This window comes from Euleptes europaea, chromosome 4 (genome assembly GCF_029931775.1).
Source record: "Euleptes europaea isolate rEulEur1 chromosome 4, rEulEur1.hap1, whole genome shotgun sequence".
Lineage (NCBI taxonomy): Eukaryota > Metazoa > Chordata > Lepidosauria > Squamata > Sphaerodactylidae > Euleptes > Euleptes europaea.
The window spans coordinates 16,321,268-16,392,192 of NC_079315.1; the positions used below are offsets into that span (position 1 = coordinate 16,321,268).

The 70,925-nt window shown below is 46.6% G+C and overlaps 3 protein-coding genes and 1 non-coding gene across 4 annotated transcripts in view; 2 read left to right on the plus strand and 2 right to left on the minus strand.

Annotated features, from left to right (window-relative positions):
- Positions 1–1,715, plus strand: part of XPA (XPA, DNA damage recognition and repair factor) — an 11,598-nt gene extending 9,883 nt beyond the window's left edge. Inside the window, exon 6 of the mRNA XM_056848658.1 lies at positions 1,512–1,715. Within this exon, the coding sequence (XP_056704636.1) occupies positions 1,512–1,657 (146 nt within the window). The 3' untranslated portion in view covers positions 1,658–1,715. The remainder of the gene's footprint in view (positions 1–1,511) is intronic.
- A 3,210-nt stretch (positions 1,716–4,925) lies between these two features.
- Positions 4,926–38,647, minus strand: NCBP1 (nuclear cap binding protein subunit 1). The gene is made up of 21 exons (XM_056848003.1): positions 38,548–38,647; positions 37,519–37,675; positions 36,503–36,610; positions 33,039–33,160; positions 32,041–32,110; positions 29,569–29,784; positions 27,616–27,713; positions 26,402–26,465; positions 24,790–24,900; positions 22,547–22,611; positions 22,298–22,360; positions 21,284–21,358; positions 18,045–18,148; positions 15,385–15,507; positions 12,979–13,081; positions 11,675–11,768; positions 10,001–10,104; positions 9,260–9,374; positions 7,877–8,011; positions 6,916–7,029; positions 4,926–5,079 (listed from the first exon to the last, which is right to left on the minus strand). Exons 1-21 carry the CDS (start codon positions 38,568–38,570, stop codon positions 4,966–4,968), a joined length of 2,178 nt encoding a protein of 725 aa, XP_056703981.1. The 5' UTR covers positions 38,571–38,647; the 3' UTR covers positions 4,926–4,965.
- Positions 23,868–23,936, minus strand: TRNAP-GGG (transfer RNA proline (anticodon GGG)). Its single transcript has one exon. It is a non-coding gene; the product is annotated as a tRNA-Pro (tRNA).
- A 16,221-nt stretch (positions 38,648–54,868) lies between the features above and the next one.
- Positions 54,869–70,925, plus strand: part of TSTD2 (thiosulfate sulfurtransferase like domain containing 2) — a 17,491-nt gene continuing 1,434 nt past the window's right edge. Inside the window, exons 1-9 of the mRNA XM_056848935.1 lie at positions 54,869–54,962; positions 57,840–58,048; positions 58,737–59,182; positions 59,302–59,410; positions 60,815–60,940; positions 64,334–64,439; positions 66,435–66,553; positions 67,351–67,509; positions 69,608–69,746. Coding sequence (XP_056704913.1) covers positions 54,869–54,962; positions 57,840–58,048; positions 58,737–59,182; positions 59,302–59,410; positions 60,815–60,940; positions 64,334–64,439; positions 66,435–66,553; positions 67,351–67,509; positions 69,608–69,746 — 1,507 coding nt within the window. The remainder of the gene's footprint in view (positions 54,963–57,839; positions 58,049–58,736; positions 59,183–59,301; positions 59,411–60,814; positions 60,941–64,333; positions 64,440–66,434; positions 66,554–67,350; positions 67,510–69,607; positions 69,747–70,925) is intronic.

The following is a 70,925-nucleotide window of genomic DNA, read 5'->3' on the forward strand; positions in this document are numbered from 1 at the left end:
GGCCTGTATGGAACCACATTTTTTTAAAAAAACATACCGTATATACTCGCGTATAAGCCGAGTTTTTCAGCCCCAAAAATGGGCTGAAAAAGCCGGCCTCGGCTTATACGCGGGTCAATACGGGGGGGGGAGGGAGGGAGGGGGGAAACTTACCGCCGTCGCCGGGCCCGTGCCGCTTCCTGCCGCCGGGAGCGGCCTGGGGCAGCCTCCTGCAGCTGCAGGATGGCTGCCTCGGCCCCCCTGGCCCCCGCCGCCATTTTTCCTGGGCTGGAGGGGCCATGGGAAGCCTCCTGCAGCTGCAGGAAGGCTGCCCCGGCCCTTCCCGCCCCCCCCCCCCCGCCTTTTTTCCCGGGCGGGAGGGGCCATGGGAAGCCTCCTGCAGCCGCAGGAAGGCTGCCCAAGGCCCCCCCCCGCCCCCCGCCGCCATTTTTCCCAGGCGGGAGGGGCCATGGGAAGCCTCCTGCAGCCGCAGGAAGGCTGCCCCGGCCCTTCCCGCCCCCCCCCATTTTTCCCGGGCGGGAGGGGCCATGGGAAGCCTCCTGCAGCCGCAGGAAGGCTGCCCCGGCCCCCGCCGCCATTTTTCCGGGCGGGAGGGGCCTTGGGCAACCTCCTGCAGCCGCAGGATGGCTGCCTCGGCCCTTCCCGGCCCTCCTGCCATTTTTCCCGGGCGGGAGGGGCCTTGGGCAGCCTCCTGCAGCCGCAGGAAGGCTGCTCCGGGTTCCCCTGGGCCTCGCTGTTGCTTCCTCCCGCCGGGAGCGGCCTGGGGCAGCCTCCTGCAGCCGCAGGAAGGCTGCCCAGGCCCCCCCGGGCCGCGCCGCCGGCGGACCCTCGCCGCTGGAGAGCCTTTCAGGTAAGCCTGCGGGGGGGGGAGGGGTTATAAGCCGACCCTCGGCTTATATGCGGGTGCCTAATTTTTCCCCATTTTTGGGGAGAAATTAGGCACCTCGGCTTATACGCGGGTCGGCTTATACACGGGTATATACGGTAAGCGCTATTAGGTTTTCTTATAAGGGTTTTTCTTTGGTGATTTCTACCAATTTCCCCTCTCCCACACACTAGGCTTCTATCGTACCCATTATATCTCCTTACCCTCCAGGAACAAAATGTCAAAGGATTCAGTGAGGGGAGGGATTGGAAATCACCTTAGGAAAACTTTAAAAGGTAAAGGCAAAATTGTGGAACTCCCTGCCCCAGGATGCGGTGATGGCTGCCAACTTGGAAGGCTTTAAGAGGGGAGTGGGCATGTTCATGGAGAAGGGTATTCATGGCTGCTAGTAAAAATGGATACTAGTCATGATGCATACCTATTCTGTCCAGGATCAGAGGAGCATGCCTATTGTCTTAGGTGCTGTAAAGGAACACAGGCAGGATGGTGCTGCTGCAGTCCTCTTGTTAGTGGGCTTCCTAGAGGTACCTGGTTGGCCACTGTGTGAACAGATTGCTGGACTTGATGGACTTTGGTCTGATCCAGCATGGCCTTTCTTATGTTCTTATTCCATGCTTTCTACTAGAGCTACGTCGAGCTGTAAGGAGCAGCGTGTGGAAAAAAGACACCAGCGTCCACCAACATGAATATGGAGCGGAAGAAGTGGTAGATGATTTATACAAGAAGACCTGTACCACTTGTGGTTACGAATTAACTTATGAAAAAATGTAAATGGACTTGATTTTATAGAAAAATGCACCTTTTGTAATGCTGACTTTTTAATCCAGTAAAATGCATCACTTGTTAATCTTTGTGTTTCTTGTTTTTACCCGGTGAGCCCCTTGCTAATTGAACGCGTGGTTTATTCTCTAGCACAGGGGTGTCCAACTCATTTGTTACGAAGGCTGGATATGACATAAATATCACTTGGTTGGGCCGGGCCATGCCTTGCCAGCCCAGATGGAGAGTTTGGGGGTGGGGTGGGGGCCGCCTCACAGACCGGATCAGAGCTCTCAAGGGGCCGGATCCGGCCCGCGGGCCTTATTTTTGACACCCCTGCTCCAGCATCTGTTCAGCAATGCACATTTTAAAACAAGCTGTGCAATCTGCTTACAAGGCACTAGAAGATTTATACACTCATGGAAGGATGAGTGTTCTCAGTACAGAACTCCTTTGCTTTGTTTTGGAGGGCATTGATTCATAGGGTCGCCATAAGTTGGAAGCGACTCACCGGCACAACACCACAGCCTGAGTAACAGTCATCTTCCTTTTCTTCTGATGGGAATGGCTGGGGAGACAACTGGTACTTGTGTGGCCTGTTCAGAACTGGTGTTCATTCCAGCTCAGCTGCTGGTGCCCATGCCAATCTCACTCCCCCACCCCACCTTTCCAAGGGCAAAGATTCAGGACAATGGAACTGTGAAGCAGGTGAAGCAAAATAGCTTCTTTGCACAATTTCCCAAAGGCTCAGGGCCTCGTTTAAACTGTGCTGCGGCGCAAACTGAACGCATACAGCTGTTTTGCATGGGTCGTAACGCACACTTAAGACCCTGTAGGCAAGCAAAGCTGAACAGGTTCTATCTTACCATTGTGTGATGTGTGTGTTAAGTGCCGTCAAGTCGCATCTGACTCATGGCGACCCTATGAAAACGTCCTCCAAAATGTCCTATCTTTGACAGCCTTGCTCAGGTCTTGCAAATTGAGGGCCATGGCTTCCTTTAGAGCAGGGGTCCTCAAACTTTTTAAACGGGGCCAGTTCACTGTCCCTCAAACACTGTTTGGGGCCGCCCCTCCCCCGCCCAAACGGGAAGGCAGCCAGGTGCCCAGGCAAAGAATAGTTAACTTGCGGCTTTCCCGCCTCCTGGAGCGGGAGGCGGGCTGGGCTGGCCCCCTGCTTGGCAAAGAGCACCTGAGGGGAAGGGCGCAGGAGGAGGCCGGCAGGAGACGGGTCTCTCAGCCCTCCCCTCAGGCGCCGCCACCCAAGCCCCCGGCACTCGCATCGCTCGGCTTGCAGGCAGTCGGGGATGTTCTTCCAGCCCGGCATGGCTCCTTCAGGGCTGCGGCAGCTGCTGCGGCAGGAGCAGCAGCAGCAGCGAGGGGCGCATTGCAGTCCGAGGCGGCGCCTCCCGTCCCCCGAGCCACATGCGCGCCTGGGGAAAGGAAGGCAGCGGCGGCAGCTCTTCAGGGCAGCCACGGCAGGGAAGGCGCAGAGGCAGCGGCGGCTCCCGGGTCGGAGCGGGTGTCGCCTCTCCGCTGTTGCCACCAACACTATACGGCAAATGGCCGCCTTAGTTTGGGGAAGGGACGGGCGCGGTGGCTCCAGAGGGAGGGGGGGCCGGGTTCAGGACCCTGACGGGCTGGATCCGGCCCGCGGGCCGTAGTTTGAGGACCCTTGCTTTAGAGAGTCAATCCATCTCTTGTTGGGTCTTCCTCTTTTCCTGCTGCCCTCAACCTTTCCTAGCATGACTGTCTGAACTGCCCCTAGAAGCTAAAATGACTAAACTGAGGCTATCTTACCATTAGAGAGATTATATAGAGAGCCAGCGTGGTGTAGTGGTTAAGAGCGGTGGTTTGGAGCAGTGGACTCTAGTCTAGAGAGCCGGGTTCGATCCCCCACTCCTCCACATGAGCGGCGGAGGCTAATCTGGGGAACTGGGTTGGTTTCCCCACTCCTCCGCATGAAGCCAGCTGGGTGACCTTGGGCTAGTCACAGCTCTCTTAGAGCTCTCTCAGCCTCACCTACCTCACAGGGTGTCTGATGTGCAGAGGGGAAGGGAAGGTGATTGTAAGCCAGTCTGAATCCTCCTTAAGTGGTAGAGAAAGTCAGCATAGAAAAAACAACTCTTCTTCCCTGCTGATAAAGATGCTAACAACGATGCTTCCTAGGGGCAGCTTAGGTCCATTTCGTTTTCAGAATGCCTTCCTCCTAGTGACCAGAGCACCGATGCAGAGCATGAAGAAATCCCCCAAATCATTATCTGAGGCACAGACTCTTAGATAGCATTAGGATGCCCCCCCAACATGCATTCAGATCACGTATTTCCAGCTTTGAAAAGGTGCTAAGTAATGGCCAACTGGTACTATGGTTATAGGAGCCCCGTGGTGCAGAGAGGTAAGCTGCAGTACTGCAGTCCAAGCTCTGCTCATGACCTGAGTTCGATCCCAATGGAAGCTGGTTTCAGGTAGCCGGCGCAAGGTTGACTCAGCCTTCCATCCTTCTGAGGTGGGTAAAATGCTTACCCAGTTTGCTGGGGGTAAAGGGAAGACGACTGGGGAAGGCAACGGCAAACCAGCCCGTAAACAAAGTCTGCCTAGTGAACGTCGGGATGTGACGTCACCCCATGGGTCAGGAATGACCCGGTGCTTGCACAGGGGACCTTTACTTATTATGGTTATTCCTTACAGACTTATTTTAGAGTGAATGGGATTGTCTGCTTGCGTTGTGAGCCAAAATAAACGCACCAGGCAGTTTCTTAAAAACATATTTCGATTGTATTTCAACCATGTTTCCTCCAACTGTGAAAATTAATTTCGATAACAAACATATACTCTAGGCTTGACCTCTTTAGCATTTCCACAAGTCCTATGCTTCGTTTCCGAGGAGTGTAATGCTAACCCTCCGGTAACACTGCTCTTCAGTCAGGTACACAAATCTCGAGACTCGCTTCACATTATTAGAATGAAGGAATGGGTTCACAAGAGGGGTCAAGCAAAGATAAATGGACTCCCAACTCTATTTCCCCCCTATTTTTATACAAACCATTAAGGGGACAAAACAAATGCTATGACGAAGCCAGCATTCAAACCATTTCAAAATAATTAAAAAAATTCCACACATTATTCCATTCCAATCACCTAGCAGTCGTAACTAGAGTAAGGCCTCTACTGCTAAAAGAGTTTCCCCCGTTAGAGCACTGTATAGCTTATCTAGGACAGCACAGTAAGCTCGTTTTTTTCCAAATTAAAAGATGCCGAAATCTTCCCGTGTTTGTTTAAAAAGGACGACATCAACAAGTCCTGTACAAAAAGGTGGTGGTCGCTCAGGCCTGCAACGCACAGAATTGCTGAAATACAGCCAATATGTGATGATCCAATTCTGCCGTGAATAGAAGGTTCTCCAAGGTCACCATGTACTGTTGGATGGTCTGATGATGCTGCAGACAGGAAAAAGAGACATCTCAGTGACTTGTGCCCCTGGTCTCAATGTGACCCCCACCCCCGGGAAGAAAGCCAGCACCTGAAGAAGAAAAAGAAGAGTTGTTTTTTATATGCCGACTTTCTCTACCACTTAAGGAAGAATCAAACTGGCTTACAATCACCTTCCCTTCCCCTCCCCACAACAGACACCCTGTGAGGTAGGTGGGGCGGAGAGTGCTGTGACTAGGCCAAGGTCACCCAGCTGGCTTCGTGTGTAGGAGTGGGGAAACAAATCCAGTTCCCCAGATTAGCCTCCGCCGCTCATGTGGAGGAGTGGGGAATCAAACCCAGTTCTCCAGATCAGAGTCCACCGCTCTTAACCACTACACCACGCTGGCACTGTAATGGCAACACCTCCTGGTCGCTGAGAGAAACTCATTTAGATATGGATTGTTATCATGCATCCACCCCTGCATATGCTACAGCACTGTAGTTATTCCGCCTAATGTTGTAGAACTCCAAAGGGCAACAAAAGGCAGGGGCCAAGACAGCCTTCCATATGAAGGCAGGTTTGAACAGGTTTAGATGATTACTGTGGGTTCTCCACCATGTATTCTTTACAGACTTATAAAATCACAAGGCTGCAAAGTATCAACAGTTTAAAGAAAATAACCCCTCAAAGTCATCCGCTGAAATAAACCAATAATACCGTTTGCAGTTGTATTACTGTGTAGAATGGGTGACGACCCCCTGGAATTCTCCACTGACGATGTTAGCCTTCGTTGTAAATGGACACTGGTGGCTACTATTCACAGCCAGAAGTATAAGCTCTGCTTTCAGAGGCAGCTCATCACCAGGATGTTGTGATGGCTGCCAACTTGGAAGGCTTTAAGAGGGGAGTGGACATGTTCATGGAGGAGAGGGGTATCCATGGCTACTAGTAAACATGGATACTAGTCATGATGCATACTGGTTCTCTCCAGGATCAGAGGAGCATGCCGAATATATTAGGTGCTGTGGAACACAGGCAAGATAGTGCTGCTGCAGTCCCTTTGTTTGTGGGCTTCCTACAGGCACCTGTTTGGCCACTGTGTGAACAGACTGCTGGACTTGATGGACCTTGGTCTGATCCAGCATGGCCTTTCTTATGCTCTCTGCTCACCAGTGCTGGAGATGACCTCCCTACCTACGAATGCTTAGTCACCATCACAAAACGAGAGCTGCAAGGGTAGCCGCCCACAGCAGACACCCAACACAGAAATTACCATATTTTTCCGTGTATAAGATGACCCTTTTTTCTTAAAATATTTAGAAAAAAATTGGGGGTCATCTTATACACGGAATGTTGCTCTCTTCAGCTGATGGACAGGGAAGAGAGCGGGGAAGAGCCCCGTCGCCCTCGCCGGCTTTCTTTCCCACCCATCAGCTGACAGGTGGGGAAGAGAGCGGGCGGGGAAGAGCCGTCGCCCTGGCTAGCCAGCAACTGGCCCTCTAAGGGTCCCCACTCTCTTCCCCAATGGTATTTTTCCTAACATCTCCATGTATAAGACAACCCGATTTCTTAATTTTTAGTTCAAAAAATAGGGGTCGTCTTATACATGGGGGCATCTTATACAGGGAAAAATACGGTATGTTCAGTTATAACAGCTGACTGCTTTAAGCACCATTCTGAAATCCTCAGGAGGCAGCAGAAGAATCAACACACCAAAGTGGAATACGATACAAAAGCAACCTCGAAATCTAAGCCATATGTTGGGGGTTGGCATGTTAGGCAAGCGCAATGTCAAGGGATGGGCACGAGGAACAAGCCAGGTTAAATCACAGCTGCCCTTTGAGTCGTGTCTAAAACCCACCTGTAAAAAGATCTGCTGCAGCCTCTCTATACAGTTCCTGTACCAAGGTGTGATGGCATCAATCCCACCGGTTTCACACCGCACAAGGTGCTCTGTTAGGATCATGATGAAACGCTGGAAAGGAAAGACAAGGTGAGTGAACCGCCATCGGACCAATGATTTTTTAAATTACAGGGAAGTTGGCCTCCAGAGACAAGATAATGCTCATGCTTCACACTCTGGAACAGAATAAGGACATCTGAGAAAGGAGGAGGAGGAGAGTTGGTTTTTATATGCCGACTTTACCACTTAAGGAAGAATCAAACCAGCTTACAATCACCTTCCCTTCCCCTCCCCACAACAGACACCCTGTGAGATAGGTGGGGCAGAAAGAGTGTGACTAGCCCAATGTCACCCAGCTGGCTTCATGTGTAGGAGTGGGGAAATCAACCAGGTTCTCCAGATTAGCATCTACCGCTCAAGTGGAGGAGTGGGGAATCAAACCCGGTTCTCCAGATTAGAGTCCTCTGCTCCAAACCACTGCTTTTAACCACACCACCATGCTGGCTCGCTGTAACTCTGAATGAAGTATGAGAAAATACAGTCAGAAAGAGCGGCAATGTTGTCTGGAAATCTTGTGGCTTTGGGTATTTGACAGAAAATACACATTGTAATCTAGATTCAAGTCCAGGATAGAGAGCAACATAATTTTCGGGGTATAAGCTCTCGACAGTCAAAACTCCCCTCTTCAGAGCTCTGACTCTCGAATGCTTATACCACCCAAAATTTTGTTGGGTCTCTAAGGTGCTAAGTGGACTCGACTCTAGCTGATCTACTGCAGATCAACACGGCTACCCTCCTGAAACTACACTCTAACCCAGAGTTTTGCTCAGCCACAATTCAAATCACAGGCTGTTCCCTGCTCAACCCTCAAGGCTAAAACATCAGCCCTCTATTGGCCAGTGAACGCTCCAGCCTTTACCTGGAATATTACGAGGAAGAGGTTTTTTTGCTCGCTTTGAGCAGACTCCACTTTTTCTTGCAAGCGTTCTATCTGTTCTTCCAGGGGCCCATCCTCCCGGTCACTGCTGTGGTCATCATCGTCGTTACTGTCTCGCTGGAGTGGGGGTTAAAGAAGAACGAGCTGAGTGTGGGCTTGCCAAGAGGGAGCCCCGCAAGTAGCTCATTACTTTGATTCGGGAAATGGGCTCTGGCGATGAGGGTGAATGGGCCAAAAGGTTTCTGCTGGGAGACAGCTCACCAATCACCATCCAGGTCGTAAAATACTGTGCAGTATAAGTGAAGCTACATTGCCTTAATGTACTTCCTTAATCTGTGGAAATGTAAAACTGGGTGATTCCTAATTTTGTTGGCCTTGGTTGTAAACATCTACTCTGCACGGTCAGTTTCTGTTTTACCTGTTTCAGCTGGCATACTAGCCGCAAATAATTTTTATTTATTTATTTATTATAAGTAGCTCATTAAAAAAAAAAAAAACTTGGGCCAAGTCAGTGTCCGGCTGCAACAGATTTCTTGTGGGATGTGGCAGGACAAGTATTTCCACTGATGATTAACCAGCAGTTGCACACGCTAGAGATCTGTCTCACCTAGAGACAGAACTCAGCACTTTTACGCCCCCCCCCCGGATTTACCACCATAAAAAGTAGACAGAGCCCCATACAACACAAGTTTGTAGTTTGGCCTCTTGTGCTCCCAGCTTCTGGGATCATATTACATTCTGTTAAGGAGCCTTGCTCCTTCCCACCTCATGAAGCAGTTGTGAAGATACACTGTACACAACATGCATAGTTCGTTTATGGAATTCATTACCAGCAGCTCAGATGGTTCCCACTTGTGGACTTCCCCAAGGTGCCTGGCTGTGGAAGAGGATGCAAGACCAGACAGGTCTGGGTTTGACCCAGACAAAGGACACAAGAGCCACGTTGGATAAGACCAAAGGCCCATCTAGTCCAGCATTCTGCTCACACAGAGGCCAACCAACTACCTTTAGGAAGCCCACAAGCAGGAACACTGTGACAGCATTATGCTGCCTGTTGTCCCCAGCAACTGGAGCATACTTCCTCTGATACTGGAGGGAGTAGCTATCAATCATGATTAGTAGCCATTGGTAACCGGGTCATCCATGAATTTGTCCACGCCCCCTTTTAAAGTCTTCCAAGTTGGCGGCCAGGACCACAGCCGGTGGAAACGAGCTCCACAAATTAACAATATGCTTTCCGAAGATAGTTGCGAGCTTCCTGCATTGTGCAGGGGATTGGACTAGATGACCCCGGTGGTCCCTTCCAACTCTATGATTCTATGACCTGTCCTGAATCTCCCACCCTTCAGCTTAAAGGTTACCTACACGTTTGTGCTGCTTGGCTAGTCTTGCTTTGGCCTCTTCTAGCTCTTTCTGGATCATCACCACATGCTTGTTCATTTTCCGGATTGTAGAGTGTAGGATTTCCCAGATATAAAACCTAGCGGAGAAAGCAGCAACATACACCCTCTGGTACAAAACAAGTTTGCTTACATCAGCTAAAGGCCAACACTTGCACTATATTACATTATCTTGCAAGAGTGAGTTAGAAGATGCAGGGTACTATGGACTATGGGTAATCAGCCTGAATCAATGACTAGACCTTTCCTATAATTAAATTAAAAGGCCACTTCACCCAATAGTAAATGGAAGCTGTTGAATGAGAGAAAAATATAATTTTGTGATGCTTTCTCAAAGATTTATATGGTTCAGTCATCACAGTTTTTTTTGTAGAAGTCAATATCCCTGTATCCGTACCTCACATGCAATACTCTGAATTATTTCAAATCGCACACACAATAGTTGTAATTAAAGGGAGGGGGTGGTACAGAGGAGGCCCTGACATGGATGGCCCAGGCCAGCCCAATCTCATTAGATCTTGGAACTGAAGTAAGGTCGGCCCTGGTTAGTACTTGGACGCGAGACCACTGAGGAAGTCCAGGGCTGCTTATACAGAGGCAGGCGAACCACCTCTGAACGTCTGCCTTGAAAACCCCATGAGGGGGTCGGCAGTGATTTGACTTCACACACACAGTAGAGATGAAGGAGAAGATTAAGTCCAGTTACCTCGTAAAATCATGAGCCAGTTCTGGAGAGAAAATCCAGTTTGCTACTGCGGCACAATCCACAATTTGTGTCCGAATCATCTTATCCACGAGAACGGCGATCATCTGCATTACGGGAACGGAAGACCTCGGTTCAGTTTTCAGGAAGTGGATTCCTTTTTATAGCCACGGCCAAGGTAATGCTGGGCACCACTCCCTTTGGTGGTTTGTTTGCTGCCCCCCCTCCCAATACTCAGAGTGGTGACAATTAACGCACACCCCAACACTGCATTCCCCAAATTTCCAACAGTTGTGGTCACCCCCCCCATAAAAGCTGGAAGCTACACTCCTATGCCACACAAAAGTTTTACGGGTTACCCCCTTCCCCCCTTTAGTGTCTTAAGAGTTAATACCACCTGTTCTGGGAGTCTTCCCCCTGCATTTCTATGAGTCACTGTTCAAGATGTATCCTCTCTGCACTGGCTGGGGGCCCAACTGAGACAATATGTGCACATTTTTTTTTTGCCTATAAGAATTAAACTGGGCCTCCAATTTTAATTTTGAAAGAAGAACTGTGCCATTGGTTTAATTACTGTAGCGTAGATTGTAAGTCTACAGGGGAATTACTCAACTTTAAGGTTGGCAATGAGGAAATTGAAATTGTCCAAGACTTTCTATTCCTTGGCTCCATCATCAACCAAAAAGAAGACTTGCAGCCAAGAAATCAGAAGGAGGTTGAGACTGGGAAGGGCAGCCATGAAGTACCTAGAAAAGGTTCTTAAGTGTAAGGATGTGTCACTGGCAACCAAGGTCAAATTAATTCATGCCATCGTATTCCCTATTACTATGTACGGGTGTGAAAGCTGGACAATGAAGAAAGCTGATAAGGAAGAAAGCAGAGTCTTTTGAAATGTAGTGTTGGAGGAGAGTGTTGCAGATACCGTGGACTGTCAAAAAAAACAAATCAGTGGGTTCTAGATCAAATCAAGCCTGAACTGACCCTAGAAGCTCAAATGACTAAACGGAGGCTGTCGTACTTCGGTCACATTATGAGAAGACAAGAGCCACTGGAAAAGACAATCATGCTAGGAAAAGTGGAAGGCAGCAGGAAAAGAGGAAGACCCAACAAGAGATGGATTGACTCTCTAAAGGAAGCCACGGCCCTCAATTTGTAAGACCTGAGCAAGGCTGTTGACGATAGGACATTTTGGAGGACATTGATTCATAGAGTCGCCATAAGTCAGAAGCGGCTTGATAGCACTTAACACACACACAGATTGAAAGTCTGTCGGAAGGGTTTGTTCTTAGTTATTGCACTCTACCGGAGGTGCTTTATATTATCATCAACATGGGAGGTCTGGGAAACATGCTATGGGGATAGTACTACCAACCTAGCTTACATGGTCACTGTTAGAATTACTGAGAGCACATACATGAAAGGGCTTTGAATTACCAAAAGTGCTGTATAAATTCTAAGAGGCTGCTTATTTTCTGGTCCTACTTTGTATATAACTTGGATATTGTTATCTCAGACATGTCTAGGCTCTGGCTCATGGCTTACGTGCCATCAAAGCACAGCCTGAAATCAAAAAGAGCAAGAAGGCTAAGCCAAACTAGTATGTTGTCAATAAGAAGAGTGACAGACACCATGAAAAAAACAAAACAAATGTTGAAGTATTTGACTAATTCCTCTCACCTGCGGATGGTTCTTCCATACTTCATACATAACTCTGAGGGTATGGAGCTTCCCTTCATCGCTTTCTGCCAATGTTTTGAAGACTTCACGAAATCTTATCAGAACAGGAAAAAAACAGGGATGAAAGATCAGACAATGAGCAGTTGATAAGCAAAGCACCTTCTCTCTCAGCCAATAGGGCTGCATCACTTCCTGGGGCCTACAACAACAACGTGAAGTGGTTGGGAGGAAGAGAAGCAGGCCAAGGACTCCCCAGATAGTTCCAGGCTTCCCACTTTCGCTCAGCAAAGGAGAACCCACCTGGACTGGGAAGGGGCAATACCAAGAGCTCTGCCAGCCTGCATCAAAGGATTTGACACTTGCTTCCCATTGGAAGCCAGCAAGGAGAAGGATATTAATCCCAGTGCCAGAAGGCAGCATCAGGGGAAGGCCTCAACCTCTATGCCCTGTTGTTGGACCTCCAGAATAACTGGGTGTCCACTGTGTTAGACAGGATGCTGGACTAGATGGACCACCGGTCTGATCCAGCAGGGCACTTCATGTGTTCTTAAAGATCTGAGGACGCCTTTCTCTTCATTTTGAGATCTCACGCAAAGCCTGCCCAGCGGTCGCAGGTATAGTATTGGTTCAGCAATGCTACCCTTGGTCTGTGCTGAAGCCTGTGTCCCTCAATCCTTCCACTACTCTCAAATTTCGCTGATGGGCAGAAAGAAGCTGGGGCAAGCAAGCTGTGTGGTCACCTCTCCCCACCAGAGTCCTGATGTCCAGACCTTTTGACTCCTAAAAGCTTGAACTACTGATGTATATAAATGGAACCCACCTCTAAACTTACTGGTTTTTTTAAATTTTTATTTTCAACACAACATAAAATAAAAAACATACACTACATCTTTCATAACTACGACAAAACATTTATCAGCTGTTATTTGCAGCGGTACTATAACATTCTATCCTTTCTATTATTCTAGAAAATTATTTATCTATCTAAAAGGTAAACAAACTAAAAAAGGGAGAGCGGGATCGAAAATAACGTATCTTCTTGCAGAATACATGCGTTACAATTTTTATTGTTATATAGTCCATCAGAGTCAGTATCGCTGGTATTTAGCCCCTGGGGATATAATCCAAGCTTTTGAGCTGCCTGCTGCCTACTCCGCTGTAGACTGCATGGTAGGGGGGGGAAAGGTAATATGATAGGATATCAAGTTTTCCCTTAAATACATGGGTTTTGCTTGCATGACAAGTCCTGTCTGCCTCATCATGAAATTATAACTGGATACTTAAGACAAACTGATAGTACTTACTTTCCCAGAGCACTGAAGGAGTGACTGAATGACTTGGCCGCCAAATGAAGCAAGGTCTGTACAAATACTTCTATCTTCAGAGGATTGAAAGAGAATCCTTCGTCTGGAGAGGGGAAAAAGGTTCCGTCTGAGTCAAGTACACACACACCCAACTTTGATTCGTGTCTGATAAATTCATCAGCATTTTTTGTGGGGAGGGGGCATCTTAATTTTTTTTTAAATGCAACTCTCATAATGATGGAAAGTGGCAACAGTTTTAGACTCAACTTCAGTCCAGCTGTTCATCCCAAATTAGCCACAGTGTCTTTGCCAAGGCTATGCCTTTATAGTCCAAGAAATTTTATCTTTTTTAAAAAAACAAAACAAAAACAAAACAAAACACCAGGATCAATTCAAACATAGCTTGGGTGAGAACATATTCACAGATATGAACATGCTTATGTTAAGCTATATTAATGACTTACTTTCAAGGTATATTTTAATAAGAGCCAGTGTGATGTATGGGGTTAAAAGCGGTGGACTCTAATCTGGAGAACTGGGTTTGATTCCCCACTCCTCCACATGAAGCCTGCTGGGTGACCTTGGGCCAGTTCACTCTAAACTCTCTCAGCCTAGGCGGAGGCAGGCAATGGCAAAACCACCTCTGAATGCCTCTTGCCTTGAAAACCCCACGGAGGTCGCCATAAGTCAGCTGTGACTTGATGGCACTTTCCACCGAAAATTTTTAATAAATATGACTCCAAATTAATATCAATCATGAGAATTTTCAAACAGGCCAAACTAAGACCTGTTTAGGCTCAGCCTTTCTGAATGTTCATTTAAATAAGCAATTTAGATCAACCCTGTCTCAAGGGCAGACTGTTGTGCCCCCTTGTTTGGGATTTTAATCTCCCCCAAATTGTAAAAGATGGATCGGTTTTGCAACAGGTCTGAAACAACGGACTGTGGCTCAGTGGTAGAGCATCTGCTTGGCATGCAGAAGGTCCCAGGTTCAATCCCCAGCATCTCCAGTTCAAGGAACAAGGCAGGTAGGTGATGTGAAAGACCTCTGCCTGAGACCCTGGAGAGCCGCTGCCGGTCTGAGAAGACAATACCGACTTCGATGGACCAAGGGTCTGATTCAGTATAAGGCAGCTTCATGTGTTCATGTTGGTGATATAAAATATACGGCCAGTGTCCAAGGAATCATTGAACAAGAGGGATTTGGACTAGTTTAGCTCAAATTTAAGAAGAAGAGTTGGTCTTTATATGCCGACTTTCTCTACCACTTAAGGAAGAATCAAACCGGCTTACAATCGCCTTGCCTTCCCCTCCGCACAACACACACCCTGAGAGGCAGGTGGGGCTGAGAGAGTTCAGAGAGAACTGTGACTAGCCCAAGGTCACCCAGCTGGCTTCATGTGTGGGAGTGGAGAAACCAACCCGGTTCACCAGATTACAGTCCACCGCTCCTAACCATCACTCTTAACCACTACGCCACATTTGCTCATAACCTTAGAATGAGATATTGTAACCAGTAATTCATAGTAGTACCCAGCTGGACAGCATTACAGTAGTTACTAAAAACCTCTTAAAGAACAACTTCAGTTCAACTGATTTTCTGGCTGAAAAGATCTGTTTATTAACCAGCAGGAGAAGTTGCCGGCAGCTATGTATCGCAAAGGTTAGCGTGCTGTACGATACTTAGCAAACCAAAAGCAGCACAAATTAGCTAGACACCACAATTATGAAGTAGTGGTATTTAATTTCATAACCACCACTGATACTGTATAGGCAAAAACAACTGATACAACCACAGTATCAGTGGTGGTTATGAAATTAAATACCACTACTTCATAATTGTGGTGTCTAGCTAATTTGTGTTGCTTTTAGTTTGCTAGGCAGCTATGTATCAGCAAGTTCTAAATTTACCCTTTAACTGTTTTATGTTATACCTATTCACTACAGTTTATTGGTCCACTAACAGGGCTTCTTAAACTTTTTCCACTTGCAACCCCTTTTTGCCCAAGAAATTTTTACACAACCCCAAGTGTATATAAAATAGGCATACAAATCAAACATTTACTGATAATAAATCAAATTTTTCGCAACCCCCACATTGAGTTACGCGACCCCATAAGGGGCCGCAACCCGGTTTAAGAAGCTTTGCCCTAGTACATGTCTTGAAATCTTATTGGTTAGTCACTGAACACAAAGGCAGTCATGCGTGCTTATCACTGACATTTCGGCGATCAGCAAACATGATTATACTGATCAGTTACATCTTAGTCTTACCTAAAACTAAAATAGAATATATTCCAGTTAGCCACCCACCAACAGAACAGAAGATCTCGCCCTCCAGCATTCCTTTCTGCTTCACGTATCATTTCCTCCCCAACTTGAAATCCTTCTCCTGCAAACCCTTACCATCATCGTCATCCTGATTAGGATTGGGCACGTCCTTCAGAATAGTGAGGATTTCGTCGTTGCTCGCTTTATTTTTAATGGCGATGTTTAAACAGAGTGCAACGTTGTACCCGGGAAGAGCCTCTACAAATAAAACACACACAAAAAAACATCGTTCTTGTTAGAAATCTGGCATGATTCTTTTGTAAACGAGAGATCATGAAATTACCACCATGTTCCTCTTCTGAGAAAGGCTGCACATTTCCAAGACACATCAATATTCACCCTCCCCTCCCCCCCTCCACCAGCCTAGACCCGCATTTTAAAGTTTCAGGTTACACATTAGAAGCACAGGGTGTCTACTCATCAGGGTCAGTGTGATGCGAGGTGACTATGCACCCATGGATGAACACGAGAGAGGCTGTGGCTCAGTGGCAGAGCATCTGCTTGGCATGCAGATGGTCCTAGGTTCAATCCCCGGCATCTCCAGTTAAAGGGACTAGGGCAAGGAGGTGATGTGAAAGACTTCTCTGCCTGAGACCCTGGAGAGCCGCTGCCGGTCTGAGTAGACAATACTGACTTCGATGGACCAAGGGACTGATTCAGTGTAAGGCAGCTTCATGTATTCATGAGGGTCACATTAAAACATTTTAAGAGCTGTGGAAACCAAATGAACTCTAGCCACTAGAAAACCTCCTGACTCCCTAAAGCAGGGGTCTCCCACACAGAGGCCATGGGCTCCATGATGCCTGCCAACACTTTTCCCCACCAAGTGTTTATAGAATGTGGGTGGGGCCAGATGGGATTCTCACCCAGCAGGGTTTCTGACTGACTGGGCAAATTAAAAAAGCCAACAAACACTGCTTTGGCAGCAACTGCCACCGCAGGAAAAAGGTCTTCACTGTGTGCAAATAAGCTCTGTGTACTCAAGAATATTTTTAAACCATATGTTCATTTTCAAAAGGCATCCTGTTAAAACAGAACTTCTGCCAGAAATGCAGATATGTTACTATTATGTATTTGATTCAATTTATACCCTGCCCTTTCCGGCAAAAGGAGCCCCGTGGATGCAGAGTGGTAAAAGCTGCAGTACCGCAGTCCAAAGCTCTGCTCACGACCTGAATTCGATCCCAACAGAAGTCAGTTTCAGGTAGCCGGCTCAAGGCTGACTCAGCCTTCCATCCTTCCGAGGCTGGTGAAGTGAGCAGCCAGCTTGCTGGGGGTAAAGTGTAGATGACTGGGGAAGGCAATGGCAAACCACCCCGTAAAGATAGTCTGCCTAGTAAACATTGGGATGTGATGTCACCCCATGGGTCAGTGATGGCCTGGTGCTTGAACAGGGGACTACCGTTATCTTTTTTCCCGGCAAAGCAAGGCTCAGGGGGGCTAACGTATTTTGCACACACATATAGCATAAAATTAAAATATACAATTAAAACCATGTAGTGTAAAGTTCAAATATACAATTAAAACCACAAGCCTAATCTAAACTAATAGGTGTATAAGGGGAAATGCTCCCACATGGTGACTGGCCAAAAATGACAATGGGAGGCAATCAGCTAGGATCAGTCTCATTGCTCCTGTGGGAAGGAGACAGAAAACCAAAAAGGAGGGGTGAAAGAAAAGAAAAAGGAAACCGAAAGGGGGAAATGAAAACAAAAAGAGGAAGGGAAAGGGAAGAGGATGGGAAGGGGGTTTATTAGAGTTTCATGTAACCACAATCCTTGGACATTTAGTGGTTGGCTCCTCCTCCTGTGGCAGCCATTGTATAGTTGCGCCAACCACTCCGTGTCAGAATTCCAAAGGTCCCTGTGGGCTCAAAAAAACTGGGGGGGGGAGGCGTTCACTAAAGTTTCTTTTGAGCTCTTGAGGAGAACAGGCTGCAGTAGAACTGTGTCTCTTGGCTGATTTCTATATCCTTTCTAAAAAAAATTTTTTTATCCTCACAGGACCCGTGAGGTAAATTAGACTGAGCAAAACAGCAACTGTCCCAAGTTCATCTACTGAGCTCTATGGCTCAAGCGGGTTTTGAACCGAGCCAGCCCTCTCTACCGACTACCCCTGACCAGATCCCTTACATCAGCCTGGCAACACAGGCAAAAACAATTCCCATATTGTCGCCATAGGGGCTGAGGTTATGACAGAATAGTTCATAAAAGGCCCCAAGATTTCTGTGGGATTCAACTGGAGTAATCTGCATAGAAGAAGGAGGAGTCGGTTTTTACATGCCGTTTTCTCTACCGTTTAAGGAGAATCAAAACCAGCTTACAATCTCCTTCCCTTCCTCACAACAGACACCCTGTGAGGTACATGGGGCTGAAAGAGCTCTAAGAGAGCTGTGACTAGCCCCAGGTCACTCAGCTGGCTTCATGTGTAGGAGTGGGGAAACCAATCCGGTCCACGAGATTAGAGTCCGCTGCTCATGTTGAGGAGCGGGGAGTCAAACCCAGTTCTCCAGGCTAGAGTCCACTGCTCTTAACCACTACACCACGCTGGCTCTCATCAGCCTTTGAGCTGCTACGCTACACACTTTCAGCAAACCGATTCTCCGAAGCTCTCCTTCCCAGAACTATTTGCTTTTCTCCTGAAGGGCAATGCAGTCGGCATCTCAAATCATTAACAGGAAATTATCTCGGAAACTGTTATCCCTTCTGAAGAAGCCATACAAACAGCATACATACTGTTACTTTCATCTCCGTATTTATAAATACACGCAGGACTCGCAGGAAGCAGGACTGAAAAAGTGGCAGGAACAATATCTACTATGTGCTGATGGTAGGACAGCCTGAGGGGGGAAAAACAGAGGAAATATTTTAAAGGAAGTGGGTAAGGGACTTTTATCAGATGCCAAGCACAGAATAGACAGATCATCAGTTAGGACAGCGCTCTCCTGGTCAATGCTGGAAGTTTCCAGGTCATGATGCCAGCTGGGGAATACAGGGTTTCCCTGCTTAAAAATCTGTCCACTTCTCGAGCCCAACTGTAAAACAGCCATGCTTTCAGAATTCTTACTGCAGCCTAGAAACCTTTCAAAAATGAAAGCTGGTCATTCCTATGTGCGGAAAGCCAGGCAACGTCCTATGTAAAAGGCCGCCGCCGCCAGTAACAAGGATCGACGTGGTTCCTTCTTCACATCTGGATTCTAAATCTATTAATCTAAAGAATGGAACAGAAGTTGCTTCAGCTGCCCAGAGACAAAGAAGAAGAGGTGGCTTTTATATGCTGACTTTCTCTACCACTTAAGGGAGAATCAAACTGGCTTACAAGCACCTTCCCTTCCCCTCCCCACAACAGACACCCTGTGAGGTAGGTGGGGCTGAGACAGTGTGACTAGCCCAAGGTCACCCAGCTGGCTTCATGTGTAGAAGTGGGGAAAACAACCCAGTTCTCCAGATTAGCGTCCACCGCTCAGGTGGAGGAGTGGGGACTCAAACCCAGTTCTCCAGATTAGAGTCCACCACTCCAAACCACCACTCTTAACCACTACACCATTCTTGAGGTAGCAAGGCAGCAAGACAGTATGGCTGTCTCAAGCCGCTACTTCAGTTGGAATGCCAAGCAACAGTTTGACATCACACAGATGAGCCGGGCACTCAGGTCCTTCCTCCTCCACTTGATGTTAACTCTCTATAGCCAGTGTGGTGTATTGGTTAAGAGTGGTACTCTGGAGAACTGGGTTTGATTCCCCACTCCTCCACATGAGCGACGGAGGCTAATCTGGTGAACTGGATTTGCTTCCCCACTCCTACACATGAAGCTAGCTGGGTGACCTTGGGCCAGTCACGCTCTCTCAGCCCCACCTACCCCACAGGGTGTCTGTTGTGGGGAGGGGAAGGTGGTTGTAAGCAGGTTGGATTCTGCCTTAAGTGTTAGAGAGAGTCGGCATATAAAAACCAACTCTTCTTCTACCAACACTCCACACACCAAGGCAAGGATAACAGTAGAAAACATTCTAAATTTAAGAGGAATTAAAAAACCACCCACGGCATTTTTACTGAGTCCATTTGATATTGCAGTTGGGGGAAAAAACTACTTCAGATTCAGGAACAAATTCTTTTTTACAAACACAAGGTGTGGCTACGGGAAGCACTTTTGCTCCCAGCATAGCTAATTTATTTATGGCTGATATAGAAACCATGTATGTGCTAAATGCAGGAATTAATCCTTCTTTTGATGACATTATTTTTTATAAACATTTTATAGATGACATTTTTTTAATATTTTCAAATCCTGACAGAAGAACAAATTTTGTGGACTGGATGAATCAAATACATACAAATATTAAATTTTCAGTCCATGCGAATAAACAGAAAGTCCCATTTTTGGATGTTATGGTTTGTAAAGATGTTAAATATCAGATTTATGTTTCTTTATACACTAAACCTATAGATTGTAACTCTCTTCTACATTACCAGTCTCATCATCCACCTACCTTAAATAAAAACTTGCCATTTGGTCAATTTTGTAAGACTAAAGAGAAATTGCTCTTTAAACAGGATTGTCAGAGAGCAGCACAACAACTGAGCTTGTGTTGGGTACTATAGTTGGGTACTATTTTATATTTTGTTGGTCTTGTACATTTAGTATCTGACTCCCCCTTTTCATTATTATTCAGTTGTACCTGAACTGGCAACCTCCGGCTTGCACCCGGCCCTCCAAACCAGGGTTCGAAGCTGGCTTGCAAATCGCGGTCTGACGGTCAAGAACAAACCACAGCTTGCCTGTTCATATGTACACTGCTCTTCAAGTTGACAGATCACGGGCTCCCCTCTTCCCAGCAAGGAAAGACGGTAATAAAAATTTTGCACCTCCAAACTACCTTTACAAAGAACGTAAATCAAGGCAAAACCCGAACTAGAAATGGGCGAAATTACACAGAATTTGGGTAGGTTATCCAAATGTTGGAGTTAGAGAAGGTATCGAACGAGAAAGATAAGTTAAATATATACATAAATGGGTATAATATCAGGGGCAGAACTGAATATTATGTAAAAGGTAGAATGTTTTGAATGGGTACTGTTAAAAATACTAGGGCTATTTGTATGACGGGTTGGACCCTTTCCCATTATTTTTCTGGTTTGTGGGTGGTGTTATTTAATGTGTGGTATTACGTGTGTTTCTTTTAAAACTGAATAATTTTTTTTTAAAAAAAACAAGCAAACTACCTTTACTCATTGGAAATCTCTAAGCTGAGAAGAGCTTTCACCTTAGCCCGATTCAATGTACTCCCATCTGCCCTTGTTGAAGGGAGATACACATGTATTCCATACGCCCAGCGATTCTGTCCCTGCCAGTAAGGCCGGATAGAAACCACTGAACGTGTCTTACTGGATTGCTGCTCTTATCAGGAGATTAGACCTAGGTTTATCAGCCCAATATTGTGCAAATATCCAGGTAGACTAAATTCCTTTTATATTGACCTCCTCGTTGACTGCTCCAATGAAACCACCCTTAAGGTGGCAAAAAGTTTGTGCACTGGCATGCTCAATAAGACAGAAGAGGGTAGCTCAAATTTTAAACACTCCTATTAATTATAATTAATGTATAGATATTTAGGGGTTTTAAATGTACTTTTTGCTAATGCAATATATTAACAAATTGTGTGCAGATGTGTGCTGTATTATTGTAATGGTGATATTCAATAATTTTAATATGGCTGGAACTGTGTTAACTGTTGCTGGTCTTTGACCGTAAATAAACTTCACTTGACAACAAGGGAAAACAAGTTCTTGCAACAGCAAGAACTGGTTTGCGCAAAAGTGGAAGTCGCTAACTGAACACACCAGTCTGAGAACTGAGAGGTTATTCCATATGTTCCTTCGCAGTTTTCCAAAGCTTAATTCCACCTCAATGCATCTCTTATTCTGGCTAACTGCATCCTAAGCACCACCCCCATTGGCAATTCTGAAATTTTACTCACCTCATGCATTTCTCCAATACTTCTCTTACAAATTTAGGTTTGGGCTTGTCCAGGTCGTCCGTAAGACAGTCTGCCCTATTGTTGAAAAGCAACAAAAAAATTATATAATTATTATTAATCCACTTACGCTTTTCTGAGTTCTCTCTCTCTTGCACATGCTGGTTAGAAACCTTTAAGCTCCACCGCAGCATCAGTAGGAAAGCAAGTTAATACCGAACTAGCATTTATGATATCACTGCAAAGTTATTCCCGCATAACGTGCTCAAAAAGGGAGACATTTTTAAACTAGGGAGATCGGTGAGTTAATTTTCTACAAAATGTCAGTAGCAGCATCTGAGGCTATCATACTACTACTTTGGTCACATTATGAGAGGACAAGAGTCACTGGAAAAGACAATAATGCTAGGAAAAGTTGAAGGCAGCAGGAAAAGAGGAAGACCCAACATGAGATGGATCGACTCAACAAAGGAAGCCACAGCCCTCAGTCTGTAAGACCTGAGCAAGGCTGTTAAAGATAGGGCATTTTGGAGGACACTGATTCAGATTGCTTTACTAGGTTGATAACTGCACACATTGTATAAGGGAGACATATGTAAACCAGTATTACAACTAGAGTCAATCTTACCAGATGTTTGAGTAATTGGTAATATTAGAATACAACCTATATACATGCCTGGTTTGATTTAAACTGTTTGTATATGTATATATTTCTGTAAATGTATGCAGGTGTTACATGGGTTTTAATTGACCACTGATGAAGGCCAAATAGGCCAAAATGTGTCTGGCATGTGGTTAGACACATCAGCCTCAGGAAATGCCATTGTGCTATTTTAACATTTTAAAATAATTTTAATCTAGACATAGTGCTTCCAATAAATTATGTTTTCATCAATGTATATATATATTATTCTACCCTACCTTGGGTACCCAACACTTAAGGGCACAACAGGAATTCAAGTCATTTTGATAGGCAGCTAGAAGCGAAAGCTTGGAACAGGGCATATGGAAACTCACCAGTCTTCCCAACTCCAACGGAACTGAAAATTACTCAAATGGTGGGAAAACCAATTGTTGAACCTTAAAATGGAAAACAAAAGCCAAGTTTTGGTAATTTCTCAGTGGCTGACCCGTAGCCACCCACAGTGCCACGAAACAAGGGAGGCCCATAAAACAGCTTTGGCAAACTATACAGAGACGGCGCAGTCCAAATTGGGGGAAGGTGCCAATTTAATCAAGCTCAAGAGATCTGGTGCATTTACTCACCTATCTATGCACGTTGTATTCATTGTATCCAAGCGCATGTACAGCATTTCCGTGGCTTGTGCCAACTGCGAGTTTCTGGTTAAGGAACCAACAAAACGACTCTTTAAAGTGTTCTAATTTTTAAACTCATTATTGCAAGCAGAGCAAGTCCTCTGCTGCCAACAGGAACAGCTCCCTGCCCTGCTCTAAGTGACAGCCTTTCAAATACATAGAGTGATCATGTCTCCCTCAACCTCTTCTTCTCCAGATTAAGCATTCACAACTCCCTCAGCCTTTCCTCGTAGGGCTTGGTTTCCAGGCCCCTGATCATCCTCGTCGCTCTCCTCTGCACCTGCTCCATTCTGTCCGCATCCTTTTTGAAGTGAGGCCTCCAGAACTGCACACAGTATTCCAGGCGCGGCCAGATCAATGCAGTATTCAGTGGGACTATGACATCTTTCAATTTGGGTGTATGCCCCTGTTGATACACTCCAAGACCACATTAGGCTTTTTTGCCACTGCATCACACTTACTGCTCATATTCAACTTACAGTCCACCTGTACCCCTAGATCTTGATCACATACACTGCTACCCAGAAGTGTATCCCCCATCCAGCATGCATGCTTCTCATTTTTGTTGCCTGGATGTAGAACTCTGCACTTGCCCTTGTTGAATTACATCTTGTTCACATCTGCCTACTTTTCCAGTGCATTCAGATCTCTCTGAATTTGATCTTTATCTTCTGGGGAGTTCGCCGCTCCTCCCAATTTGGTGTCATCTGCAAATTTTATGAGTAGTCCCTCCACCCTCTCATCCAGATCATTTATAAAAATATTGAAAAAGGCTCTAAATCTGGCCTTGGGCTCTCATGCACCACCTCTAGCCCCACCCTTCACTGCAGAGCCAGCATGGTGTAGTGGTTAAGAGCGGTGGTTTGGAGCGGTGGACTCTGATCTGGAGAACCGGGTTTGATTCCTCACTCCTCCACATGAGCGGCAGAGGTTAATCTGGTGAACTGCATTTGTTTCCCCTCTCCTACACACAATGCCAGCTGGGTGACTTTGGGCTAGTCACACTCTCTCAGCCCCACCTACCCCGCATGGTGTCTGCTGTGGGGAAGGGAAGGTTATTGTAAGCTGGTTTGATTCTTCCTTAAGTGGTACAGAAAGTCGGCATATAAAAGCCTTCTTCTTGAACACATGAAGCTGCCTTATACTGAATCAGACCCTTGGTCCATCAAAGTCAGTATTGTCTACTCACACCAGCAGCGGCTCTCCAGGGTCTCAGGCAGAGGTCTTTCACATCACCTACTTGCCTGGTTCCTTTCCTGGTTCCTTTAACTGGAGATGTCAGGGATTGAACCCGGGACCTTCTGCATCCCAAGCAGATGCTCTACCACTGAGCCACTGCCCCTCCCCTTAGTCTTCTATAATATGTCTCTCTGAATAACCACACCAATAATGGGGGTTTCCAATCATAGGGCCAGGCAAACCTTGTACTAAAACGACCTGCAATCCTATTCACTCATTAAACTTTTCCCCCAGTTACAATGCTGAAGTTAAATTAGTGATTAAGAGAATTACCAGTGGATAATTTAAGCAAGTTGCACATGTTACTTGCCACCTTCGACTTTAGCCCTGTTCTTACTTATAAACGCAGTGAAGTCCTATTTGGGACAGCAAGAGATATATTCCAAGCATAACTCTAAGAATGCAGTCGTAAGCTGGGAGGCTCTGAAGAATGAGCCACCATAGTTGGAATAAAAGAATCCTCTGAAACAAACAAGAAGCAACGCAAAAGCACAACATTCCAAATCTATAATAGGTAGAAGAAGAATTGGTTTTTATATGCCGACTCTCTCTCCCACTTAAGGAAGAACTGGCATACAACTGCCTTCCCTTCCCCTCCCCACAACAGATACCCTGTAAGGTAGGTGGGGCTGAGAGAGTTCAGAGAGAACTGTGACTAGCCCAAGGTCACCCAGCTGGCTTCATGTGGAAGAGTGGGGAAACCAACCCAGTTCTCCAGATCAGAGTCCACCGCTCCAAACCACTGCTCTGAATCACTACACCACACTGGCTCCCACTACTGGCACGCTGGTATTTACCAGTATTATTTTACCACAATCTTACCCAAAAGACAGCAGGGTCACTTCCTGTACACAATAAGAGAACGAAACAGCTATTGCTACACAACCATCTGCTTCCTACAAAAAAAGTAACAAACTAACTGGGGATTCAAAGACTTTCAGAATAAAGGATACGACTTGAGGTAAAGAGCCAGGCTGAAGTTTACAGAGTTCAATAAGAAGTGTTGTGTACATGATCTCTGTGTGTGGCGGAACAGGAAGCTGAAATAGCTGCGCAAAGATGACCTGGGGGGGGGGGGGGGGAGAAAGATGCAACGGAGAAGCTGAAATGCATATGGGTCTGCAAGCTGCTGACTTCAGTACTAACATGCACTGTTCATCTATATCTGATAACTCTTGGAATACAATGGAGACTTCACCGGTGGCCTTCTTGCTTTGTGAAAGGGCCGCTTTTATAAACACTATGCAAAACAATGCATATTTGTACAAACGTGTCATGTAAGAGAGCTGGGGGCACTTTAAACACACATGCCACAGTACTGACCAAGACAGCCTTTAAAAGAAGTTGCACAAAAAAAGAAAAACCAAAAAAAAGGGAAAATCAGTAGACTTCAAAGTAACGCTAAGCCAAGACAGACAACCATCTTATCTAAGTGCGATGTGTCTTATCACTCGGTAGGGTCATACAGAGGAAGCTCCCATTGGAGCAGTTTGGTCATCTGCTTAGACTTCTTTGAATGTTGGTATACGCCATGCCGGAAGGTGGCATTTTCTCCCTTGCTTTTTCACAAGACCAAAGGAGGATCCTCCCACTTCAAGTAGCCCTGAAGTCAGAATTGCTACTACCTTGGTAAGCAGTTTGCCAGATAAGATTTGTTTTCCTTTTGTGCCCAGCTGGATTTTAGCACATTAAGATGAGTGGGGATGGGAAGCAATCCACACAAAAAATGATACAACTACACACACAGATTACGTGTTGATCTTTCCCAGGCCTCCACTGAAGATTCAAGGCATGGATATCCTGAGCCTTAAAGAGCTTTGCAAATGCTTTGGAAGCATTTCAACCATTCTGCCCAACCACTCATCTAAAGTTTCTAATATATCTGATACAGTTGGAAACTAACATAAGAAAGGCCATGCTGGATCAGACCAAGGTCCATCAAGTCCAGCAGTCTGTTCACACAGTGGCCAATCAGGGGCCTCTAGGAAGCCCCCAAACAAGACGACTGCAGCAGCATTGTCCGGCCTTTCTTCCACAGCACCTAAGATAATAGGCCTGCTCCTCTGATCCTGAAGAGAATGGGTATGCATCATGACTAGTACCCATTTTGACTAGTAACCATTAATACCCCTCTCCTCCATGAACATGTCCACTCCCCTCTTAAAGCTTTCCAAGTTGCAACCATCTCCATATCCTGGGGCAGGGAGTTCCACAACTTCACTATGCGTTGTGTGAAGAAACACTTCCTTTTATCTGTTTTGAATCTCTCACCCTCCAACTTCAGCAGATGACCCCCACATTCTAGTACTAGGCATTTCTTTAGTTTTCTGCCCTTGTTCCAGGAACCTAAGATGAGGTATAATAACAGGGATCCATAGAATTCAGGGGCCTTGAAGAAATTCTGAAGAAATTCTGCATATCTTTGCACTGTTAAGTGTTAGAGCAATACGCCAATCAGGGCATCGTTGCTATTGGATAGGCAAATTACATTTCCTGAAGTTTATTACGTAAGTTTTGTTTACGACAACAGTCAAATTTACTGCCTGTGGTAAGTAAAATGTATACCTCGACGATGTGGTAGTTCAGAGGGATCTTGTTATTTCCAGGGTAGCTCAGTAACTGGGCAGCACTAGAGGAAGAGACAGACAGACGTGTGACTGAGAATGCAAATATACAAGAGTCCAGCTAGGAAGCAAGAAAAAAAAATTCTTTTAGCTACATACTGGCCATTTATGCAGGGTCGATTTTGACACTCACTCAAAGCTCCTTTTTTTAAAATCCGACCTTTAAAATGCCTACTCACGGTCGATGCAAGAGGAGAAAGTCAAACAAATTCCACCCCCACGCACGCCTGCTCCTTCGTTTGCACAGCCATTAGCAATCGTAGAATAGCTGTGATTCTTCATGCTTCCTTGAGTGGAAGCTTCGAGGCGGGGACGGGGCAAATAAAAAAGGTCGCGTTAAAGGGGCTCTTAGGAAAGGCGAAGCAGGTATGCGCGGGCTTTGCAGTGACTTCCGGAATGACAGTTCAGTGTGAAGAACTCAAAAAAATATGCAGGGCACTTCAGCCTGGAACACGCTACTAATTACCCAGCATAAACGGCCATTATGTACAAAAGGCACTACATAGCTGCTTGCTCTGCTCCACGAAACACACACAGCGGCAACCTGAGGATGAAAAATAGTGCTGGGGGGGGAGGTCAACCTCTACTCTTCCAGGCTCCTGACTCACATTGCACAATGGACACACCCCACAAAGAGCTATTATTTAGAAATAAAAACATATTTGGGAGATCTATTCACAGATCTCGTCAACTTTGGCTGTAACCAAGGTCCCATCCAGGTGGATTTGGGCTGTTAAGCGGGGAACACATGAAGTGAAATGAAGCTGCCTTATACTGAATCAGACCCTTGGTTCATCAAAGTCAGTATTGTATACTCAGACCGGCAGCGGCTCTCCAGGGTCTCAGGCAGAGGTCTTTCACATTACCTACTCACCTAGCCCCTTTAACTGGAGATGCCGGGACTGAACCTGGGACCTTCTGCATGCCAAGCAGATGCTCCACCACTGAGAGGAGCTGCATCCAATTCTCACTTTGTTTTAGACAAGATCCTTGGCAATTGGAAGTCCCCCCCCCCAGTTTGCTTTACAAGGTGTATTCTTGGCCCTAAAAGTCCCCCCCCACCCTCAGCAACGTAGACGTTTCATCAACACTAGGTTTTGGAAAGTCCTCTTGGCTTCCTGTTGCTTGTCCTATATGAAGGTAAAGATTCCTCACCATATCATTCTCTCTTTCCAGTGTGATTTGATGATGCAGTGGAGATTTTCTTCTATCACAAACCTCTCAACAGAATGACTGCCGGGCATGACAGGACCCTGTTAAAAGAATACAGAGGCGGGGAGTGGTACAGCCTCAAAGTCACCTAGAATCGCAGGGACTAAACACCAACGTGATCACGCTGCTGTCATTAGAGCTGCGGTAACCGTTCTAGCAACGTGTTTTACATGAGAATTTAAACACTTTGCCAAGTCTTTTCAGCGCACTGAAAAGTGTATTCACCATGGTGAGTTTTGCTGCCGTCTAGGAACAGAGAACGGGATCAAAACCCCTAGTTCTCTATGCCACATGGCCTTTGGAAGCAAGGGGCAACTATGCAAAAGCAAACAACAGCAGCAAGAACAACAACAACAAAAATCTCCACCTGACAACCCTTGCAAGAACTGCAGTGGCTCTCTGGATCTCAGGCAGTTTTAGAGAAAGGTTTTTTATGCATGACTGTTTCACTCGCCAACACCCCTCCGATGACTTCAAGTCTTTGTTTGGATTATGCATGCCGCTTCCCACCGTCAGAGGTCGCCTCGCTCTTCCCGTGTTTCCCCGCATTTTCAAATTTGAGATAAAACAGGTTTCTCAAAACATGGGGAAACGCAGAGGGAGAGCGAGGTGACCTCTGACGGTCGAAAGCGGCTTGCATAGTCTAAGTGAAGACCCGAAGTTGTCAGGGGGGTGACGGTGAGTGAAACGGCCGTGCATAAAAGACCAAAGTGAGTCAACAAAATCTTAGAAACAAAAGTTTGGGATCCCGACCGTGAATGCTTCTAACCCTGTGGTTGTCCTGAGTTACTCTTTAGTTTAATGTAGGGTTCCCCCCCTTTCTGGGTTAAAATTGGAGGCACATGTCATTCTGGCATTCTAGAAGATCTACACTGCCCTCTCCCTCACTTCCCAGTGCATTGGGCATTTAGTGTCCTTGCATCTGCAAGGCAACCCAATTAAAGCCGCTTACAGAAACCCCATCTACCCCTTTCGCTCAGTCAGGGATGGTACCGTTCTTCCTGAGCAGCAGAGATGCTTTCAAAATTCTCTGATGCCTGCAGCAAGACTTCACATGGGGGCCGCAGGAAGAATTCACACCCCCACCACTGAGCGGGATGTAGTGCCTGTATGGAGGGCATCAAGAGGTAGCTGGATTACAACGCCCTGTGCCAAGGACACTGCCTCCCCCTTTGGCTGCACTCCGGAGTACATAAAACATAAGAAAGGCCATGCAGGATCAGAGCAAGGCCCATCAAGTCCAGCAGTCTGTTCACACAGTGGTCAACCGGGTGCCTCCAGGAAGCCCACAAACAAGACGACTGCAGCAGCATTATCCTGCCTTTGTTCCATAACACCTAATATAATAGGCATGCTCCTCTGATCCTGGAGAGAATGGGCATGCATCAAGACTAGTATCCATTTTGTCTAGTATCCATGGACAGCCCTCTCCTCCATGAACATATCCTCTCCCCGCATAAAGCCTTCCAAGTTGGCAGCTATCACCACATCCCGGGGCAGGGAGTTCCACAATTTAACTATGCGTTGTGTGAAGAAATACTTCCTTTTATCTGTTTTGAATCTCTCACCCTCCAGCTTATGATAGCAGCAGTTTCACTCCCTACGAGCGACCACGTGAGCTGCTGCTAGGCCTGTCAGCTGCAGCTCAACTGTGCCAGGGGATTCCACTGAATCCTTACGCCCTTTGCTATGAGGGCCCGATGTTGGTAAAGGGGAGAATCAGAAACATGCAGGGTGCCCTGCTGCAAGAGACCTGGGTACAGCCTACGTGATGGCTTTAATTTTTTAAGGCACGCTTCCGCTTCTCCCGGCCATAGCGGAACTCTTCAGCAGCGTATTTTTACGGCGGCAAATGAACACAGTGCACGCAAATCCCGCCCCTTGCCCACGGCTCACCTCAGGATCATCAGTGTAGTCAAACATTCGAAAGATTACTCTTGGCATCGGGTAGACCGAATCTTCTGTGTGCGGCGGTGGAGTGAAGGGAGGCAGATTGTGCTGGAGGGCCTCGCACAGCACGTTGTCGAATGCCAGGTAGGGCCGCGGGATGTGCCTTTCCTGCCAGCGGTCCTTCTTCAGCTTCTGCACCTGAGCCCAGAGGCAGTCTAGGTACTTAATAACAACAAAAAAATATTTTAGTGAGTTCCAAGATCTTCACGCAGGAGTGCCCATCACCATGGAATGGTTTCGTTCCTTTGGAAGTCACGGTTTTCTGGCTCGGCGGTGAACTCTCTCTCACCCACCCCTTGACCCATTACTGGTGTAACAGTCACCCACTAAGATTCAAAGAGCACAATCCGCACAATACCTTTTTATTAATGGTAAAGGTAGTCCCCTGTGCAAGCACCAGGTCATTCCTGACCCATGGGGTGACGTCACATCCCGACGTTTCCTAGGCAGACTACGTTTACGGGGTAGTTTGCCAGTGCCTTCCCTAGTCATCTATACTTTACCCCCAGCAAGCTGGGTACTTGTTTTACCGACCTCGGAAGGCTGAGTCAACCTTGAGCCGGCTACCTGAAACCGACTTCCGTTGGGATCGAACTCAGGTCGTGAGCAGAGCTTTTTGACTGCAGTACTGCAGCGTACTTTTTTATTAGGAAGTAACAAATGACACAACCATGTGCAAGCTTTCATCAGAACTCTTCAACCGGCTGGATGTTACCCAAAAATGTTTAAAAGGACACTTTTAACATTACAAAAAGGTTTTTGGGTAATATCCAGCTTGATGAAGAGTTCTGGTGAACTCGACAGCTCTCACACTGATTTTGTGTCATTTAGTTGCTCTCACACTGGTTTTGTGTCATTTAGTTGCTCTCACACTGGTTTTGTGTCATTTAGTTGCTCTTCATAAAAGGTATTATGTGGATTGTCTTCTGTTGTTCTTGTGTGGGGGAGGATTTTTGCTTTGGGATCCACATGGCTGCTACCAAATTCTTTCTAAACTTCAGAAAGCCTGCCAGCTAGCTGGACATGCCCAAGAGTGGATGTGGCAAACCATTCTTCAAACCGAGGAGACTTTCAAGAGCAGATGGTGAACGGCAAGTTGGTCTAGCGTTCAAAGGGATTAAAAAAAGGTCAAAACTCCCACCAGGCACAGCTCGGTCGCCGAGCCCCATGAAACATCCATGCATGGGATCTAAAGCATTAAATGCTTGCAAACTACTATTTGGAAATATTACACATGCAGCGAATGGAGTTAAGGATTCGTAAGCTGTGGACGGAAGGCATTTCTGTCAGAAGTAGGGCCATTTCTCCTTCCAAGCTCCTTCTGCAGCTGACTGAATCCCCACCCCCACCCCACTTCTGAAGGACAGGGCATGCTCAGGGACAACAGGGTAGGTAAAAAAATCCAAACCCCACCCCCCATTCTAACAGCAGATCATTACTGCTGAACCCAACCCAGTACTCCAAGGATTGGCTGGCAGAGACTGTATGCAAAGGATCCCTTTTTTAGAGCGGCTGTGTCCCTGCCCTCTTCAGTCAGTGGACTCCCTGAACATATCGTTTTGCACTGTCCTTACATGTACCAACTTAGGCTAAAATGGACTGCACCATGTTTTAACAAGTGTTGCGCATTTTCTCAAGCAACTTTGGAGCAAAAGGTTTAGTTCCTCCTAGAGGACTCTGACCCTCAGTGTATTTATTTTGTTGCTCGTTTTTTGCTGCAGAGAAGAGTCGAAGGGAGGCGTTTTTTTTATATGGGCCTTATTTAAGTTTTATGGTTTTAGTGTTCAAGACCTCGGTCTAAGAACAGGGGAAAACAAAGAAAGGATTGGCTAGCGTAGGGGAATGAGCAAGCATTTCCAATAAATATTCTTTTGGTAATGGAAGAATATTGGAAGAACTGTTATTTTGTCATTCATAAAAGGAAAGCAAGTGCCAGGACTTCTCATTGAAACAGCTAAAACTGGGGGAGGGGGGTGTTTGCACAAGAAATTCATCCTCAGAATTTCCCATGGTAGCGGGAATCAAAATTAGGCATTTGAACAAAATGTTCTTTGATGAATGCATTGGCATGGATTTAAAGAAGAGTTGGTTTTTATATGCCGACTTTCTCTACCACTTAAGGCAGAATCAAACTGGCTTACAATCACCTTCCCTTCCCCTCACCACAACAGACACCCTGTGAGGTAGGTGGGGCCGAGAGAGCTGTGACTAGCCCAAGGTAACCCAGCTGGCTTTGTGTATGAAAGAGTGGGGAAACAAATCCAGTTCACCAGATTAGCCTCTGCTGCTCATGTGGAGGAGTGGGGAATCGAGCCCGGTTCTCCAGATCAGATTTCACAGCTCCAAACCACTGCTCTTAACCACTACACCACGCTGGCTCTTAATCACTACTCTGCGCTGAAGCCCAGATCTACTGACCTCTTCTTGCGGATGCGGTTTATCAGCAGACCAAACTTGTAACATGGGTACGTGAATCTTCTGACGGCGTCTGAAGCAAGAGGAAAACGGAAAAAAAACTCAGCACATTAAAATTTACTCCTAAGCAACAAAAGTCTTTGGCCAGTCTTTGAGGTGCATCTCCCTTGAACAGGTATGCCCTGCTGCAGAGGGGGGGAGGGGGAGATGTGAGCATTTGGACAAATCTCCAACTCATCTTTTTGCCATATGGATTGATTAAACTGGTAGTGCTGTTCCCCAAGAAGTTCTCTCTCTCTTTTTTTTTTAGCAAAGCTCACTGTAAAAATCTGACCCACCAAAACACATACAGCTGTAGCAATGATGTTCAGTGATGTCTGGGGGGTACAATCTCTGCCCCTATCTTTCCTGCCCGGCAGCCATGGAAAAGGCCAGTGCTTCGCAAAATGGATGAATACCAGACACAGATTTAAGGCAAACTCCCTGCAAACCAGAGTCTGCAAGGCAGGAACAGCCGCAGGAGGTGGGGCGGGGAATGCACATTTCACCCCCTCTCCCTTCCCATGTTGGTCTCCGCCAGTTTTACACTACACGTCTAACCCAACTTAGTATCCCATATAAGCGTCAAACCAGGATTTCAGTCTGTGTCATATGAACTATCTTGGTTAGCCATTATTAGCACCAGCACAGATATTTAACAGAATCACAATGGAAGAAGACAATGGGAATTTGAGCTAAAAGTGGGAGGGGGCTTGCTCCCAAATCGCAAACAATAACTTGCAGGGGTCAGTCCTACACTTTGCACTGACTGTTCCAGAAAAGACAGATGTTTCCTAGTAACAAATACCAATACTAACTCAATTTTTCAGTGTCTGGTTTATGTATGCCTACCTTCATGCGATGATAGCTTCTAGAGCTTAAGAACAGCTTCTAAGAAGACACTTTCCCTACCGTATTAACGCCTCACAAAGCAAAGCGGATAGTTCTCTTGGTTCCCTTACTTCAAATAGTTTTCAACGTTGGACAAGACGCGGTCCATCTCAGCATCCTTCTTCTCATACAATTCCTTCCCCACCCAAGGTAAGGACGACAGAAAAGCGTACACGTACCAGTCACAACGCACCTGTGTCAAACAAAATTAAACGGTACTGCACACGAGTAAGGGATAGCTATGCAAACGATGATTGCTAATGGCTATGCAAACGAAGGAATGAAGGAGCAGGCGAGTGAGGGGGTGGTGGAATTTGACTTTATCCTCTTGCCTCGGGACCCATGAATAAGCATTTTGAAGGGCGGAATTAAAAAAGGAGCTTTGAGCGAGCATCAAAATCGACCCTGCATCAATGGCCATAGTAAAGATCTACTTAGGATTTTAAGATGTCCAGCAGCCCTCAGGAATTGTGCTTGAAGCGCAAATCTTTAAAAAGTGTATAGAACAAGATGCACATGGGGCAGATATGGCTCAACTTTATGCAATGTGCTGCTCACATCCAGTTGTTCAGCACAAGCACCGAGCTAGTGTATTATCAGCAACTGTCACTTACCCTGTCGCATAATTCAATTAGGTTCTACCTCCAACAGATCAGATCGTATTTCTTTTTTAATGTGTGTACTTTGCTGTGATCGTTTCAAGTCGGTCTGAAGAATGCACAGCATTTGAAGCCCTGAAGGGAAAACCTCCACACTTTAATCTGAAAATCAGGGGCTGCCCACAGCTTTTTTTATGGACAGGATACTGCAGCGGCCTTCTTGCCTCTGTCCTGGGCAGGCCACACACACAGGAAAGAAACCGGCTTTTCCTAGGAAGCCTCAAATTCTGCCATTAACCGTTTTTCCTGTTTTTATTGTAGAGTGACAGAATCTCCCCCCATGAAGGGTTTGTGCAAGTACAAATAGCCCATGTACAAAATGTTTAATAGCCCTTGCACAAAATGTCTGTCCTTAACCCCCGCTTTTGCCCAGGCTTGTACTTCCTCGATAGCTACATAAGAACATAAGAAAGAGATATCAAGATATGTTAAATGAGAAAGAAGAAATAAAACCATGGATCGAGATTAAGACGAATAGAAATATTGGCTGGCTGACTTATAATCAAATGATTATGAAAATGCGACAAGATTGTTTTCAACAGGGGAAGATAAGAAAGAACACTGAGTTTGAAGATCTAACTAGTAAAGATATGGATCATATTTTGGGGAAAATTTATAAACTCTTACTAATATTTGAAACAGAGCAAGAACCAGTCAAGGCATGTAGGATAAAATGGATGGAAAATTTTTTAAAAGGGAGATAACATTGCAGCAATGGGAAAGACTTTAGACCAAGTCAATTAAATTCACGGCCAGTAATAATCTACATGAGAACTGGTACAAGCAATTTTTTAGATGGTACATCACACCAATGGACATTAAAAAAAAATGAATGAATCATATGACTGCCGGTGCTGGAAATGTAAAGGCAAAGGTGGAACATATTTTCATTTGTGGTGGACATGCAAGAAAGTCAAGAAATTTTGGATACAAATTCATCAAGAAATGCAGAAAGTTTTAAGAATCAAATTTCCTTTGAACCCAGAAACTATGTTGCTAGGAATTGAGCCAGATAATTTGGACAGAAACCACAGAGAAATATTTGGCTATCTGACAACGGCAGCTACACTAGTACTGGCAGCATCCTGGAAACAGGAGGACATTCCAGATTTGGAAAAGTGGCAACAAAAGACGGACGAATTTGCGGTGATGGCCAGACTGACCAGCTTGATGAAAGTGAAGACGACTGGAGAATCCCAAAAGAAATGGGAATGTTATTTTGATTATGTTAAATGGAAAGGATAGACTGTTAGATATAAGGATCAGTTTATAAAATTTACTATATAGTATAGAAGGAATTTATTATCCAAAATTATCCAAAATGTAGAATATGAGAACAATGTATAAGATATTTGAAATGTAAGATGAACCAGACTCCCCAAAGGAGTTCAAACTGTGAATGTATGTGTATATAATGTGTTTGTTTTTTCTTGAAAATGTTAATAAAATATCTTAAAAAAAATAAGAACATAAGAAAGGCTATGGTGGATTACACAAAGGTCTGGAACTTGAGGTAAGTCACACACCATCTCTATAAACGCTGATAAAGAAAGCTGAGGAGGGACTAACAGGATCCTTTAGCCATTTAGCCAGAAACTGGTAGCCCTGGGCCAAATACAATCTCCTGCATCTAATTCGTAATTGTACTCCTCTTATACTTGTATATTTTTCTATTTGTTTACAAGAATACTAAGCCACTGACCATAAGTGTGGCAAAGATAGCTTTCCGTTTTTTAATTGTTTTTGTCTTGTCTGTCTGTCAGTCTTATATTGTTTGTTTACATGTTTGTGAATTGTAATTGTATTTATTTATTTGTATTTATTGTAATTGTATTTATTTATTTATATGTTAATAAATTAAAAAAAAAAAACAATCTCCTGCATTGTGCCATTTGGTCTTCCAGCTGCCAACTCCAGAATATGAGATAGGAGAGAATGAGCAGATTCTTGGGCACCAGCAGTAGCAAATAATGTGGGGGACAGGGCATGGATCCCTGTCCTACCACCCTCCATTCCATTGTCAACCAGGCTCTCCACCAAAACCAGTTGCTGAACAGGAATCTAAATACATCCCTTTAGACAAATATTGATCTGGCAATTAGGCAATGACTTGAATCTGATAGAGAAGAGTTGGTTTTTTATATGCCGACTTTCTCTACTACCTAAGGGAGACTCAAACTGGCTTACAATCACCTACCCTTCCCCACAATAGACACCCTGTGAGATAAGTGGGGCTGAGAGAGCTCTTAACAGAACTGCAACTAGCCCAAGGTCACCCAGCTGGGTTCGTGTGTAGGTGTGGAAAAACAAATCCAGTTCACCAGATTAGCCTCCTCTGCTCATGTGGAGGAGTGGGGAATCAAACCCGGTTCTCTAGATCCGAGTCCACTGCTCCAAACCACAGCTCTTAACCACTACACCACGCTGGCTCCCCACGCCACGCTGGAGGAGGAGGAGGAACAAACCCCTAAGCACCTGATGTACCTAAAGGACAGAATGTTCAATTTTAATAGTAAGCCAGTAACTACAGAAGATGGGAACTCAACGTGGGAAAAATCATTGTGGAAACATGAACACATTTAATTTCATACAAATTACAGTAACACAAGCACGCTACAAAAAGCTGGACAAGAATTCCTGTGTGTTCAGTCCTGTTGTATGATCTAGTAGGAAGGTTCTTGGGTGTCAAGATGTGACACCAGTCCATCTCACGTTTCAGAGTTTGCCTTATTCAAGGAGCTCCCACTGCAGATAAATCATTTGTAGCCGGATTAAACCTTGAAACTGACTGTGCTGGGGTATTCCTTTTGGTACCGGGGTGGGGGTGTTATATGTCAACAGTAAGTCACCCGTGCTATAAAAATATCTTTGCTTACCTGAGGTACATCCTCCTCCTGAGTCACACCAACGAAGTTCTCAAACATGGCTACCATCGAAGGAGCAGCTATTACATGGCAATTCACGAGATCAGAGAGAAAACGGACCTAGGGGAAAGGACAGAAACATTCCAGGGTTTTAAGGGGGGAAACTCGGTCAAGTTTGCTGACTTAAGATTCTGACAGGGCAATCATCAGAAGCCGGCCCATGTGCTTCCCTGCTCCCCATCACGCTGGGGAGACAGCTTGCAAGGAGACCCCATGTTCCAGCTTTAAACAAACACGGGCTTTTCCTGGTTCAGTATCTTCCACTTGTGTAGAGGGGCAGGGAAGAAGAAGAAGAGTTGGTTTTTATATGCCGACTTTCTCTACCACTTAAGGAAGAATCAAACCGGCTTATAATCACCTTCCCTTCCCTCCCCACAACAGACACCCTTCGAGGTAGGTGGAGCTGAGTTCAGAGAGAGCTGTGACTAGCCCAAGGTCACCCAGCTGGCTTCATGTGTAGGAGTGGGGAAACCAACCTGGTTCACCAGATGAGAGTCCACCGCTCTTAACCACTACATCACGCTGGCAAGCACATGAGCCTGAATCCCTGTCTCTCTACAGATGGAATCCAGAGGCCAAATTTTCACTGGCCCTTCCATGGTAAAAAACAACAACAATACGGAAACAAGATACAAGACAGAACAAAAAACAACTAATGCTTTCCTACTGTAGATCTTTAAAAAGACAAGGTGAATGAAAAATGTCTCCACCTGCAGGACCACAAGCCTTCCCTTGCCATGAAATCAATAGGTTGCTGGGGTTGACCACATTCTAAAATGTGACACTACACCAGCCCTGCAGGTGTGCTGCAATAAAGCTACAAGAAAGTAAGAGAGACTGGCACACAAGATTCAGTATAGCACAATATGCCCCACAAGACAAAATATGGGCCCTTCAGGTGCACTGGCAAGCAAGACAAACCATGAAACAACTATAAGATACAAAAAGAAAAGAAAAAAGCAACTTACTAAATACACGGCTTCATTATACATGTTGACTTTCAAGCATTCTTTGAGCTGACGAATCATGGCTTCCACAAACTCGCCGCCAAAATTGTAGTTCCTGGCATTCAGTAAGCCAACCAGAGTTGTGTAAACAGTCAACTTTTCTGGCAACAAGCGTGCACTGATATTTCCCCCCCACAAAAAAGGAGACAAAGAAAATATGAGACGTTAACTCAGACCGCAACCACTGTGCCAGCAACCTTACATGTGGCAAAACTCAAGCAACAGGTATATATTGAATTTGGCATGGCTATCTCTGGGGCAAAAAAGTAAAGCCAGAATCGGCTCTGGGTTGGATCTCATGGATCCAGTTGAAGCACTTCCCTCCAATGACAGGCCAAGCTGTCCTCTGCTGGAGGAAAGCATCTCTGATGGTGAAAGGGTCCAACTCTCTCTACCTGACCACAGAGTTTGATATGACCGTGATATATCCCGGACTGACATTTTTCTTTGTTCTGCTTGTTTAAGCTCCACAGTTAGGTAGCTGGGCACTTTGCCTACCCTTGCAGGCCAGGGCTTGGACTGAAAAGATTAATCAAAAGTCCTAAATGGGGCAAAGTTTTAATAACCTTGCTGAGGACCCGGTGAAAATCTACCAGAAGACTAGGACTTTGAGTTCAGACAGTTCTCTGCAACAGTGGAGAGCCTGCTCATGGCATTTGTATGGCAGAGCATATGGTTCAATGTTTAGCAATGTGTGTGTGTGCAAACTAGTGCCGTCAAGTTGCTGCTGTAGGGTTTTCAAGGCAAGAGATTAAATCTTGAAATTGCTTCTGACCACCACCGTCAAGGACGTTTACAGAGGAAAAATATGACAACTGCACCAGATCAATTTATTTCCAGTCTCAGTACACTTTCCTCAATTTGCTCATTCCCTGCCACTCACGTTTTCTTCCCAATTCCAGTTACTTAAAAGAGAATAGCCCTTAAACACACACATATGAAAAGCTTACGGAGTTTTAAAAGTGTTTAGTGTAGGTAATACTTTATCACCTGGATCCATAAATCTTTTGCATACATACACTGTACAAAGGAGTCTTAGTATCTTGCTCTTGTAGTTTGGTAGATCCGCCTCCAAGACCCCAGCCAGGACTTCTAAATTACTCTCCAACGAGGAAGAACTCTGAGGGGATTAAAAAAGAGAGAGAGATAAATTCATAATCTAACCATGAGACACTTATCAAGGTATTAACATTAACATACCATACCCTCATTAGCACATTATCTTGATACTTACAGGACAATGATTAACACATTACTTTTGCAGGACAATACTCAGCTCAAACCCAACCCCTTTCTGACTATATATTACTCTTCCTACACCCTTGACACTGAGAGACACTGTCCTTCAGTGTTACTCCTCTGAAGATGCCTGCCACAGCTGCTGGCGAAACGTCAGGAAAGAAAATTCCAAGACCACGGTTACACAGCCCGGATAACCTACAAGAACCAACTTATCAAGGTGTTTCTCAGTAACAGGCCCTTTCAACCTGCAGCTTCTTAGCAGAAGACAAGAAAATATGGCAACAGATACATTGGGTCTAGAATCTGTTTTTTAGAAACCATGTTACAAATTCCACAATTGCAGTTAGAAAGCAAGCGAGCAATAAAATGCAAAGCATCACAAAGAAAAAGCTCCACGTTCAGCCACAATATCTAGTTATGGTGTTTGCATGCTATATATTAGGCCTACTGCAAATTTAACTGTGGCCAATTATTATTTCATTTATTATCTGTATTTCTCACTGAGACTCAAAGCAAATTACTAACATATTTTAAAAACCCAATGCAATAAAGGCCAGTATAAGAAGAAGAGTTGGTTTTTATATGCCGAATTTTCCCACCACTTAGGGAAGACTCAAACCGGCTTATAATCACCTTCCCTTTCCCACAACAGACACCTTGTGAGGTAGGTGGGGCTGAGAGAGCTGTGACCAGCCCAAAGTCACCCAGCTGGCTTCATGTGTAGGAGTGGGGAAACTAACCTGGTTCACCAGATTAGTGTCTGCCACTCATGTGGAGGAGTGGGGAATCAAAATAATACATACAATAAGAAATGCAACAAAACTACATTACAAGAGTGTGACTAGCCCAAGGTCACCCAGCTGGCTTCATGCGTAGGAGTGGGGAAACCAACCTGGTCCACCAGATTAGTGTCCCCCATTCATATGGAGGAATGGGGAATCAAAACAATACATACAATAAGCAACACAACAAAACCACATTACACCTTTAGAGAAAGATGAAATAAAACAGTTTACTGTACTATAATAAGCAGTGCAGTAGACAGGGGAAGGAAAAAAGGAAGCCTGCTTTAAAACTTCCACAGACAATTAAAAATGTGCCCTATTTCCAATAGAAAAGTGCCCTCTTGTTAAGATCAGTGAGGGACAGACAGCCGCCATTGGGATCCAGCAACCTTCTCCCTTTATTAAATTAAATCCCCTTCCCCTAACCACAGCTGTTATTGGCACTAAGGTAAACTGTGATTATGTTTAAGAGAGTTGTCCTCTTAATTAGGATTTCCAAACCAGCATTTAAAGCAGTTTAGCAATTCCTGATGGAAAGGGAGCCTCGGTTAGTATTATAACCATAATTAACATAATTACTGTTGCGACACTTGATCGGGGTTAAAACCAGCGAAGGAAGGCGTGGTTAGTAGAGTGGAGATTCAAGAAAGTACAGTTTATTGGAGAGGAGCAACAAAATCCTCCAGCCAACTCCCAATCTGTTAGTCATGGCTAAACTACCCAAGAGTGTTATGTCTGTGCTAGCTCCTGCTTCAACTACAGTGTGATCTTATGAAGAGTTACTCCAGTTTAAGCCCATTAAAATCAGTAGGCTTGGAGTGGAGTAACTCTGAAGGATTGCACTTTTAATGGCTAAGTGTGTTAGCAACAGAAAAGAGCCAACACCCAAAAAACTAACAATTCCCCCAATTAAAGGAGTAATGAAACCTCCATATGCCTTATTGGAGGTTCCAAAACAACTAGCAATTCTTGGAAGGGCCATACCTCTTTGAAATTTAACACAACACAGTGGTCAAATATAACTTTGGCTAACTAACCAATCGACCTAGTATACCTCTAGGCCAAAGCCACTCCTGCTCTTGCTTAGCAGGAAAATTAGTTTGTTGATAAATTAGTTGATAAAAACACATCAGCGATGTAACTTCAAATACAAGCTTTTGAAAAGGTCTTTGTTGTAACGCTAGTACACTCTGGCCTCGCTGTTCCTGTTTAATAGAGAGGCATGCATAGCGAATGCACATTTCCCCTCTATTCAACAATCAGAAGCTATTTTGATTCTCGCTAACAATATAAGTTTAAAGGTTCTGGTACAATGATCTAACATCTTCTATAAGGGAGAGTATGCTGTTGCTTCACTTGGATTGTTATGCCTACAAGGACATTTACCAGATCGGATGGTGGGTTCGTGAGCTGGGTTTGGGTTTTCTAATGCAGCAGCAGAGAAACCATATTGTGACAAATTCTGGAGCTTTGATTTTGAAATTTAACATGAGAAAATATCACTATCATCTAGCGATAGGCAGCCGATGATCTCAAGGCACCTCAGTTCCAGCCACCTCTAGAGGTGGTTTTGGGCCACGGTCTTTGATTTTTCTTCCCCACTCCAGCACAACATCTTTCTAGCAGCCAGCAAACAGGCCTCATGAATCACCCAAAGGAGAAGAACCCATCATTTTAGAACTGTAAAGTTACTTTCAGCAAAGGAAACAGGTCCTATCTTTTCTTACTTGCCAAAATCTCTCCTATGCATGGGAACAACATACACTTCAGTTTAATACTTCATGTACCCCTATATCTTGCATGTTACAAAGTTTTAAGTGTTTAATGATAACAGGAAATTACTGGGAAATGAGCTCGTCAAATCAGTTGCTTTGGATCAAAAGCTTGAATCTCCCCTGCCTGTTACGTCTCAAAGACCACATTCATTTTTGTTTTTATATGCCACAAAAAGCCACAAAAATGACTGATAGATATGATAGACATCTTAGATATGAAAACAGAAAAATGGACTAATTCAGTTCCGCTCCTGCCCCCATTTCTGATCATTTGCGGTGGATAGTTTGCACTTTATGCTTACACTGTAATGTGCAGTTTCTGTACCTTTCTGGGCAATCGGAAACCACTTGGCTTTCTGATGTGCTGATGAACCAACATTCTAGAGCAGGGGTGTCGAACTCATTTGTTACAAGGGCCAGATAGGACGTAAATGTCACTTGGTTGGGCCGGGCCATGGGTACCACAAAATTTAATGCCAGCTACAGGAGGTACAAACTTTATAAGAAGACATAAAGAAAGCCAAATAATGTTATATTTTACTTTAAAATACAAACATGCTTAAAACACTCTTACAGTATTTTTGTATTTAACAGTCTTTGATCTCTGACACCTCGAGGATTAGAGGGGTTCCTGCCTTGACTGGCTCACGGGCCAGATAAGAGCTCTGAAGGGGCAGTATACAGCCCCCAGGCCGCATATTTGACACCCCTGTTCTAGAGCAAGTATTTTAAAAACCTGCACACTCAACTCAAATACTTGTCAAGGACTCCAAACCAAACGCCACAAATAAGAAGCGGCCGGCCTCTCCTACCTTTTCTCCCACTCTGCATATTAAGGATTCCAGCCGATCTTCAATTTCAGATGCCTCAGATGTTCTCCTCCTCTTGTACGGCTGCCCTCCTATTTCAGTGAAGACACAGTGGAAAAACACACTGACCATGTTGTTTTTACTGCTCCAAGACAAAATGCAGGTAAGTATTTGACTGCTGTTTAAGACCCTAGTTTGATCCCAATGGGAGTCAGTTTCAGGTAGCCGACTCAAGGCTGACTCAGCCTTCCATCCTTCCGAGGTCGATAAAATAAGTACCCAGCTTGCTGGGGGTAAAGTGTAGATGACTGGGGAAGGCACTGGCAAACCACCCCGTAAATATAGTCTGCCTAGTAAACGTCGGGATGTGACGTCACCCCATTGGTCAGGAATGACCTGGTGCTTGCACAGGGGACTACCTTTACCTTTTAAAGACCCAATGGTAAGCCAGACCTAGATTTTCACATTTTTATACTTGCATGAAACATCAAAATATCTATCAGTCTAATGAAATGTTTTATTGATACTGCACCAAATTAGCAAGTCTTATGACTGGATTTGAAAGGCTGATGTTTCCAGTCACAGCATTTCGTTTCGGCAGCAACTTTATAAACCTACCTTATGTCTACAGATCCCACTGTATGTGAACATATTTGAGAACACTTCGTTTCCAAAGTTACATGTGACCACACTATGCAAGATTTGCATGGCTGACTTACAGCAAAGCTCACCCAATAGCACATCTCCTGTTTTGATATTTATCAATGACACTTTCGTCATTGGGTCACATGGGAAGGAAGCTCTAGAAAGATTCCACCAGGACAACTTTCATGGGCATGGAATAGGCTGCCCTTACCTTGGGACATATCTGCATGCTTCCAGCTATCACGAAGGGCATACCAAACTAACCACTGCCTCCAGCCAAGCACTACGCTACACCCACATTCGCTCCAATCTCTGCAATAGGTACTCTCACCTGAAGGACTTACAACAGGCATTCTTGGCATTACCGTACTCCATCCAATGAAGCAAAGAAACAGATGAACACATGAAGCTGCCTTATACTGAATCAGACCCTTGGTCCATCAGTCAGTATTGTCTACTCAGACCAGCAGCGGCTCTCCAGGGTCTCAGGCAGAGGTCTTTCACATCACCTGCTTGCCTAGTCCCTTTAACTGGAGATGCTGAGGATTGAACGTGGGACCTTCTGCATGCCACACAGATGCTCTACAAACTGAGCCACAAAGACAGAATGATGCATAGAAGCTGCCTACTATAATGCAGACCCAAATTAGACAACCAACAGCAGTTGCCTCCTACAGCTCAAACAATTTTGATGAATCAGCATACCTGCAGCCTCTACTGGATAATGACTTTTCTCTTTCACAGGCCTTGGTAGCAGGCATATCCTTGCTTACAGACAGCCTCTGACCTACAATAAACTGTCATCTAAATGACATGGTCACATGAAGCAGCTGCCTTATACTGACTCAGACCCTTGGTCAATCTAACTCAGTATTGTCTACTCAGACTGGCAGCGACTCTCCAGAGTCTGAGGCAGAGGTCTTTCACATCACCTACTTGCCTAGTCCCTTTAACTGGAAATGTCAGGGATTGAGCCTGGTACCTTCTGCATGCCAAGCAGATGCTCTACCACTGAGCCACAGTCCCTCCCCTTACAGATCCACCTTACAGAGACACAAACTCAGTGACCAGTGACCAGACCCTACAACAGCTTTCAACACCAACTTTGTCCTTGTACATATTCAGCAGCAGTCACAGGAACTAACAACATCAGCTATACCATCTAGGGCTCATTCACTTACTTATCCTCCAATGAAATACACGCATGTCCTCATGCATCATTGATGCCATATGGGAAAGGGTGTGGCTCAGCAGCTCATGCAAAAGTCCCAAGTTTATTTATTTCACCCATTTCTACCCCAACCTTCCTCCAAGGAACTCAGAGCAGCACACATCACCACCCTCTGTTCACAACAGCCCTGTGTGGCACATGAAGCTGCCTTCTACTGAATCAGACCCTTGGTTCATCAAGGTCAGCATTGTCTACTCAGACTGGCAGCGGCTCACCAGGGTCTCAGGCAGAGGTCTTTCACATCCCCTACTTTTCTAGTCCCTTTAACTAGAGATGCCGGGGATTGAACCTGGGACCCTGGGCATGCCAAGCAGATGCTCCACTGAGCCACAGCCCCTCCCCGGCAGACACAGCTCAGAGTGAGTGGCCCAAAAGCGCTCAGCGGGGGTGCATGGTGGATCTGAAACCCAGTCTCCCAGATCCATCACAGCTGGGCACCTCACAACTCCGGCTCAATGGTTCCACCTGGGTACTGCAAATTACAGCAAGGGAAGAAAAAGTTGGTTTTTCTCTATCACTTAAGGGAGAATCAAACCGGCTTACCAATCACCTTCCCTTCCCCTCTCCACAACAGACACCCTGTGAGGTAGGTAAGGCTGAGAGAGCTGTAAGAGAACTGTGACTAGCCCAAGGTCACCCAGCTGGCTTCATGCACAGGAGTGGGAAACCAACCTGGTTCACCAGATTAGCCTCCGCCGCTCACGTGGAGGAGTGGGGGAATCAAACCTGGTTCTCCAGATCAGTCCCCGCCGCTCTTAACCGCTACACCACGCTGGCTCTCCTCAAGCCCCGGCGTTAGCTGCAGCGAGTTAATAAGGTGGCGGCTGGAGCCTGGCCCACCTCGCGGGGCTGTTGTGGGGAGGACAGAAGGGCCAACGGCAGGCGTCCGCGCCACAGGTTCAGATCCTCGCTGGGTGGGAGCGCGCAGGAGAGGGGCAGCCGCTCTGACCAGGGGTTGGATCTTGGAGAGGTCTTTTGGCCCCGTTAGCTGTGAAGATGTCTTCCAACCATTTATAATCCAAAAACCCTTTTAAAGCGATGGGTTTTTTATAACATTTTCAATCTCTCAATACATCGCTGGGAATACAAAGTGCGGTAACCCCGTGTTGGCACTACAAGACGATTTATCTCAAGATGAGCTTTCCTTTCGCTGTTCTTCACCCACGCTCACCTTGAAATAAATATCGCCAGTCGTTAAAGTGGGACTGGTCTTTTGTTTTATTCGTTGGAACGAGTAGTTTCATGCACGCATGATACAAACGTATCAACAATGCCACGAATACATAATAAAGGAAAAAGACTGGGTTAATAAAATGCTAGATTAATAATAAATACACATAATAAAAACTATGCTAGGTGGATCTTGGAGAGGGAGGCGGTCTGGAGAGGGCCCTTGCCCCGGGCCTAAGGAGAGGGGGCACGGGGAGAAGGTGCCCACAGCTGGTGACTGATCCCGGGCGCGAGCACCAGCTGTGCCGCGGCGGCGCGCCTTTTCTGGATGCCCGCCGGCGCCTCCTCCCCCCCCCCACGCCCGGGTCCGACCAGCGCGAGCTGAAGGCGGGCGGCGCGCGCACACCTCCCCTCCCCCCGCCAACGCCCGCTGCTCCCCTCCTTTCTCTGCGGGCGGGGGCCGCCGCGCGCCAGGCCCTGCGCGTTCGCCTCACGCGCGCGCGCGCCTTCCTTCTCCCCCCCCCACTCCCTCCCTCCAATTCACCCTTCTCCCCCCCCCCCAGCTCCGTGCCTGGCTCCGACCCCCCCCCACAACCAAGCTACGAGATGAAGTAAGAGCCCCTTCTTCAGCCCCCCCCTCACTTAGTACAGGGAGCGCCACCATCACCCCCCCCCCACGCTCCCTCCTCTTCCTCACCGTCCTTCTCGTCGCTGTGCCGCCTGCGCGACATGGTTCTGGCTCTCCTCCTGCCTCCCGGGGCAGCAGCCCCCAAAACGAGAACAACAAAGGGGGAGGAGAAAGAAAAAGAGACGGTTTTAAATGGGGGGCGGCGGCGGGCGCGCGCCTGTTGCGGCTCCCGCGCCTCAGCAACTGACACGCGCGCGCTCTCGCTCTCTCTCTCTCTTGCTCCCAAGCTGCGGCCTCCCTGTCCACGGCCGCCGAGCCAACCGCGCGCGGAGCCGTCAGCCCGTCCTCCTTCCTTCCGGCTCGCTCGCGGAAGGAGGCGGGGGCCGCTCTAGCCGCCGCTCAGCTCTATGGTCCCGCCTCCCCGTCCGGACAAGTCCTCCCTTCCCCAGGCCGCTCCTTTCCCGTCTTGTGATTGGCGGGATGTGATGGGCGTGGGAGGGAACGGAACGCGGAAACCCTTCCGGGGCAGCGCGACGAGAGTTAGGGAGTGTCGGCAAGTGGGGAGGTTTCTGGAGCGGCGCACGGAACCTCCTTGGCGGTGTCACGCTCAGGAAAGTCGCAGGGTCGGCGTCCCGTCCTGCATCCGGAGAGGGATGCTTGTTTATTTCGTGATAATCGCAAAGGGTCGTAGCAAAAGCGAAACAAAAAGTCTGGGTTGCCGCACTTTGCATTCCCAGCGATGTATTAAAAGTTTGAAAACGTTGTAAAAAAATACTGTCCGCACTTTTGGCCCCGTTAGCTGTGAAGACGTCTTCCAACCATTTATTATCCAAAAACCCTTTTAAAGCGATGTTTTTTATAACATTTTCAATCTCTCAATACGTCGCTGGGAATACAAAGTTGGCACTACAAGACGATTTATCTCAAGATGAGCTTTCCTTTCGCCGTTCTTCACCCACGCTCACCTTGAAATAAATATCATCAGTCCTTAAAGTGGGACTGGTCTTTTGTTTTATTCGTTGGAATGAGTAGTTTTACGCGCACATAGCCCTAGGTCATTACAAACGTGTCAACAATGCCACCAATACATAATAAAGGAAAAAGACTGGGTTAATAAAATGCTAGATTAATAATTAAAATACATAATAAAAACTATGCTAGGTTGATGCATACAGAGCAATAATTGCTAAAGGCGGCGGTGGTATCCCAATCGGCCAATGAGACCTAACCACCATTAAAATGAACTCGAAGGATCAGCTCTCTTAGCGACCACATTGGACATTATTTTCTTAGCCGCCAGAGCATACAGGGAGGTCCTATAAGGTCCTTTATTTGTTACATGCATTTTTATCCCTCCTTTCCAGCAAGGAGGTTAGGGTGGCATATACGGCTCCCTACCTTCCTCGATTTAATCCTTACAACAACCCTATGAGGCAGGCTAGGTTGAGAGAGAGTGTTATAAGGTGGAGTGGGGCCACTGTGCTGCATATTCCTGCCCTTTTCCTACCCCTTCCAACAAATAGCATTATTCTGTTGGAGAGCGCACTGAAAAGGTGCGAACTAGAGGAGCGCCATTAGCACGTGGATTCATACCGGGAGATGTACCCCTTCAGAGATGTGGGTCCCACATCTTGAAGCATAAAAATCATCAACATTAAAACCAGCAATAAAAAAGCAAAGAGCCAATAAAGGCCATCAAAACAACCATAATATCTGGAAACATGCATTATATAACTAGCAGAAGACTGCACTGGGAGGACTTCAGTTGTTACTGAGAAATAATTTGTCCTTTTCTTGAAATCACTCTTCAGACCCCTTTATATGCTGCAATGGACAGGGTTATAAGTACAGGCTAATGTGGTGCTAAGTGGAGCAAAGGGTGGGGCGTTTGTTTTGCTTTCTGCGGCTCAGTTTTCTTGCGAGCCTACTGCCTAATGAAAGTTTTCTTGCGCAACTCTGCATGATAGACTGCTCTGGCTTTTCCTCTTTCCAGTCAGCCTGGATTGGGCTACTGGCAATTCTGCCTTATCTTTCCATCAGCTGCGGCTGGGTCATTCAATCACTCCTGATGCTGAGAAATGGAAGATTTTACCACCGTCGGAGGTTTCCTGTTGTGTCTCTGCACGAACCCACAGCTCTCTGGACTTCCTTTTATTCAAAATGTATGCCCTGAGCAGGAATTCCTGCAGAAACATAGGTAGGGTCCTTATTCTCACATGCTCTAGATGTAAACCTTTTTTAGGTGCAAACTGAAATGTGCCTCCAGTTTTCATTTATTTTTATTTATTTTTCTCTTCCAAGTGAACTGGCAGCGTTTGAAATAAAAAGTTAAGCTTCGGCAAGATGATCATTTTTATTGTGGAAATTCTTCCAAGCCATGAGATTTTTAATTTTGGCCTCCTCAATAAATCCTTTTCAATTTCCCCCCATGTTGTTTTATAATTCCATGTTGTTTTATAATAATTATTTTTTTAAAGTCTTATTCTGTCCTGATATTTTTATTCCCAAATATCCTATTGCTTCTCCTTTCACCCTGCAACCTGTTTTAATTTAAAACCAGACGTTTGGGAGAACTGCTGTGATACAGTTTTCATGTCTCCGGTGGGCTTTCCTTGGTCTGGTCTGGTCACCTTGCAAATCTTTATTTTATTTTGTATTCTAACCAAACAGCACCGATGCCAAAATCCCTTTCTGTCTTCTGCATCCGCTTGTCTTTGCCATTTATGCATGGGAGGTTTTGCCTTGGATTTGTGTGTGTGTTAAGTGCTGTCAAATTGCTTCTGACTCATGGCGACCCTATGAATCAATGTCCTCCAAAACGTCCTATCCTTAACAGCCTTGCTCAGGTCTTGCAAATTGAGGGCTGTCACTTCCTTTATAGAGTCCATCCATCTCTTGTTGGGTCTTACACTTTTCCTGCTGCCTTCGACTTTTCCTAGCATTACGGTCTTTTCCAGTGACTCGTGTCTTCTCATAATGTGACCAAAGTATGACAGCCTCAGTTTAGTCATTTTAGCTTCTAGGGTCAGTTCAGTCTTGATTGGATCTATAACCCACTGGTTTTTTGTTTGTTTTTTGGCAGTCCACATATGGTATCTGTAACACTCTCATCCAACACCACACTGCAAAGGAATCTACTTTTTTCCTATCAGCTTTCTTCAGTGTCCAGCTTTCACACACATACATAATAATAGGGCAGGGGTCGGCAAACTCATTAGTCAAAAGAGCCAAATATCAACAGTACAACGATTGAGATTTCTTTTGAGAGCCAAATTTCTTAAACTTAAACTATATAGATAGGTACACTGTTTATTAACTTAATAAACTTTAATTAAAGTTTTAAGTCTTAATTAAACTATAGGTACACTGAATAAAACTTGATATCATACTTAATAGTGATCTTATTTATTGATAAAAATTAAATTGTAAGTCCCTGCCATTTCCCCCTCCCCATCCGGAGTCCTCGTCTGGAGGCCTGGTCTACCGCCATAAAAGCCTATTGGTAGACCTGGCCTCCGGCTGAGTCCCATTGGGAGGCCAGGTCTACCCATTGGCTTTCTTGACAGTAGACCTGGCCTCTGGAGGCCCATAGAAGCCAATTGGTAGACCTGGCCTCTGAAGGGGGACTTTTTCCCCTCCTCGGAGTCCAGGTCTACTGCCAAGAAAGCCAGTGGGTAGACATGGCCTCTGAGGAGGGAAAAAAGTAAGTAAGGTATCCATAAAATTAAATCATGACAATGACTGACAAACATTTAATGTGAACAATGTGAGCAAACTTTTCTCTAGATTCACAGACGCAGTAAACACAGGACAACATAAGAAAGGCTGTGCTGGATCAGACCAAGGCCCTTCAAGTCCAGCAGTCTGTTCCCAGTGGCCAACCAGGTGCCTCCAGGAAGCCCACCAGCAAGACCAGTGCAGCATCATTGTCCTGCCTGCGTTCCATAGCACCTGATATAATAGGCCTGCTCCTCTGATCCTGGAGAGAATAGGCATGCATCATGACTAGTATCCATTTTGATTAGTAGCCATGGATAGCCCTCTCCTCCAAGAACAGGTCCACTCCCCTCTTAAAGCCCTCCAATTTGGCAGCCATCACCACCTCCTGGGGCAGGGAGTCCCACCATTTAACCACGCATTGTGTGAAGAAATACTTCCTTTTATCAGTTTTGAATCTCCCACCCTCCAGCTTCAGCAGACGACCCCGAGTTGTACCATTACGTGTATCCCAGGACGGGGCCCCCACCCCGTGTCCCGGGGCTTTCCCCCCACCCTCCACTTACCAGACAAGCCCCTGCTGGCTTCAAAGTGTGCCTCTTCCCTACAGGGACCCGCAGGCCCAGAAGACGACGGGGGAAGGGAGTCGGCGCCGCAGAAGACGGGGCGCAGCGGTCCAACGCCGGTGCCAGGGATGCGTCTCCAAAGGAAGCCCGCCCTGCCCAACAGCTGATAGGCAGGCGGGGCGGGCCAGGAACCGCTGAGCCGCCCGCCCAGCAATCGCGCGGCTAGAGGGGAGGGGAGGCTTTAGCCTCCCAACCATTGAGGGCAAGGGAAAGGGGGACCTAGCCATTCTCCATGGCGGGGGGGGGGGAGACAGCGCGCCCGTTCGCCAGCTCTTTCTCGCGCTCTCTCTCTCAGGTGCGCTGGCTCCGCAGCCCAGCTGCTGGCACGAGCGGGCGCGAGAGCAGGGGCTCCGAACCAAGTTCGGAGAGCTGCACTCAACGGGCCAAAGAGCCGCATGCAGCTCGCGAGCCGCAGTTTGCCTACCCCTGTAATAGGGAATACGATGGTATGAATTAACTTGATCTTGGTTGCCAGTGACACATCCTTACACTTATGAATATTTTCTAGTTCCCTCATGGCTGCCCTTCCCAGTCTTCTCATATTGTGACCAAAATACAATAGCCTCAGTTGAGTCATTTTAGTTTCTGAGGTCAGTTCAGGCTTGATTTGATCTATAACCCTCTGATTTGTTTTTTTGTTTTATTTGGCAGTCCACGGTATCCATAACACTCTCCTCCAATACCTTGGATTTGCCACTCTCTAAATGCACATTTTCCCCATCTGAATTCTCAGAACTCTGCATGGGGGCTTATTGTTGAGTTTTGAGAATTTGGATAGGGAAAATGTGCATCTAGAGAGTGACAAATCCAAGGCAAAACCTCCCAGGCATAAATGGATGACAATAAGCCCCCTTTCAGAGTTTTGAGAATTTGGATGGGGAAAATGTGTATCTAGAGAGTGGCAAATCCAAGGCAAAACCTCCCAGGCATAAGAACATAAGAAAGGCCCTGCTGGATCAGACCAAGGCCCATCAAGTCCAGCAGTCTGTTCACACAGTGGCCAACCAGGTGCCTCTCGGAAGCCCACAAGCAAGACGAGTGCAGCAGCACCATCCTGCCTGTGTTCCTGTTGGCATAAATGGCCAACAATAAGTCCCCATGCAGAGTTTTGGGAATTTGGATGGGGGAAATGCGTAGTTAGAGAGCGGCAAATCCAAGGGGGATGCACGGGGGCTTATTGTTGAGTTTTGAGAATTTGGAGGGGGGGGAAATGTGCATCTAGAGAGCGGCAAATCCAAGGCAAAACCTCCCAGGCATAAATGGCCCTAGAAATAAGCCCCCATGCGGAGCTTTGCGAATTTGGATGGGGGAAATGCGTAGTTAGAGAGCAGCAAATCCAAGGGGGATTCACCGGGGGTTATTGTTGAGTTTTGAGAATTTGGATGGGGAAAATGTGAATCTAGAGAGTGGCAAATCCAGCCCTGCTTGGGGGCTTATTGTTGGCCATTTATGCCTGGGAGGTTTTTGCCTTGGATTTGCCACTCTCTAGGTGCACATCTCCCCCATCCGAATTCTCAGAACTCTGCACGGGGGGGGGGGGGGGCTATTGTTGAGTTTTGAGAATTTGGATGGGGAAAATGTGTATCTAGAGAGTGGCAAATCCAACTCTGCTTGGGGGCTTATTGTTGGCCATTTATGCCTGGAGGTTTTTGCCTTGGATTTGCCACTCTCTAGGTGCACATCTCCCCCATCCGAATTCTCAGAACTCTGCATGGGGTGGGGGGCGCTTATTGTTGAGTTTTGAGAATTTGGATGGGGGGAAAATGTGCATCTAGAGAGCGGCAAATCCAAGGCAAAACGTCCCAGGCATAAATGGCCCTGGAAATAAGCCCCCCATGCGGAGCTTTGGATGGGGGAAACGCGTAGTTAGAGAGTGGCAAATCCAAGGGGGATGCACGGGGGCTTATTGTTTTTTGAGAATTTGGATGGGGGGAAAATGTGCATTGAGAGAGCGGCAAATCCAAGGCAAAAAGTCCCAGGCATAAATGGCCCTGGAAATAAGCCCCCCATGCGGAGCTTTGCGAATTTGGATGGGGGAAACGCGTAGTTAGAGAGCGGCAAATCCAAGGGGGATGCACGGGGGCTTATTGTTGAGTTTTGAGAATTTGGATGGGGAAAATGTGTATCTAGAGAGTGGCAAATCCAACTCTGCTTGGGGGCTTATTGTTGGCCATTTATGCCTGGGAGGTTTTTGCCTTGGATTTGCCACTCTCTAGGTCTAGGTCAATGGTTCCCAACTTTTTTTTGACCAGGGACCACTAGGACTTTTTTGTTCGGCGCAGGGACCTCAAGGGTCAAAATAAAAATTCCGAGAATTTGAAAATAAACTTTAATCATATCTGTTAGTTAAACATAAAACTTAGAATAAAATTCGAATATATATATTTTATAATAGAGAACTTTTAATTGAAAATATTAATTTATGTTGGGTTTATAACTTTGTTTCGCGGACCTTAATTTAGTTCTCGCGGACCCCTGGGGGTCCACGGACCCCTGGTTGGGAACCAGTGCTCTAGGTGCACATCTCCCCCATCCGAATGCTCAGAACTCTGCACGGGGGAGCTTATTGTTGAGTTTTGAGAATTTGGATGGGGGAAATGTGTATCTAGAGAGAGGCAAATCCAACTCTGCTTGGGGGCTTATTGTTGGCCATTTATGCCTGGGAGGTTTTTGCCTTGGATTTGCCCCTCTCTAGGTGCACATCTCCCCCATCCGAATTCTCAGAACTCTGCATGGGTTGGGGGGGCGCTTATTGTTGAGTTTTGAGAATTTGGATGGGGGGGGAAATGTGCATCTAGAGAGCGGCAAATCCAAGGCAAAACGTCCCAGGCATAAATGGCCCTGGAAATAAGCCCCCCATGCGGAGCTTTGCGAATTTGGATGGGGGAAACGCGTAGTTAGAGTGGCAAATCCAAGGGGGATGCACGGGGGCTTATTGTTGAGTTTTGAGAATTTGGATGGGGGGAAAATGTGCATTGAGAGAGCGACAAATCCAAGGCAAAAAGTCCCAGGCATAAATGGCCCTGGAAATAAGCCCCCCATGCGGAGCTTTGCGAATTTGGATGGGGGAAACGTGTAGTTAGAGAGCGGCAAATCCAAGGGGGATGCACGGGGGCTTATTGTTGAGTTTTGAGAATTTGGATGGGGAAAATGTGTATCTAGAGAGCGGCAAATCCAACTCTGCTTATTGTTGGCCATTTATGCCTGGGAGGTTTTTGCCTTGGATTTGCCCCTCTCTAGGTGCACATCTCCCCCATCCGAATTCTCAGAACTCTGCATGGGTTGGGGGGGGGGCGCTTATTGTTGAGTTTTGAGAATTTGGATGGGGGGAAAATGTGCATCTAGAGAGCGGCAAATCCAAGGCAAAACGTCCCAGGCATAAATGGCCCTGGAAATAAGCCCCCCATGCGGAGCTTTGCGAATTTGGATGGGGGAAACGCGTAGTTAGAGAGTGGCAAATCCAAGGGGGATGCACGGGGGCTTATTGTTGAGTTTTGAGAATTTGGATGGGGGGAAAATGTGCATTGAGAGAGCGGCAAATCCAAGGCAAAAAGTCCCAGGCATAAATGGCCCTGGAAATAAGCCCCCCATGCGGAGCTTTGCGAATTTGGATGGGGGAAACGCGTAGTTAGAGAGCGGCAAATCCAAGGGGGATGCACGGGGGCTTATTGTTGAGTTTTGAGAATTTGGATGGGGAAAATGTGTATCTAGAGAGCGGCAAATCCAACTCTGCTTATTGTTGGCCATTTATGCCTGGGAGGTTTTTGCCTTGGATTTGCCCCTCTCTAGGTGCACATCTCCCCCATCCGAATTCTCAGAACTCTGCATGGGTTGGGGGGGGGGCGCTTATTGTTGAGTTTTGAGAATTTGGATGGGGGGAAAATGTGCATCTAGAGAGCGGCAAATCCAAGGCAAAACGTCCCAGGCATAAATGGCCCTGGAAATAAGCCCCCCATGCGGAGCTTTGCGAATTTGGATGGGGGAAACGCGTAGTTAGAGAGTGGCAAATCCAAGGGGGATGCACGGGGGCTTATTGTTGAGTTTTGAGAATTTGGATGGGGGGAAAATGTGCATTGAGAGAGCGGCAAATCCAAGGCAAAAAGTCCCAGGCATAAATGGCCCTGGAAATAAGCCCCCCATGCGGAGCTTTGCGAATTTGGATGGGGGAAACGCGTAGTTAGAGAGCGGCAAATCCAAGGGGGATGCACGGGGGCTTATTGTTGAGTTTTGAGAATTTGGATGGGGAAAATGTGTATCTAGAGAGTGGCAAATCCAACTCTGCTTGGGGGCTTATTGTTGGCCATTTATGCCTGGAGGTTTTTGCCTTGGATTTGCCCCTCTCTAGGTGCACATCTCCCCCATCCGAATTCTCAGAACTCTGCATGGGTTGGGGGGCGCTTATTGTTGAGTTTTGAGAATTTGGATGGGGGGCGGGAAATGTGCATCTAGAGAGCGGCAAATCCAAGGCAAAAAGTCCCAGGCATAAATGGCCCTGGAAATAAGCCCCCCCGTGCGGAGTTTTGAGAATTCAGATGGGGGACAGGTGCATCTACAGAGCGGCCAAAGCTCCCAGGCGCAACATCCCCACCCTGCCTCTTGGAAAAGGCGACGATTTGTCCGCGGTCCCTGCAGCGAGGTGTTCCCAGGGAGGAGCCGGGAGGCGGCCCGGGGTCACGCCGAGACATGCTTTCCCTTGGCCGGCCGAGCCAGCAAACCCAGCCGCCTGCCAAGGAGCGCACGGAGGCGGACCCGGGGCCGGCCGGGGACCGAGAGCGCTGCACCAGGTCACAACAAGGGGCCCTTTGGCTGCAAGGGAAGGGAAGATGCATTGCAGAATATATAAGAGAGGCAGCAAAGCCGGTGGGGTGGGAAGATCCCAACTGCGAGCTTGGGCTAAAACTTTAGGAAAAGCGCCTGAAATGCAGCAGAGAAGCCCAGCAAAGGAGATCTGTCCTGCCCGGGGGGAGGCGGAAGGGCTGCCCGGGTGTATTTAGGGCTGCCAACCTCCAGGCGCTGGTGGTATGAATGAACTACTCGCTCAAACTTGAACAGTAGCAGAAAAGGGCAAGAGTCCAGCCGCCCCTTAAAGACTAACCAAAATATATATTTTTTAAATGATAATTTTATTTTTATAATTAGGGGGATACAGGAAGGAAAATACAGGGAGGGGTAAAAACCGTTTAAAACACAAAAGCAATGTAGCATATCAATTAAAAAGGTAAAGGTAAAGGTCCCCTGTGCAAGCAGCGGGTCATTCCTGACCCATGGGGCGACGTCACATCCCGACGTTTTCTAGGCAGACTTTTGTTTGCGGGGTGGTTGGCCAGTGCCTTCCCCAGATCAATAAAACAATGGGCTTAATCAAATACAGTGCCGTATGGCAAGCATGAATGTTCATCAAGTAAAATAGAATATATCTAAATGTATCGTTATAATTATAAAACTATAAAAATCAATCAAGTTGTCTAGCTATTGGCTAATAAAAGTATGTTTTGCCGTTCGAAAACCCAAAAGTGACGTAACAAATGGTTGGGACAAAATAAATGAAACATTACCTATTACTTATTCTAGTACGAAAATATTTTCTGGTAGGGTATGAGGTTTTGTGAGCCACAGCTCACTTCTTCAGATACAGCTTTCACACCCGTATATAGTAATAGGGAATATGATGGCATTCTTCAGATACATTCTAGCTGTCTCTGAAGAAGTGAGCTGTGGCTCACGAAAGCTCATTCCCTACCAGAAAATATTTTTGTTAGTCTTTAAGGTGCTACTGGACTCTTGCCCTTTTCTACTACTGCAGACAGACTTAACACGGCTACCCACTGTGAATTATCAAACTTTACAGTAAAGCTGCAAAATTAAACAGTAGTTGGCTCTGCAATATATCACAGTTTGCAGAGCCAACTACTGTTTATTTTTGCAACCTCCAGGCACTAGCTGGAGATCTCCTGCTATTACAACTGATCTCCAGCGGACAGAGATCAGTCCCCCTGGAGAAAATGGGTGCTTTGGCAATTGGACTCTATGGCGTTGGAGTCCCTCCTCTCCCCCAAACCCTGCCCTCCTCAGGCTCCGCCCCCAAAACCTCCCGCCGGTTGCAAAAAGGGACCTGGCAACCCTATGAGATCTCCTGCTATTACAATTGATCTCCAGCGGACAGAGATCAGTTCCCCTGGAGAAAATGGCCGCTTTGGCCATTGGACTCTATGGTGTTGAAGTCCCTCCTCTCCCCCAAACCCCGCCCTCCTCAGGCTCCGCCCCCAAAACCTCCTGCCGGTTGCAAAGAGGGACCTGGCAACCCTATGAGATCTCCTGCTATTACAATTGATCTCCAGCAGACAGAGATCAGTTCCCTTGGAGAAAATGGATGCTTTGGCAATTGGACTCCCCAAACCTCGCCCTCCTCAGGGTCCGCCCCCAAAACCTCCCGCTGGTTGCAAAGAGGGACCTGGTAACCCTAGGCCTTTTGCACTAACTGCTGCCCACTAGCCAATATGCCCACCATACTGATCTCTCGGTGTCTCCGACACAACAACCACCCAGAATGAGGCTGTGGTAGGGTTGCCAACTCGAGGTTAGGAAATTCCTGGAGTTTTTTGGGGGGGTGGAGCTTGGGGAAGGCAGGGTTTACAGTGCAGTCCTCAAGAGAGTTACTCCATTGCCAAATACCGAATGGAGCGGAAGTAGTTCATTCTACAATATCTGATAATAATCTTAAAACAAGTCTTAAAAGTAAACAAATCTTTAACATAGCAAAAATACATACGTTTATACTTGAACCTGCATACTATAACTGCCTTGCACAGCTTACATAACACTGTAGAAGAAAAAGAAGAAGAGTTGGTTTTTATATGCTGACTTTCTCTACCACTTAAGGAAGAATCAAACCGGCTTACAATCGCCTTCCCTTCCCCTCCCCACAACAGACACCCTGTGAGGTAGGTGGGGCTGAGAGAACTGCGACTAGCCCAAGGTCACCCACCTGGCTTCGTGTGTAGGAGTGGGGAAAGAATCCAGTTCACCAGATTAGCCTCTGCCGCTCATGTGGAGGAGTGGGGAATCAAACCTGGTTCTCCAGATCAGAGTCCACCGCTCCAAACCACCACTCTTAACCAATACACCACGCTGTATTAAGTTAATATACTAATATTGTTTGCTAAACCTCTTAACCAATATATCTAAACAATAAGTAACACTTCTTATTTATCATTATTAAGTCTAATATAGCTGCTCCAGACCTTGAGAGCCATTATAAGAATGTGGCTCCAGAGGAGAACACATGAACACATGAAGCTGCCCTATACCGAATCAGACCCTCGGTCCACCAAAGTCAGTATTGTCTACTCAGACCGGCAGTGGCTCTCCAGGGTCTCAAGGTAGAGGTCTTTCACATCACCTTTAACTGGAGATGCTGGGGATTGAACCTGGGACCTTCTGCATGCCAAGCAGATGCTCTACCACTGAGCCACAGCCCTTCCCTAACAGATGGGTTTCAGCCGTTGGCAATGAGGATGCTTCCAAAACTAATCCACAGCTTTAAGAGTGGGATTGGCTGTTTTTGCCATTCGTTTCTTAAAGGACTTTTCATTCTTCTCTATCTGAGATGTTCCCATGTGACTGTAAATCCCTGTTTTGGGACTGTCTTGCCTAGGTCTCCAAGAAAACCTCATGCCCAGCTGCAGTGACGTAGCCATGATCTCTTCGCCGGCCTTGCCTGATGGAGACGACGAAAGAGACGGCTGCGTTTTGACGTTTGCAGACTTGGAGCTGAAAGAGCATCTTCCGTTCCCCTCCAGAAGCCACCTGAAAGCCGAGTTAGATGCCAGGGCCAGGAAGAAGCATGCATCTGCAAAGAGGAAGGTATTGGTCTCGTTGCCTACCCCACAGGGATGTTGTGAGGGTAAAACAGAGGAGGGGGGATCCACTTGGCACCGCCCTGAGGTCCTTAGAGGAAAGGCGGGATAAAAAAGGAATACCAAAGAAAGAAATGCCATCGCAACATACGAACCAGTTCGCTGCCCTGAAAACTGCAGTGCAAGTCAGAATCCTGAGCCCCGTTGGGCTCCCATAAAAGACCCTCTCAAAGGACACTGCCTTTAAGAACAGACCAAGGCCCATCAAGTCCAGCAGTCTGTTCATACAGCGGCCAACCAGGTGCCCTGATTGGGTTCAGAGACAGCCTGGTGTAGTGGTTAAGAGCAATGGTTTGGAGCGGTGGACTCTGATCTGGAGAACCGGTTTCGATTCCCCACTCCTCCACATGAGCTGCGGAGGCTAATCTGGTGAACTGGATTCGTTTCCCCACTCCTACACACGAAGCCAGCTGGGTGACCTTGGGCTAGTCGCAGCTCTCTCAGACCCACCTATCTCGCAGGGTGTCTGTTGTGGGGAGGGGAAGGGAAGGCAATTGTAAGCCGGTTTGATTCTCCCTTAAGTGGCAGAGAAAGCTTCAACTGCCCATTTCTCTGTGTTACACCTCTATCAGAGAGAGAGGACATTTGTTTTCCTGTGTAAGTTGGCCCACCTCTGAGCGTCTCCGGTGTTGTAGTTGGGTCTGTCACGTGAGTTGCAAAACCCTCCACGACCGACGAGCCCTCTGTGGCCGCTGTTAACATGGCCCTCCCTCTCTTTACCCAAACTCCTCGTTGCCCAGCTTCCTTTGTCCCCCTTCCAGGCCTTCGCTCTCTTTGTCAAGGCCAAGGAAGCGGTCACCGATTCTCGCTGCCCAATGTCCGCTTGCCAAGGGCCGGTTCACTGGAGATGCTGCCAACAGACCTTCAGAGACCTGGTGGGCATCCACCGGCACGTGGCCGCCCACCATTTTGCCGACGTGGGGCAACAGACGGCCGCCATCTTGAAGCAGATAGCCGCCGAAGCGGACGCCATAAGCAGCCGGTTGCCCGCAGACAAGCCGCCGAGGCCCAAGGGGCCCCCGTATCGACCTCAGGAGACGCTCCCAGACATAAGCCATATCGGGGCGGACGAATGGATGAGGTTTGTTTCCCGATGGCGATCGCGTACCGAGAGGGTAGCCCCTTACAGGAGAAACCGCTCGGATTCTGAGTGGAAAACACAGTTTTGCTGACTGCTTTTTTCGTGTGTGTGTTCCCAAGTGAGGCGGGACAGGTTCTGCTCTTCTACTGTTACTGCGAGGTGGCTGATCCTGAGGGACTGGGCCTGTGGCAGAAGGCTTTGTGTCAGCACCTGCACCTGAAGGGGAAGGTAAGAGGAGGTCCCCCGTGGCTTCAGCAGGCCAGCGGGGTTCTGTTTCAAGCAGATGGGTTGGAGCAATCCCCTCTCGGAGAACTTGGAGCGGTGGACTCTGATCTGGAGAACTGGGTTCGATTCCCCACTCCTCCACATGAAGAGAGCTGGGTGACCTTGGGCTAGTCACAGCTCTCTTAGAGCTCTCTCAGCCCTACCTACCTCACTGGGAATCAGAGGAGCATTCCTATTATATTGGGTGCGGTGGAACACAGGCAGGATGGTGCTGCTGCCGTCGTCTTGTTGGTGGGCTTCCTAGAGGCACCTGGTTGGCCACTGTGTGAACAGACTGCTGGACTTGATGGGCCTTGGTCTGATCCAGCAGGGCCTTTCTTATGTTCTTATGGGTGTCTGTTGTGGGGAAGGGAAGGCGATTGTAAGCCAGTTTGATTCTTCCTTAAGTGGTAGAGAAAGTCGGCATATAAAAACCAACTCTTCTTCTTCTGTTCCTGGGAAAGAAGAAGAAGAAATGTTTACAAAAGCCAAAATTGCTGCTTCTGAGGCAAAAGGCAGAGAGGGACCGGTTATTTTCAATAGCCAGCGAAGATGGGAACAGAAAGAGGGCATTTTTAAGTAGTTGGAAAGAAAGCTTAATATGACATAAACCATTTAAGTATTCTACTCTTAAAAAGAGTTTGAACAGCTGGCTCTAGAGTGTGGTGTGAGGCCCCCTAAAAAGGGTCCATTTTCTGTTGTCTTTTAAAAATTTTAAATTAATTCTTTAATAAAGCCAGCATGGTGTAGTGGTTAAGAGCAGTGGCTTCTAATATGGTGAACCGGGTTGGTTTCCCCACTCCTCCACATGCAGCCTGCAGGGTGACCTTGGGCTAGTCACTGCTCTCTTAGAGCTCTCTCAGCCTCACCTGCCTCACAAGGTGTCTGTTGTGGGAAGAGGAAGGGAAAGAGATTGTAAGCCAGTTGGTTCTCCCTAAAAGGTAGAGAAAGTCGGCATATAAAAACCAACTCTTCTTCCTCTTCCTCTTCCACTACCCTTCTTTGTTCCTTATTTCCAGCTGTCAGTTGTACAATGGCTCCATTATGCTATGATTGCTAAGGCAGCAGTCACTTGCATGCGTTTACCTGGGAGTAGGGCCCATCAAAATCACTAGCCTGTATCCTACCCCTGCTCCGTAAAGTTGGAAGCTTCCCTCCTGTCGAAGAAGACTTCTTCCAACTCAAGTGGCTCTGTCAGCCGCTGGCGGAAGAACCACTCAGGCTGGAAGAAGGTTCCGCAGGCTGGAGAAAGGCAGCCTTCTTTGGTAAGCGGAGTGGCAGGATACATGCCAGTAGGGCTTACTGTCAAGTAGACACCTATGGAACACCGCTGCCCACCTTATCCGGAACTTTGCTCTTGGTTTCCAGGTACGAATCGCTTCTGAAGGCATTAACGGAACCGTGGGCGGGAGCACAAGTGCGACCCGCCTTTATGTGGACACGATGCTTTCGCACCCGCTCTTTAAAGGCGTTTTGACAAGGGACGATTTCAAGGTGAGAAGGCCAATTCAGATTCAACACAGGTTGATGTACACACACCCAGAAGCATTGTTCGTTATGCATCAGATTGTGCGAGCAACTGTCCATGTGGCAAGACTAGGGTTGCTAGGTCCCTCTTTTGGGGGCGGAGCATGAGGACGGTGGGGTTTGGGGAGGGACTTCAATGCCATAGAGTTCAATTGCCATAGCGGCCATTTGCTCCTGGTGAACTGATCTCTATCGGCTGGAGATCAGTTGTAATGGCAGGAGATCTCCAGCTATTTCCTGGAGTTTAGTAACAAAAAAGAACACAGAACCGTGGCCAATAAATAGCTCAGAATATAAAAATATAATAAACTTATCTAAAGAGTAGGATTGGAGACATACAAAGTCTAATACACAAAGCAATAAGAGTAGAAAACCTCACTCGTAGGTTAATATATCCAGGCCACTTACGACCAGAGACAATCCTCGAGGGCAATTAGATGAAGCGCAGTTAGTATCGAGAATGGTCAAACATAAATCAGAGCACTTCTTTAGAAGCTGGACTTTCCTTTTCGCGCTCTGATTTATGTTTGACCATTCTCGATACTAACTGCGCTTCATCTAATTGCCCTCGAGGATTGTCTCTGGTCGTAAGTAGACTGGATATATTAGTAGTATTCTAACCTGCGAATGACCTTTTCTACTCTTATTATTGCTTCGTGTATAAAACTTTGTATAAAACTTTCCTACTCTTTAGATAAGTTTATTATACTTTGAAATTCTGAGCTATTTATTGGCCGTGGTGCTGTGTTCTTTTTTGTAACTAAACTCCTTACAGCACGAATTCTGGAGTTTGGTAACCCTAGGCAAGACCCACAATTTGGGTTAAGAATTTACATCAAGCCACACAAAATATTAGATAAAAATATTTCATAAGGTTTATTTCCGGATGTGTTTTTTATAACTTTGTGTATTTATGGCCACTGAGGAAGGCCTACTCAGGCGGAAACACGTCTGGTCAAGCATTGGTCATTTATTGGTTCTCGTAGGTTATCCGGGCTGTGTAACCGTGGTCTTGGTATTTTCTTTCCTGATGTTTCGCCAGGAAAGAAAATACCAAGACCACGGTTACACAGCCCGGATAACCTACGAGAACCAATAAACTCTGACCTTGAAAGCCTTCGACAATATTGGTCATTTACATTGTTTGTATATCAACTGCGCATAAGAATTTTATAGCTGGTTTTTATATGTAGCCTGTATTCCAGGCCCTGTGTTTTTAACAGTTTTACAGTGTACGACTTGCAATAAATGTATTTATTTTGTTACGTTGTATAGTTTGTAGCTCAACCTTTGAAGCCCTGTCTACGTATTTGGTTGAGTTTCCCTCCTGCTTTTTTTGTTATTCTAGCGTATTGGACAGTGCCTGAGACGTCATCACTGATGACCATGTTCCTTCCATGCCTGCATAATTTTGGGCCTTAACAAAAGGCATATATGATAATGCTTTTTAAAATACTTCCCCTGGCAGACGTTTTTGATCAGTTGCTTGTAAACTTGGAAGGCTGTAAGAGGGGAGTGGACATGTTCATGGAGGAAAGGGGTATTCATGGCTACTAGTTAAAATGGCTACTAGTCATGATGCATAACCTCTCCAGGATCAGAGGAGCGTGCCTATTATATATACAGGCAGGATGGTGCTGCTGCAGTCGCCTTGTTTGTGGGCTTCCTAGAGGCCCCTGGTTGGCCGCTGTGTGAACAGACTGCTGGGCTTGATGGGCCTGGGTCTGATCCAGCAGGGCTTTCCTTATGTTCTTAAATCAGCAGCCCTTAAAAAACGAACTCTTGCAAATCTATCTGCCTCCTCTCTGAAAGCGAAGCGTTCCATTTTTTTTTTACGCTTCACACTTTAAAAATGCGTTTAAGTTAGGGTTACCAACCTCCAGGTAGTAGCTGGAGATCTGCTTTTACAACTGATCTCCAGCCGATAGAGATCAGTTCCCCTGGACAAAATGGCTGCTTTGCCAATTGGACTCTATGGCATTGAAGTCCCTCCCCTCCCCAAACCCTGCCGTCCTCAGGCTCCACCCCCAAAATCTCCAGGTATTTCCCAACCCAAAGCTGGCAACCCTAGTTTCAGTTCTTTGGTTTGTTCTTCGAAGGGCCCTCCCCACCAGATGCTCTGCCGCTTCAAGAGTGGGTTAAATGGGCTATGTGACTTCAAATGTCAAGTTACGACGATCGATTTTGGTACCTTTCTCCCCACTGGGAAAAAAAGATGGTCTTAGCTCCCCTGCAGGTCTTCTGTGGGAGGGAATTGTGTTTGTGGGCCGCAATTTTCTTGCCTTCCCCCCTGCCACAGCAGCCTGAAATGCCCCCCTGAAACCAGGTTTTCTGGGGATTTTCCTGTTGTTATTCTGTCTCTCACAGCTACAATAAACCTACCATTAAAATTATGGACTGGTCATTTCTTCGTCAGAGGGCAAATAGGCAAATTTAGCAGGGGATCAAATACTTTTTCCCCTCACTGTAAGTGTTTGAAGGGCTGTCGCTTAGAGGAGGGCAGGGAGCTGTTCCTGTTGGCAGCAGAGGATAGGACTCGCAATAATGGGTTTAAATTGTGGGTGGAAAGGTAAAGGTCCCCTGTGCAAGCACCAGGTCATTCCTGACCCATGGGGTGACGTCACATCCCGACGTTTCCAAGGCAGACTTGTTTGCGGGGTGGTTTGCCAGTGTCTTCCCCAGTCATCTTCCCTTTACCCCCAGCAAGCTGGGTCCTCATTTGACCGACCTCGGAAGGATGGAAGGCTGAGTCGACCTTGAGCCGGCTACCTGAAACCAACTTCCGTCGGGATCGAACTCAGGTCGTGAGCAGAGCTTTTGACTGCAGTACTGCAGCTTAACACTCTGCGCCACGGGGCTCCAGCTGGATGTTAGAGAATTTTTTTTTACAGTAAGAGTTGTTTGACAGTGGAATCAGCTCCCTAGGGAGGTGGCGAGCTCCCCCTCACTGGCAGTCTTTAAGCAGACGCTGGACAAGCACTTGTCAGGGATGCTCTAGGCTGATCCTGCATTAAGCAGGGGGTTGGACTAGATGGCCTGCATGGCCCCTTCCAACTCTGTGATTCTAGGATTCTGTGAACATTACTCACGGCCCGAATTTTGAAGAGAGCTAAAAGTGACTTGAGAGAGGCGCCGTACTTCCTCTGGTTAATATATACTTCTGTTTTTCAAGCATTACAGCTGGTCAAACAGGTGTTGAAAGAGACAGAACAGAAAGATGCTCATCTGCTTACGGGAGAGTTACTTTCAGGGGCGAGCAGCTTTCTTTCGGGTGGCCTTCGACTCTAAGAAAGAGCTATTGTCTGAACTAAGGATCATTTGATAACGTTCTCTCATTTGTCCATTCTCCCCGTGTCTCAGACTAGCGCAGGTGGAGCTCACTGTTTTCCAGACCTTCGGGTTGGCGTCTTTGAAGAAATCGTACCCCTGGGGATCAACCCAAAGAAAGTCTCCTACAAAGAAACTGGTACGAAGGACACCCCTTGTCCACTTGAGAAGGAACGAGAGGGGGGAAACGCGGTCAAAGAAAATGGCTGCTGCGCACCCAAGTTAGACTAAAGCCACAGGAATCCCTCACGATAAACGGGAGCGCCCCGACGCCACGGTGCCCAATTTAAGCATGACGCATCTGGCTCCTGGTTTTTCTTCACTTTAACCCAGAGAAAATAAAGACCTCATTTTCTCTAGTCGGAAGGGAAACAGTAGAGTGAATGTGGGCGGGGTGCCAATGTGGGAACACCACCTCCAGCCACTGGAGCGGAAATGCTCCACCTCCAACATGGCCCATCTAAGCCCCCCATCCTCCCCCTTGGGCAGGCTTTTTTCTTTTCCCTGACGAGCCGCACTGTAGCATTACAGAGTGGCTAAGGTTGGAAAGGGAAGGGGAAAAGAATCATAGTCGGAAGGGGCCAGACAGGCCAACCCCCTGCTCAACGCAGGATCAGCCTAGAGCATCCCTGACAAGTGCTTGGCCAGCATCTGCTTAAAGGCTGCCAGGGAGGGGGAGCTCACCACCTCCCTAGACAGCCGATTCCACTGTCGAACAACTCTGGAGGTTGGCAACCCGAGCCTCCAAGCATGATTGTAACTAAGACAAAAGTTATTTAAAAGAGCTTGTTGGAGGAGCTCAAACGTTCCCTGGCTTATTTTTGTTGCAGCTCTCTGTTTTAATTACTTGTTTTACTGATGCATTGGTGTGGTGGTTAGGAGAGGTGGACTTTAATCTGGAGAACCGGGTTTGTTTCCCTGCTCCTGTACATGCAGCCTGCTGGGTGACCTTGGGCTAGTCACAGTTCTTTCCGAGCTCTCTCAGTCCCACCTCCCTCACAGGTGCCTGTTGTGGGGAGATGAAGGGAGGGTGATTGTAAGCTGGTTTGAGACTCCTTAAAGGCAAAGAAAATCGGGGTATAAAAACCAACTCTTCTTCCTCTTCTTCTTGATGATTTTTTTTTGCTTTGTATTTAGCGGTGTTCAAGTAGCATGCATTTAGTAGTGAGAGCCAGCATGGTGTAGTGTTTAAGAGCGGTGGTTTGGAGTGGTGGACTCTGATCTGGAGAACTGGGTTTCATTCCTCACTCCGACACATGAGCGGCGGAGGCTAATCTGGTGAACTGGATTTGTTTCCCCACTCCTCCACACGAAGCCAGCTGGGTGACCTTAGGCAAGTCACGCTCTCTCAGCCTCACCTAACTCACAGGTAGGTGTTGTGGGGAGGGGAAGGTGATTGTAAGCCGGTTTGCTTCTTCCTTAAGTGGTAGAGAAAGTCGGCATATAAAAACCAACATAGAGGAGGGTGCCGAGTTGTTTTCTGTTGCCCCAGAAACAACGGGTTGAAATTAAATCAAAAGAGTTTAGACATTAGGAACAATTTTCTAACAGTGAGAGCGGTTCCTCAGTGGAACAGGCTTCTTCGGGAGGTGGTAAGCGCTCCTTCCCTGGAGGTTTTTAAGAAGAGGTTAGATGGCCATCTGTCAGCTGATTCTATAGCCTTAAGCAGATGATGAGAGGGAGGGCATCTTGGCCATCTTCTGGGCATGGAGTAGGGGTCACTGGGGGTGTGGGGGGGAGGTAGTTGTCAATTTCCTGCATTGTGCAGGGGATTGGACTAGATGACCCTGGTGGTCCCTTCCAACTCTATGATTCTTCTGGTATAATGGTTTAGGTTCTGGGAGACTGAGGCTCAAATCCCTGCCCTACCATGGAAGTTCACTGGGTGACTTGGGGGCCAGTCACACACTCTCAACCTAAGTTACCTCACAGGGGTTATTGTTGTGAAGGATAACATGGAGGAGAGAGTGTCAGAACCCACTTGGAGTCCACAATGGGGGGGGGGAAGTGAGGTATAAATATCGGAAGAAATATATTGTTATTATCTGCCTTGGGGTCCTGACTGTGTCAGGGGAAGGGTGGGTGTGTATAAACGCTTCAAATAAATAAAATATCTTAAAAATTTTATTTGTAGGAATCCATTTGACTCCAAAGGAGTTTCATATAGAAGTGGAGAAATATCTTTCTCAGGGTAATAAAGCACAGAAGGACACCATTTTGCTGGACTGCAGGAACTTCTACGAAAGTAAAATAGTAGGTGATCCCCCCTTTTTTTTCGCATTTTTTTCAGGTACAGCTAGTCAAACAGATCTTCTCACCCGGACATATGTGCAGCCAGTTCACATAAGATGTCATCTCCTTAGGAGCGCATGGGGTTGCCACAAGACTGAGGGCTGAACTGGTTGCACACTGTGACGTCTGGGACTCTGGACACCTTAGAATTAAGTTTTTTTTAATTGTTGGGAGCTCCAGACATGGAATTCCCAGTGTGTGTCTGCTTCGGCCCTCAGGGTTGCACACAAGGGGTTAAGTTTGTGAACTGGCTCTTCAGAGGTGTCTGCAAGGCCTCTTTGGTCTTTTATGCATGGCTGTTTCACTCGCGGTCACCCCTCCGACGACTTTGGGTCTTTGTGTTGATCATGCATGTAGTTTCTGACCGTCAGAGGTTGCCTCGCTCTCCCCCTGCGTTTCCCCGTGCTTTAACATAACATAAGAAAGGCCATGCTGGATCAGACCAAGGTAGGGTTTCCAACCTCCAGGTACTAGCTGGAGATCTCCCGTTATTACAACTGATCTCCAGCCGACAGAGATCAGTTCACCTGGAGAAAATGGCCGCTTTGGCCATTGGACTCTATGGTATTGAAGTCCTTCCCCTCCCCAAACCCCGCCCTCCTGAGGCTCCTCCCCAAAAACCTCCTGCCAGTGGTGAAGAGGGACCTGGCAACCCTAGACCAAGGTCTTCCAATGCTCCAAAATACTTCCCCCCCACACACACACACATTGGAAAACTTTGGAGATAAAGGTATGTTTTTCCCCCTCTTGGGCTCTAGGGGCATTTCCAAGGCTGTTTGGCTCCAGACATCCGGAAATTCAGCTACTTCCCCAGCTACGTCGACGAGAACTTGGAAATTTTCAGAGGGAAACGTGTCCTGATGTACTGCACGGGGGGGATCCGTTGCGAGCGCGGCTCGGCCTACCTCAGAGCCAAGGTGATTAGTCTTAGAGAAACAGGGTGCGCTTGAAAGAATCGGCAGGCTGGGGGATGTGACTGGAGCAGTCAAGCTTTTTGTAACGCCAAATACGTGACTCTGCAAATCAAAAGTTATGAAAAACCACTTGAAGAAGAAGATGAGTTGGTTTTTATATACTGAATATTGTCGAAGGCAATATTATATGCTAACTTTCTCTACCACTTAAGGGAGACTCAAACCGGCTTACAATCACCTTCCCTTCCCCTCCCCACAGCAGACACCCTGTGAGGTAGGTGAGGCTGAGAGAACTCTAAGAGAACTGTGACTGGCCCACGGTCATCCAGCTGGCTTCGTGTGGAGGAGTGGGGAAACAAATCCAGTTCACCAGATTAGCCTCTGCCACTCATGTGGAGGAGTGGGGAATCAAACGCGGTTCTCCAGTTCAGACTCCACTGCTCCAAACCATCGTTCTTAACTGCTACACCACACTTGATCCATTGAGAAATGCCAAGTCATGGCTACCAATCGAGGCTTCCCAAATGTAGTTATGGAAAGCTTTTTAGTTTAGAGTTCTGGATTCTTTTTAATGTTCTGCTTTTTTCACTGGCTAATTTTTTACTCTTTCTCTTTCTTTGTGAAAATATTTTTACCCCGCCTTTCCCTCGTGTTTTAAGAAGGTTACAATTCCTTTTAGCGACTGCCTGTGTGACTGTGGAGACAGGGTAGTTGAAACTAGAGCCCCTGATCCTCTTTTGTAAGAAATGGGAAGCAGAGAGAACCCGATGGATTTCGCCTGTTTTAGTAAAGCACGGCCTCCCATTAAAACTTTAGATGATATCGTTTCTTTATCAGATCTAGGCTCAGATACTGAGAAAGTACATCAGATAGCGAGAGACCTAGCACATGTAATGGCCCTAAAGCTATTACATTGCTCTGATAACGTAGGTTTACCCTGCACCACAGATGGATAAAATCTTTTATTAATTGTGTTTATTCTAAAATTGTAAAACTGTTAATTTCTTTGTTTCTTTGATTCTCTATATTATGAATGTTTAAGACTTTGTCAATGAGCAATAAAGATTTATATATTTGTGTGTGTGTATACGTGTGTATATATGTGTGTGTGTGTATATATATATATACACACACACACACACATATACACACACATATATATACATATATATATATGTATACACACACATATGTGTGTGTGTCTATATATATATATATAATTATAATTATAAAGTGCAAATGCTAAACTAAAAACATCCATAATACAATAAAACCCCATTATCTCCCCCCCTCTTCCAAGAAAATGCCTGCAGCTCAATCCCTATTAAAAGCTTTAGTAAATAAGGCAGCCCTACAAGCCCCTCCTAGAGCCCCGTGGTGCAGAATGGTAAGCTGCAGTACTGCAGTCCAAGCTCTGCTCACGACCTGAGTTCGATCCCGACGGAAGTTGGTTTCAGGTAGCCGGCTCAAGGTCAACTCAGCCTTCCATCCTTCTGAGGTCGGTGAAATGAGTACCCAGCTTGCTGGGGGTAAAGGGAAGATGACTGGGGAAGGCACTGGCAAACCACCCCATAAAACAAAGTCTGCCTAGTAAACGTCGGGATGTGACGTCACCCCATGGGTCAGGAATGACCCGGTGCTTGCACAGGGGCCCTTTACCTTTTTACAAGCCCCTACTAAGAACCTCTAAGGACAGTGCCTTCTTCACCTCCTCAGGGAGGCCTTTCTACAAAGTGGGAACTATTATTGAAAAAGAGCAGGTTTTGATAGATACCGCCTTAAGTGGGTGGGTGGGTGGGGAATGACAGCCAGACCTTGGCAGCTAGAGGACTGTAATTGACCCAACTGAGGCAAATGAATGTAATTGACACACATGGGATCTCCTCTGTAGTCTGTATTCTTGAGGGATCAACAGCAGCTCCTTCCAAGTGGAGGCGAAATCCAAATTCTTGATCTTATAAGGGCATGTTCTCGGTAACGTCCCAGACAAGGAACTGATTTGTATAACCCATTTTTCGAGATTATTAATTCCTAGATGGAGCACACCCAGTGTGTCAGGCTTTCCTAAACCTAAAGGTTGATTGGTGCTGTTTTGACACAGGGCATATGCAGAGGAGTGTACCACCTCAAGGGCGGCATCCACAGGTACTTGGAAGAATTTCCGGACGGGTTCTATCGAGGGAAGCTTTTTGTCTTTGACGAACGGTACACCATCTCCTCCAATGGTGATGTGATTTCAGGTGGGTGATTCTCCCCTTCCAATGTGGTACTTCATAGAATCATAGAGTTGGAAGGGACCACCAGGGTCATCTAGTCCAACCCCCTGCACAATGCAGGAAATTCACAACTACCTCCACCCCCAGTGACCCCCACTACATGCCCAGAAGATGGCCAAGATTCGTTCCCTCTCATCATCTGCTTAAGGTTATAGAATCAGCATTGCTGACAGATGGCCATCTAACCTCTTCTTAAAAACCTCCAGGGAAGGAGAGCCTACCACCTCCTGAGGAAGCCTGTTCCACTGAGGAACCGCTTGAACTGTTAGAAAATTCTTCCTAATGTCTAGATGGAAACTCTTTTGATTTAATTTCAACCTGTTGTTTCTGGTCCCACCTTCTGGGGCAACAGAAAACAACTCGGCACCCTCCTCTATGTGACAGCCCTTCATGTACTTGAAGATGGTTATCATATCCCCTCTCAGTCTTCTCCTCTTCAGGCTAAACATGCCCAGCTCCTTCAACCTTTCCTCATATGATTTGGTCTCCAGACCCCTCACCATCTTCGTTGCCCTCCTCTGGACACGTTCCAGCTTTTCTACATCTTTCTGAAATTGCCCAAAACTGAACACAGTACTCTAGGTGAGGTCTAACCAGAGCAGAGTAAAGTGATACCAGCACTTTGTGTGATCTGGACACTATACTTCTGTTGATACAGCCCAAGATCGCATTTGCCTTTTGGAACATTATCTGCTTCCTCTAAGCTCATGTTCTTAAAACTGTGGTCTGCAGCGAGGCATTACTTCCTGATGTACTTTGAGATGGTCCCAGCGGTGGAAGCTTGCTGCCGCTTGCCCACAAAACTGGATCAGGGCCGTTAGGATTTTCAGGTGTACATGTTCAGTGTTGCATGGATACACCTGAGAAGTATTGTGTGTGAAGCCTTCCGAAGTGTTTTTAGCAAGATGTGAGGGATGCCTCGGTTTGCCTCTAGGCCAGCTACAAATCCTCATGTATCCTCACAACATCCCCCAAAGGAGGACATAAAATCCCATTTTGGTGGCAAAAAATTGGGCTCGAGAGACAATGATTTGTAAGAGACTCCACCAGTGATTCCACAGCTGCAAATATATGCTTGAAAGGCCTGTGGATAATGCCTGGTGAAGACTCAGAAACCAAATTTAAACGGTGGAACTCCCTGCC

What these genes read in the sequence shown, in the direction of transcription:
- NCBP1 (XM_056848003.1), bottom strand. Translation starts at nt 38,570, where the DNA reads ATGCAAAAGATTTATGGATCCAG. An exon ending in TGAACTACCACATCGTCGAG is followed by an intron (nt 24,901 to 26,401) that starts GTATACATTTTA and finishes CCCCCCCCCCAG; the next exon opens with GTCATCTTTGCGCAGCTATT. An exon ending in ATACGGAGATGAAAGTAACA is followed by an intron (nt 15,508 to 18,044) that starts GTATGTATGCTG and finishes TTTTATTTGTAG; the next exon opens with AGGCTCTTCCCGGGTACAAC.